At 42.7% G+C, this 72,089-nt stretch overlaps 1 protein-coding gene, 2 long non-coding RNA genes and 2 pseudogenes across 4 annotated transcripts; 1 reads left to right on the top strand and 4 right to left on the bottom strand.

Moving 5' to 3' along the window:
- Window positions 1-25,204: 25,204 nt before the first annotated feature.
- LOC109778609 (uncharacterized) lies at window positions 25,205-34,756 on the bottom strand. 2 transcript variants are annotated; one of them, XR_002236604.4, is made up of 5 exons: window positions 34,426-34,743; window positions 32,461-32,565; window positions 29,392-29,971; window positions 28,064-28,168; window positions 25,205-25,578 (listed from the first exon to the last, which is right to left on the bottom strand). It is a non-coding gene; the product is annotated as an uncharacterized lncRNA (long non-coding RNA). The 2 variants fall into 2 exon arrangements; XR_012189602.1 differs by having other exon boundaries at window positions 28,064-29,971; window positions 34,426-34,756.
- A 1,080-nt stretch (window positions 34,757-35,836) lies between these two features.
- Window positions 35,837-40,843, top strand: LOC109778605 (geraniol 8-hydroxylase-like; annotated as a pseudogene).
- Window positions 40,844-44,874: 4,031 nt separating this feature from the next.
- LOC109778608 (uncharacterized) lies at window positions 44,875-48,513 on the bottom strand. Its single transcript, XR_002236603.4, has 3 exons — window positions 48,212-48,513; window positions 45,514-46,951; window positions 44,875-45,426 (listed from the first exon to the last, which is right to left on the bottom strand). It is a non-coding gene; the product is annotated as an uncharacterized lncRNA (long non-coding RNA).
- A 6,196-nt stretch (window positions 48,514-54,709) lies between these two features.
- On the bottom strand, window positions 54,710-56,656 carry LOC109778606 (geraniol 8-hydroxylase-like). The gene has a single exon (XM_073502895.1). It carries the CDS (start codon window positions 56,559-56,561, stop codon window positions 55,743-55,745), a length of 819 nt encoding a protein of 272 aa, XP_073358996.1. The 5' UTR covers window positions 56,562-56,656; the 3' UTR covers window positions 54,710-55,742.
- A 10,426-nt stretch (window positions 56,657-67,082) lies between these two features.
- On the bottom strand, window positions 67,083-68,435 carry LOC123494725 (geraniol 8-hydroxylase-like; annotated as a pseudogene).
- Window positions 68,436-72,089: the final 3,654 nt, after the last annotated feature.

The following is a 72,089-nucleotide window of genomic DNA, read 5'->3' as shown; positions in this document are numbered from 1 at the left end:
AACCCAAATAACTCCAAATTGAAAATAATTTCAAAGGGGCTTTAAATTTGAATTCTTTGAAACTTTCAACTCATATTTCATATGTTTTGAAAAAGTCATTTTATCTTCTCTCATGAAAATCATTGAGTTGCTTAAAGTTTCTGAATTGAAAAAATATTTCCAAATAAAATTCAAATCTTTTCAAAACCCTTTTTCATTTAATTAAATGGAAGAAGTCATATCATCTTCTCTCTAGAGTTTTGTATTTGAAAAGAATTTGAATTCATGGAGATCATAAAAGCAAAATGAAAGTTTTGGGAAAGTCATTTTATTCCCTCTCATTTAACTTTCAAAAAAAAGTTTCATGTTACACTTAATTTCACACAAGCAACCACACCACAATCAAACAAACAATCAAGACTATCTATTTAATATAACATTACAAAATTTAGAATTTTGGGATGTTACAAACCTACCACCCTTAAAATGAATCTCGTCCTCGAGATTCGGAGAGGCTAGCAAGAATTAGGTTGGGTTCGAGGGTCTCCTCAAAAACCATTGATCGTCACAGAGGGCCTGGGGTGCTACCACCCTTAGAAACATGGTTACGGTTCTATCAAAACTCATATACTCCATCCTTATTGTTGACAGTGTCGATCTTCTCAGATCTTTAGGATAATTCCTTCTCTGGGCTCTTTCGATAGTGGCATAACCTTTTTCCTCAATTCTTCTATCCTTTTATCTTGGTAAGGTTCTTCCGTGACCGGGTCTTCTTAGCTGACAGGCCTGGCGCCAATACTAAACAACTATCGATATCTCATGGCGGTCAACAATTTATGGTTTCTCTGTAGGAGATGGGTCTGGGCTTCATTTCTCACCATATGACCTACGATTGGCAACAGCTGCCTTGTACAAGGGAAAACTTGTCATATCATTCTAAGGTTCAACAAGGTTTTCACCGTCGTCTCTCTACTATGGGCAGGTCACTCAGATTTACCATCCCATACAACAGAGGCGAATAATAAGAGTAAGTCGGTATGGTGATCAGTCCATCCCGCACCCAAATCATTACCTTGTATATGGTTTAGCGAATCTCGCATTCTAACACTCGGTCTTCCTCACAAGCATTGCAGAATTTCTCTTGTCGACAAACCAAGTTCGGATAAATCCATGAATTCTGCAAGCCAAACAAACATCTATCGTTCCTTCACAACTCTCAGGTTTTTCGTTACACCTATAAGATCGTCTGTTGTTAAAGTCGTAACTTCTTCCAGGGTTTTTCCTTCAGCAAGAGTGTGCTTGCTTCTTGGCAGGTCCTGGAGCCTGTGGGTTATGGCCCATCTCATCACTTGTAAACCTTGAACTCATCATTGGGGCAACTGATCATTATTCCAACATCCAGCTTCCTAGCATTCTTAAATCCATCCGATTCTACTGTCTCCCTTCCTTCTGTTGGTACTAAACTAAGACGTGATTACTCAAACTCATCATGGAGTTACAATTGCTCAATATTACCAACATTGTACCTCCTTTATATCCAATAGTACTTCATCCCTCTTGGGGTATCCCACATATCAAGATAGAACTCGTACTTATTTTGTTCGTAGTCCACTTCATGGAATATCATTATCTTATCCAGGGGTCAAGGGTCCTCACAGGGTACTACCACCCTTGAAATGCACAAATTCATCCATAGACCATATTTCTCATATCCTCGAAAATGGTCAAAATCTTTCTCCATGGAGCAACTACTCATAAAATCCAAATCAGTACCAACGACAGTAACTTTATTGATTCTCAAATTATTACAACCTCCTGCATTTCCATTACATACCTCAACTCAACACTACTGCTACTATATTTCCTTATTGCAAACTCAACTATTTAGCACAAGACTCCTTCTTATTGGGACAATCTCTGGCAAAGTGCCCTACTTCATTACAACGAAACATATTACTTATGACAAGTCTCGAGGTTTCCTGGTGATTACATAGCCTTCTTGGGTCCTCGGCTTTCTCTTTGGGCAATAGCTGAAGGAGTGCCCTGACTCCTTGCACCTGAAACAGGTGATATGACTCGGGTCCTTGGAATCCAATCTATTTCTCTTCCTGGACTTTTCTATTCCAATCAGAGCTTCTATTTCCTGTGGGTCATACTCTACTTCCTCTGTCGGGAATTCTACTAGATCCCCATTCAGACAATTTTGGGAGATGTGTCCTTCTTCTCCACATGAATAGCATGACTTGGTGCAGGGTTTAATTGGGTCTTCTTCGGGTGTGTCCTCCACCTCTTCCTTCATCACAGGTTCTTCTAAAATTTCCATGAGGGCTCCTTTCATCGCTTCCTTCTTGTGCTGAATGGTTCTTTGTACCATGGGGTAAATGTGACACTGAGCAAGGTAGTGGGTAGTTCCTTCACACAAGAAACAAGTAATCTGCCTAGTTGGGCATTCTTCAGCTAGGTGACTTTCTTTGCAATGTGGACATTCATCCTTGTGTTCTTTATGGTCTGTCCTATTTCTCCACAGAGCTTGCATGCACAAGGTTTCGTCATATCATTTCCATAATGCTCCAATTTCTGGGACACAAACTGAGACTTTGGCAAAGTCAACTTAAATTCTTTCCAAGTGGTTACTCCTTGCCATCCATTGATGGTTTGGTACATCCTCCACCAAGTAGCAGCACCTCTTCCAAAGCACTGAAGAGCATGCTGGGTCATATCCTTTCCGACTATAGGGTTATTCTCCATATGCTTCCATGTTCCGAATCCATCGGTCCAAGTCCAATTGAGTCATCGGTCCAGATAATATGAGCTTATCTCCATTCATCCTCTATTGGGTCCAGGGGTTTTGGGGGTGAGATAAGAGAGATAGGGAGGGATACACACAATACAAACAATAGTTTTGAAAAGGCATTTTATTTTGTGGCTGTCGGAAAAACATCAAACAAAAGACAGCTCACAATCGTCGCATCTAATGTAAGTATATAACAGGGGTTTGGTCTTCTAACGGTCAATAAATCTTTAAAGTCGCAAACTCTTCAAGTCTTGATCATGTCTCCGATGGCTTCTTCCGATCGTGCTGGTCCTCCTCAAGTTCTTCTGCCAGATCATCTCGGTTGACGCGAAGTCTCTCGTGACGTCCTTTAATATTCTGAAGTTGCGCTCCAAACTTCTGGGTTTCAACATCCTTGGCATGAACCATGGTCCTACTGTCCTTCGTTTCCTGACGAATCTCCGGTATCTATAGGTTTTGCTTCTCCAGCTTGCCTACTTTTAGCTTTTGGGTCCTGAGTTCTTCACGAAATGCTTCCTTGTCAAATACGGATTCCTGAGGGTCCATCTTAAACTTCTTGATGTAATACTCCAGATTCTGGTGATACACCAGCTAAGGTTAAAACTTCGTCTTTCGCTCGTTAGTCAAGGCAATAGGCATTAGCCTTCTACCATCCAATCCTTCCGATGAAATGTATGCTTAACTCAGTATGGCACAAGTGGGCGATAGCATCATGGATAACCGTGTTTCTTTCCTTGTCATTGCCATGAGCTATCATTCCATATTTCATATCTCCAGCCATGGGGCTTTCTTGACAAGAACCTTAAGTTTTAACGTTCCATGTTCCGGTCTTTCTCCGACACACCATCATCTCGGATATTGACAACTTTAATAGTCTGACAAGTTCCATAAGGGTAGCCTTCCTAGGTCATACCAATCTGGAAATTCTACAGAGCCTTCAAATTCTCCTAGTCTTCGGAGTCTTCAACCGTTGTAGTTTCCATTACTATAATGCACGGTAAAATCCTCTTCATTCCGAAGTGGCCTTAGTTGTCCGGTATCTTGTACTTCTTGGAGTGGTCTCATCAGTCGCATCTTCATGTGGTCAAAAGGGGAAAGGGGTATGGTCTAACTAAAACGGAATATTTCATAAATCTCATAAAAGAAGAGAGGTAAAAGATCTTTTTGAAAATAAAGTTTTTAGACAAAATCTTTCCTATGGGCTTGCCAGTCTCTAGGGTCACGTCCTACAGTCAACATGTGCTCTGATACCATCTTGTAGCGACCCCACCTCAGACGGTCAAGTCTCTGTGCTTAAGTGTCATCCCTGGATCGGTATGCTGACACACACAGTACTCGAGGATTTATAACAGAGGTAAATCACATGTATAAAGTAACGTAAATATTATTACCTCAATTCATATAGCGGAAGTAACAACAAGGTTGTGGAGTTCCCAACAACACCAACGGCAAAGTTGAGTGTAGACATCATAACCCTAACGTATCACTTACTCGTCGTAAGATTCCTGCAACATGAGACGTTGCAGCCATGTAGGCCAGTACATTGAATGTACTGGCAAATTCACACCATAGGATAATGATGAATAATAGCTATCACTACATGCATATTTGGCTGGTGGAGGCTCTAAGATAAATTTTTGCATAAAGCCAATTTTTTCCTACAACAAAGGAATAAATTTTATTTAACTACCAAGTTGGTTGAAAATATTGAGAAGGTTCCTCCAACTCAAACCCAAAGTAATAATTATATCTCAACAATTTCATTAAATAGAGTGATGAGATCAAATCAATAATTCAAGTACCAGATACTCAAGATGTCCATAACCGGGGACACGGCTATTCATGAATAGTTCGTACACTCTGCAGAGGTTTGCGCACTTTTCCCCACAAGACTCGATCTCCTCCATTGAATTTCTCACACTTCATGATGTTTGAGAAACAGATGACCGAGACACAGTATTTCAGAAACATTAACTCTTTACTCTGGGTGGACAGTTACACCTACTTTCCCCTACATCTGCTATCCCACCACTGAAACAGGTCATGCAACATACTCAACTATGCTAGAGCCCATAATAGCTTGTGGCTGCACACAGAAATTTTTAGCATGAATAATCTTATGATCCCTTTGAGCCTGGGTGGCATTCCATAGGGTGATCACACGGATACTCCGGGATCCCCTTGGGCAAGCACTGGGTTCTCCAGGTGCCCTGGCAAACCACCGGGTGCTCCAGGGTGCCCCAACCAATCCACCCAGATGTGTGTTAAAGTAGCCACCTTAAGTTAAACCTTAAATTAACAATAAATCTCACATCTTTAATGAATTCTCTCAAAACCAATCCACGTCTATGAGCATAGCATAGCAGTATAAGCATAACGTAGTAACAACCAAGGGTTTGAATATAAGACAATAGGTTCCTACCTCATCAACTACTTCCCAGTACCCACATGTTATCAAACCTACTCATGCAATGTTTGAGGGTTGAAACTAATGCATAAAAACTGGGTAATAAAAGGATATGATCAAAGTGTGAACTTGCCTTGTACTGTTGATCAAGATCCTTTGCACTCATAATTCCTGATAGTTCTACTCGTCACACTTTGTTCAATCTATCGTGAGCAAGCAATTACATACATAAGCACTCAAGCAAAAGATGCAAAGGGAAATCGAGGAAAGATCCAAATAAAACTCAGAAACAAGCAAATAACGAATCTAAACAGAAAACAAATTTTAACATCATTATATTTATGTGGATTTGGTCTTAACATTAGGTACATGTGATTAGCTACGATTTGCAAAAAGAATCAACTCAAACGGAGTTACAAAACTCAAGAAACAAACGAAACAAGATCGAATATTAATCTGAACTAAACTCAAATTTTAAATTGTCAAAAACATGTTCAAGTTGGTTTACTGGACAGAGGGGATCGTTACGAAGATTTAGGCGTTGATTTCAACGAAAACGGAGGTACGGATAAAAAGATATGATCAAAAGAAGTTTGAGTATGAATCTGAACAAATTTTGAAATTTGAAAGTTGTAAAAAGTTTATTTGATAGATTCATTAGATAGGTGGAATCAAGACGAAAATATTGGCGTTGGTTTCGTCTAATTTAGACGAACGAGTAAAAAGTTATGGCTATTTAAAAAATCAGGGCCAAGCTATTTTACGAAAGAAAAAGGACTATGGCTAAAAGAAATTCTAGTCTTAAAATGTAAATACATGGACTAATTTAAAATCTAATTATTCTACCGTATACTAGTCTAAATATAATAAGCTATGGAAGTATATATAAGAAAATACGAAGAAAGGTACCTATTAGATAGAGAAAAGATGACTTCGAAGAGAGAAGACAACTTCTAAAATTTTCGCCGGAGAGGAGAAATAATATTTATTTTTGAGAACTAGTCAAACCAAAATATTGATTTAACCCGAATTAGATGATTTTTAGAGGCTCTATGGGTCTATATTTAAAGGTGGAAGAGAAGCATAGGGGTCAAAGGCTAGTCAATGTGGGACTAAACATATATGAAAAGAGGAGAAAAGAAAGAAAAAGGCACCCAATGGGCCTTTTACTTCGGCCGGCCGCGCGTGCACCTTTTTTTTTAAGAAAAGAAAATATTTTTGAAAATAAAAAAATCCTCAAGCATAACCGAAAAATAAAAATAATATAGTTAAGGGCCAGCCTGCTGACTATGATGCGCACGCGGGCGACGGATAATTATAGGCCGCACATGCAGTTTTTTTAATGGAAACAAAAAGGGAAAAACCGAATAATGAAAATGAAAATAAAATTTATAGGCATATTGGATATCAAAATTTTCATAAAAAGATTTTTTACAAACTGACATTTTCGTAGAGTCAAATAAATTCCACACAAATTCGAATAAAGCAAACAGTGCGTCTGTTGCGATAAAACCTCATAAAAATCATTTTGAAAATACTAAAATGATTTCAAATTTATTTCTCTCCATTTTTATAATGTAGGGAATCATTTTACCCTAATTTCCATATATTTTATTTTTGGAGAAAAATAATTTTAATAAAACCCAAATAGCTCCAAATTGAAAATAATTTCAAAGGGGCTTTAAATTTGAATTCTTTGAAACTTTCAACTCATATTTCATATGTTTTGAAGAATTCATTTTATCTTCTCTCATAAAAATCATTGAGTTGCTTAAAGTTTCTGAATTGAAAAAATATTTTCAAATGAAATTCAAATCTTTTCAAAACCCTTTTTCATTTAATTAAATGGAAGAAGTCATATCATCTTCTCTCCAGAGTTTTGTATTTGAAAAGAATTTGAATTCATGGAGATCATAAAAACAAAATGAAAGATTTGGGAAACTCATTTTATTCCCTCTCATTTAACTTTAAAAAAAAGTTTCATGTTTCACTTAATTTCACACAAGCAACCACATCACAATCAAACAAACAATCAAGATTATCTATTTAATATAACATTCAAAATTTAGAATTTTGGGATGTTACAACCCCCTCCCCGATAACATTTTTTCCATGTATGTATGTCGTCGTTGTTGATATACCTCCTCCTTTACAAAGTTAAAAGAGCATTGTCGTCGAGGCCACCCGAACCCTTTAAGCGTTGTCGAGGCCACCCCAAACCCTAGAGAAGCGTCGAGGCCATTAATTAATACAATTCCTTGTTGTGAATAGCTATAGCTAGGTCTACGTTTGCCACTAATATATACATTTGTCATGTTTGTATAATAATTGCCATGTTGTAATATTTGTAGAAAATATGGTGCACGGCCGAGACGAGGAAGCAGAACGGGTGTTGGGGGACATAATCGCAGCCGGAGCTGATGTCATGTAGTATCTCAACGAAACCGATGGTCTGGAAGGAGAGGGTGAAGAAGCAGGCTACGGTCCTCGAACAACGGAGGAGACCGTGACCGGTGACTGAATGCCGGTGCAAGAAGGAGGCCGTGATGACGGCTCTGATGACCGAACAGAGTCCGACCAGGTATATATATTAATTAAGCCTGTGCTGACTATAGCTAATTGATGCATTCATTGTTTTGGTATCTACACATATTAACTCTCGTCTTTCTTCTTATTTCTAGCCCTCCGGATCGAGCACAACTTCGGTAAAGAGACGAGGCCCGAAGAAAAAGTTGCGATCAGATGAAAGGTTCACAATCACAGCAATCGCGCGCGATGGCCAACCGATTGAACCCCTCCGGACCAAGGAGTCATTTACTGCTCAGTGCGGGGTTCTTGTTAGGGACATGATCCCGATCAGCATAGAGCTATGGAATCAGCCTAAGGATGAAGAGCTTCAAGTTTCTTTTGTCGAAGATAGACAGAAAGCTGATCTTTGGAAAGCGTTGAAGATAAATTTCACCCTACCGGAAGAGGAGGATCCGGAGAATCCAGTTATAGAGCCATTGATCAAGTCCTTTGCTCTCAAGAAGATGGCAGATCTATTCAGGAAGTAGAAGAATGACCTGAAAGCGAAGTTTGTCGACAAAGAAAAGACACCAGAATTCATTGGCCGGTACGAGAAGCTCAGAGATCAATGGGACGCATTTGTGGCCAACAAGACATCGGAGAGGAGTAAGAAGATGTCAGCGATAAACAAGATAAATGCTGCGAAGAAGGAGCATCACCATCGTATGGGGTCAGGTGGCTACCTCAAAGCCCGACCGTTGTGGGCCAAGGCTGAGAACGACCTCCTTGATAAAGGGGTCGAACCAGAGACATTGAATTGGCCAGACCGTTGCCGGACTTGGTTCTTCGGGGTTGGCAGAACCTTTGACCCTGTAACAGGGAAGTGCGTTTGGACGAGGGAGCAACTGCGAATACCCCTCACGAAGCTTCAGCACTATATTAACGCAGCGCAGGAAGGGACGTTCGTTCTAGACAGAGAGAAGGACGAGCTCACAATGGCCCTCGGGAATCCTGAGCACCCTGGACGGACACGAGGCATGCCAGGCTCCGTTCCGTGGAAGGCTGGGTTTCCGGACGCCGGCGGTTACAAATGCCAAGAGAGGAGGAGGAAGGTGGAGCATAGCGAACTGCAGGAGCTGCACGCAAGGGTACTGAAGCTAGAGGAACGAGATGCAGTTCGAAGCAAGCGACCCGCCGAAGCTACCCCCGAAGCTACCCCGCCATCTCAACGGAGAAGCAGCGTGGCTTCCACCGAGCAGCTTCAGCTGGAGCCTGTCTTCACAGCTCCTGCTAGCTACCCCGTGGATGCTATCATGGAGTCTCAACATTGCCACCTTATGACGCAATGGCAGAAGTACCAAGTCAAGGCGGCTGTCGGCTCTGTTCGACCTCCTGAACCCGGCGCAACTTTTCACTGCTGTCCAATTCCAGAAGGATATGCTAGGGTGACGGTGGAAGAAATAACGGAGGGATTTGAGGAGCTCGTGCTTGACCACCCTACCGGTGAAGGGGAGACTCGGCTGGGTTCTGCTTTTAAGACTCCATGCCTATGGAGGAAGGAGCTCATCAACCTTCCGAACTGGACGCCTCCGCCTCCTCCTCCTCCTCCGGTGAGTCAGGGCACTCCGCCTCCTCCTCCTCCTGCTTCTCCGGCGAGTGATCAGGGCACTCCGCCTCCTTCTCCGGCGCGTGGTGGCACTCCTCCTCCGCCTGCTCCTCCGGCGAGTGATCAGGGCACTCCGCCTCCTTCTCCGGCACGTGGCGGCACTCCGCCTCCTTCTCCGCCTGCGCCGGTGCGCCCGACCAGCCAGCCTCCTCCTTCTCCGCCTCGTCAGCAAGGGCGGAAGAGACCCGCCGCCGCTCCGGCTGCTCCGGCACGTCGCAGTCCTTCTCCTCCGCCTCGTAAGCAACTAAAGAAGAAAGCCGCAGCCGCTCGGCCTGCTCCGGCGTCTAGCAGTACAGGCGGGAGGCAATACAGATTCGGTCCATCTCTCAAGACTCCAGAGAAGTTACCATACGAGATGACCGAGAAGGAAAACGAGGAGATCTGTCAAGCCCAAGTGAGGGACTATGCAACGCAAAGAGCTAAGAGACATCCACCTCCGGAGGAGAAGATAGATCCGGTGAAAGCGAAGCGCACTTTGGATGCCCTACAGCGACCACCACCGTCTCCGTCGCAAACCCACTATGAGCGCATTACTGAAAAGACATATAAGGAAGCGAAGCGGTCGGGAAGTACTTGCAGTGACAAAAGGTTACAAGAACGAAGAACTGGGAAAAAAATTCCCCAGCTCGGCGAACAAGCGAACCAATCGTGCCCCCCGCTCAAGGTGTCTAGCGATATCGTCGCTAATCATCCGGGGGTCTTGCCCGGTACCAATCCTGGAGATTACGATGATGCACATTTTGATATAATGGAGGTGGACAAATTCAAATACGAGTACGGGAAGCCTCTCGTCAAAGATGGAACTACTCTAACAACGATGATGCGAAGATTCCATGATTGGTACATGGAAACCTGTAGAAAGGCGCAATCAGCTAGGAATAAAATCGATACTTTGACGCTGAAAATTAAAGAGGATTAACACGACCTCGTTGGAATTGAGGAGTTGTCTGTTCCATTTAAGGAGTTCTTCCAGTTTTTCAATCTAAAGGCCCTCGATAAATTAACGGTCACTTGCTACTGTCTGTAAGTACTACTTCTGTCATTAAGTCTCTATATAGAGCTCAGCTCTTTCATTCCATGTATATATAATTATCCTCACTATATTATGCAGATTGAAGATTGTCGAATGCAGAAAAGCTGAAATGTATGATATTGGGTTCATTAACACAAATCTCATAGATGAATTTACGGTTAAATTTCATGCCGAAGAAACCGAGCAGAACTTGCTACGATCGTTCGTAATAAATCAAAACAAAGATACAATACTCTTTCCTTACAACTTCAAGTGAGTGTTACTGTCTTGTGCATATTTGGTTTCCCTTAATTATTACTCGAGGTTATAGTAATTAATGTAACTGATGAGTTATATGCATGCGTGCGCAGTTTCCACTATATTCACCTAGAGATTAAGCTTGAGCAGGGACTAGTAAGCGTCTTAGACTCGAGACGAAAAGATCGCAAGGAATATGCGGACATGTCTAAAATGCTCAAGAAGTAAGTTGAATCGATCATTATCACACCATATCGGCAACTTTGTTCATTTCATGATATCAAGTAATTGTTTTCTTTGTCTTGCAGTGCTTGGAGAGTATTCACCGCACAAGTTTCGGGACTGCCGCGAGATCTGCGATGGAAATTCCCGAAAGTAAGTACTACTAGCTAGCTAGTTCCGCGCATCTCCCGTTGATTCTAGCTACTTTCATCAATGCCATTTATAATGCTTCATTATCAGTTTGATTGGCCTCTATTTCTCGTAAAGTGCTTGTGGCAGGAACCCGGGAATAATTACTGTGGATACTACGTCTGCGAGTTCATCTACAATGTGACGGCCAAGAATAGGTGGGGCTACTCTAAAAGACAATATGAAGTGCGTAAGCAAAAATATTCACAAGTTTATTTTATTACCATCATTTCTGTTGAGTTTCATTCATATATATGTATTGACCCCCTTATTCAAATTAGATGCGGGAGATGCAGAATGAACTCCTACCACAAGATCGCATGCGAGCAATTCAAGAGGAATTGGCTGGATTCTTTCTTGACCACGTCAGCAATAAAGCCGGAGAATACCACCATGCATGTGGAAGTTGAGTTCATATGTTAGGGTATTGTAAGAGATCTTACACATTGTATATATATATGTAGCCAGTGTCATCGGTAAGATATACGAAAACTTGTTGTTCGACCAATCTCTCGGAGAGAAGGAGAGGTCGATCACTTCTCTCTGTATATGTTCATGACGATCTTCTGTACTTAATAGTTTCCTTCATTTGCTTACTAGCTAGCTAGCGTGTCGAGTCCTCTCTATACGTAGCGTCGACCAAGCACGGAGATAAGAGAGGACACTTCTCTCTATTAGCTAGCTAACACAATATATGAAACCCCTAAATTAACCCTATAAAACCCCCCAACCCCCCCCCCCTTCAGAAAAAAAAAACAAAAAACCCAGCCCCTGAAATGCTGACATGTTGAAGCCTTTTGGTCCCGATTGGTGGCACCAACCGGGACAAAAGGCCCCACCTGCCCGGGCAAGCGGCAGTGGCCACGTGGAACCCCATCTGTCCCGGTTCCTGGGCGAACCGGGACTAAAGGGATAGGGCTTTAATAACGACCCTTTAGTCCCGGTTCGTGAACCGGGACAAATGGCCCTCACGAACCGGGACGAATGGGGGTTTTTCTACTAGTGTTAGTCAATCATTTTTTGCCAAAAACATGAGCAAGCACAAATTTCAAAATTTGACATTCAAATCTAATACGAAAAAACCACGTTGGCAAACTAGATGCATTGACAAGCCAATTTTTGACCTGGACAATATAAACCAAATTTCCACATTTTAGTGTATAGAGAACAAACAAATTATATTAAACAAATTCTAGATCTTTGACCAGGAAATATATGAGCAAACAAATTTGGATCCACATCATAATAAATTAGGTGGTCAACTAGGCTATAGTGCTTTTGGATTGTGACTGTGGCATCAGGATAATATATTAGGTGGTCAACTAGGCTATAGTGCTTTCAAATGGTGTCAGTGATGTCTAAGGATGGAAACAAAGCAAAAACTTTTTGGATTTCCTCCAAAAAGGGGTAACAAAGAGAAAATATGAAAAAAAAATTGGAATTTCTTACGTGGAAACGATAAAGAAATGGCATTTTCTGATGGAACAACCAAGGAAATGCAATATTCGTTTCCATGAATATGAAATGTTTCATTTTTTTACCATGGCTATATTAGGACCCAATCCAACACTCAACAAAACTCATACTGTGGCCAAAAGGACAATACTAATACCTAACATAATCCCCAAGTCCAGGAGCCTCCATGTATTGCGGCTGGTTTACGAGTTATGACATCGTCTTAGGAGTCACCGAAAGATGTTCTAGTAATATTATTTGAAATAGTTTGCTAGTTTTCTTGTGATTTTCTTAATTGTTCAATGGTTTTTTTGTTCCCGCGAACATCTGATTTTCTATCCGCTCTGTGTTGTTTTCTCTTTGTATTTGTTTTTGGTAGTATCTGTTTCCTTATTCACTTTCGTGGATTTCATACTCATTCCCATTTGTGAGAAAAATATGAAAACAAATGTCACAACACTTAGTTTCGTTCATTTCCGCTCTATTTTATTAGGCGGTCCACTAGGCAACAATGCTTTTGGATGGCGCTGGTGACGTCAAGATAATATATTAGGGAGTGAGCTCCACTTGAATGCTTTTCGATTGTGGTGCACAGAGATACGCAATTTTAAAGTTCTTCTTTAAATAACATAATGAACCAAATAACCACAACTGAGGAAAAAGAAGAAGAAGAAGAATAAGCTGAGTATTGGCATGAACTGGCCACATATTGCCAAAGGCCAATACATCGGCCACTTAAGATTCTCCAAGTTTCATCACATGCAAGTCTCGCCATGTCTTTTCGTTCTCCTTGTAACTATGAACGACACAAAGATGACATGATCTAAAAAACATGTTTTAACTTTTAATATTTTGTAAGACCCCACAACAACATGCTGACATTGTGTCACTAGTAGAAAACGGGCCATTAGTCCCGGTTTTAGAGGGCCTTTAGTCCCGGTTCTGGAACTGGGACTAAAGGGTCGAGACTAAAGCCCAAACCTTTAGTCCCGGTTTTCTTACGAACTCGGACTAAAGGAGCTCCACGTGGCCGCTGTCTGGAGCTCCACCTTTTACCAACCGGGACTAAAGGAATTTTTTCGAAATTTTGTTTTCCTGAATTTTTTGAAAAAAAATTGTTGAGTTTTTTTTTCTTATTTTCAAATTTCTGAATTATTTGACAATTTAATCTCTAATCACCCCTCATCACTGCTCACTGCTCAATTATGAATCACTCATTTCAAATCGTCTAATTTCCCAGCAGGTCACCCATCCTCTCACTACTCCAGCCCGAGCACGCTTAACTTTCGAGTTCTACTCCCCCTAGTTTCCAAGTCTACACTTGTTGTTTACCTAACAATACTAAGCTGAATCCTATTAACCCTCAGGAGTTGAACTTGAGCATTAAGCACAATTTGAGTTTGCAACTATTATTCTAAAAAAACAATGATTATTTAGTAACACTAATATTTCTTGAATAAGTAGTTTGACCATAGTTTGACCAGATTTGACCATAGTTTGACCACAGTTTAACCAAAAGCCAAAAAAAGAAAAATAATTATTTATTAACACTAATATTTCTTGAATAAGTAGTTTGACCATAGTTTGACCACAGTTTGACCAGATTTGACCATAGTTTGACCATAGTTTGACCAAAAGTCAAAAAATATTTATTAACACTAATATTTCTTGAATAAGTAGTTTGACCATAGTTTGACCAGATTTAACCATAGTTTGACCACAGTTAGACCAAAGTCAAAAAAATAAAAATAATTATTTATTAACACTAATATTTCTTGAATAAGTAGTTTGAACATATCTTTTTTTCCATAGTTCGACCACAATTTAACCAGATTTAACGAAAAGTCAAAAAAAATGAACTTTGAGCATATCTTTTTTTTCCTTTCAGAAATCGAGGATTCTATAAATTTGCAATCAGGCCTACGGCAGTCAAAATCGAATGCGTATTTTCGTGCTGATTTTTTTGATATATTATGCGTTTTTTTCGACATCGTATGCAAAAGATATGCCCGTTTTACTTTTTCATAACACTTTTTTGCAAAACATGTCCAAATTTAAGTTTTTTAATTTTCCTAACTAGTAGATTGATACGTCTCCAACGTATCTATAATTTTTTATTGTTCCATGCTATTATATTACCTGTTTTGGATGTTTATGGGCTTTACTTTACACTTTTATATCATTTTTGGGACTAACCTACTAACCGGAGGCCCAGCCCGAATTGCTGTTTTTTTGCCGATTTCAGTGTTTCAAAGAAAAGGAATATCAAATGGAGTCCAAGGGGATGAAACCTTCGTGAGCGATATTTTTGGAACAATTGCAAACCAGGAGACTTGGAGTGGACGTCAAGAAGTGAACGAGACGGCCAGGAGGGTGCCCGGCGCGCCCCCCACCCTCGTGGGCCCCTCATGGCTCCACCGACCTACTTCTTCCTCCTATATATATCCACGTACCCCGAGAACATCTGGGAGCACCACGAAAACCTAATTCCACCGCCGCAACCTTCTGTATCCGTGAGATCCCATCTTGGAGCCTTCGCCGGCGCTCCGCGGAGGGGGAATCGACCACGGACGGCCTCTACATCATCTCCAAGGCCTCTCCGATGAGTTGTGAGTAGTTTACCACAGACCTTCGGGTCCATAGTTATTAGCTAGATGGCTTCTTCTCTCTCTTTGAATCTCAATACCAAGTTCTCCTCGATCTTCTTGGAGATCTATTCGATGTAACTCTTTTTGCGGTGTGTTTGTCGAGATCCGATGAATTGTGGGTTTATGATCAAGTTTATCTATGAGAAATAATTGAATCTTCTCTGAATTGTTTTATGTGTGATTGTTATCTTTGCAAGTCTCTTCGAATTATCAGTTTGGTTTGGCCTACTAGATTGATCTTTCTTGCAATAGGAGAAGTGCTTAGCTTTGGGTTCAATCTTGCGGTGTCCTTTCCCAGTGACAGCAGGGGCAGCAAGGCACGTATTGTATTGTTGCCATCGAGGATAAAAAGATGGGGTTTATATCATATTGCTTGAGTTTATCCCTCTACATCATGTCATCTTTCTTAATGCGTTACTCTATTCTTATGAACTTAATACTCTAGATGCAGGTAGGAGTCGGTCGATGTGTGGAGTAATAGTAGCAGATGCAGAATCATTTCGATCTACTTGTTGCGGGCGTGATGCCTATATACATGATCATGCCTAGATAATCTCATAACTATGCACTTTTCTATCAATTGCTCGACAGTAATTTGTTCACCCACCGTAATACTTATGCTATCTTGAGAGAAGCCACTAGTGAAACCTATGGCCCCCAGGTCTATCTTTTATCATATAAGTTTTCCATCTACTTTTATTTGCATCTTTTACTTTCCAATCTATATCATAAAATACCAAAAATATTTATATTATCGTATTATCTCTATCATATCTCACTTTCACAAGTTTCCGTGAAGGGATTGACAACCCCTTTATCGCGTTGGTTGCGAGGTTCTTGTTTGTTTGTGTAGGTGCGTGGGACTTTTGAGGAGCCTCCTACTGGATTGATACCTTGGTTCTCAAAAACTGAGGGAAATACTTACGCTACTTTGCTGCATCACCCTTTCCTCTTCAAGGGAAAACCAACGCAGTGCTCAAGAGGTAGCAAGAAGGATTTCTGGCGCCGTTGCCGGGGAGGTCTTCGCTCAAGTCAAGACATACCAAGTACCCATTACAAACTCATCTCCCTCGCATTACATTATTTTCCATTTGCCTCTCGTTTTCCTCTCCCCCACTTCACCCTTGCCGTTTTATTCGCCCTCTCTTTCCCGTTCTCCTTTCTCTTTCGCTTGCCTTTTGTGTGCTTGTGTGTTGGATTGCTTGTCACGATGGCTCAAGATAATACCAAATTGTTTGACTTTTCCAATACCAATAATAATGATTTCCTTAGCACTCCGATTGCTCCTCTTAATGATGCTGAATCTTGTGAAATCAATGCTGCTTTGTTGAATCTTGTTATGAAAGATCAATTCTCCGGCCTTCCTAGTGAAGATGCCGCTACTCATCTAAACAACTTTGTTGATTTGTGTGATATGCAAAAGAAGAAAGATATGGATAATGATATTGTTAAATTGAAGTTATTTCCATTTTCACTTAGAGATCGTGCTAAAACTTGGTTTTCGTCTTTGCCTAAAAATAGTATTGATTCGTGGAATAAGTGCAAAGATGCTTTTATCTCTAAGTATTTTCCTCCCGCTAAGATCATCTCTCTTAGAAACGATTATCAATTTTAAAAAACTTGATCATGAGCATGTTGCCCAATCTTGGGAAATAATGAAACTAATGATTCGCAATTGCCCTACTCATGGCTTGAACTTATGGATGATCATACAAAAAATTTATGCCGGATTGAATTTTGCTTCTAGAAATCTTTTAGATTCAGCCGCGGGAGGCACTTTTATGTAAATCACTTTAGGAGAAGCTACTAAACTCCTTGATAACATTATGGTTAATTATTTTCAATGGCACACCGAAAGATCTACTAGTAAAAAGGTTCATGCGATAGAAGAGATTAATGTTTTGAGTGGAAAGATGGATGTACTTATGAAATTGTTTGCTACTAAGAGTGCTCCTATTGATCCCAATGATATGCCCTTGTCTACTTTGATTGAGAATAATAATGAATCTACGGATGTGAATTTTGTTGGTAGGAATAATTTTGGTAACAACGCGTATAGAGGAAACTTTCCTAGTAATTCCTCTAATAATTATGGTAATTCCTACAACAACTCTTATGGAAATTTTAATAAGATGCCCTCTGATTTTGAGAATAGTGTTAAAGAATTTATGATCTCTCAAAAGAATTTTAATGCTTTCTTGAAGAAAAATTGCTTAAAGTTGATGAATTGGCTAGGAACGTTGATAGACTTTCGCTTGATGTTGATTCTTTGAAACTTAGATCTATTCCACCTAAGCATGATATCAATGAGTCTCTCAAAGCCATGAGAATTTCCATTGATGAGTGCAAAGAAAGAACCGCTAGGTTGCGTGCTAAGAAAGATTGCTTTGTAAAAGTGTGTTCTTCTAGTTTCCATGAAAATAATGATGAAGATCTAAAAGTTATTGATGTGTCCCCTATTAAATCTTTGTTTTGCAATATGAATCTTGATAATGAGGGGACTGGAGATGAGTCAACTTTAGTTAAAAGGCTTCCCAATAATTCGGAGTTTTTAGATCTTGATGCTAAATTTGGTAAAAGTGGGATTGGAGATGTCAAAACTTTAAATAGCATTGAACCCACTATTATGGATTTCAAGGAATTTAATTATGATAATTGTTCTTTAATAGATTGTATTTCCTTGTTGCAATCCGTGTTGAATTCTCCTCATGCTTATAGTCAAAATAAAGCTTTTACCAAACATATTGTTGATGCTTTGATGCAATCTTATGAGGAAAAACTTGAATTGGAAGTTTCTATACCTAGAAAACTTTATGATGAGTGGGAACCTACTATAAAAATTAAAATTAAAAATCATGAATGCTATGCTTTATGTGATTTGGGTGCTAGTGTTTCCACGATTCCGAAAACTTTATGTGATGTGCTAGGTTTCCATGATTTTGATGATTGCTCTTTAAACTTGCACCTTGAGGATTCCACCATAAAGAAACCTATGGGAAGGAGAAATGATGTTCTTATTATTGCAAATAGGAATTATGTGCCCGTAGATTTTATCGTTCTTGATATAGATTGCAATCTTTCATGTCCTATTATTCTTGCTAGACCTTTACTTAGAACGATTGGTGCAATTATTGATATGAAGGAAGGGAATATTAGATTCCAATTTCCATTAAGGAAAGGCATGGAACACTTTCCAATAAAGAAAGTCAAATTACCTTATGAATCTATCATGCGTGCCACTTATGAATTGAATGCCAAAGATGGCAATACTTAGATCTATTCTCGCTTTTATGCCTAGTTAGGGGCGTTAAACGATAGCGCTTGTTGGGAGGCAACCCAATTTGTTTCTTGCTTTTTACTTCTGTTTAGTAATAAATATTTCATGTAGCTTCTGTTTAGAGGTGGTTTTATGTTTTAATTAGTGTTTGTGCCAAGTAGAACCTATAGGATAACCTACGGTGATAGTTAATTTGATTCTGCTGAAAAACAGAAACTTTTGCACGCACGAGAATAATTTTAAGAAATCACAGAAACGTGCTTTTGTGTTGATTCATTTTGCAGTAGATCAACTGACAAATTTCCCAGGACTTCCTATTTTGGTAGGATTTTTAGAGTTCCAGAAGTATTCGAAAGTTACAGATTGCTACAGACTGTTCTGTTTTTGACAGATTCTGTTTTTCGTGTGTTGTTTGCTTATTTTGATGCATCTATGGCTAGTATCGGGGGTATGAACCATAGATAAGTTGTAATACAGTAGGTTTAACAACAATATAAATAAAGAATGAGTTCATTAACGGAGCTTATGTGGTGGTTTTTCTTTCTTGCACTAACGGAGCTTATGAGATTTCCTGTTGAGTTTTGTGTTGTGAAGTTTTCAAGTTTTGGGTAAAGATTTGATGGACTATGGAATAAGGAGTGGCAAGAGCCTAAGCTTGGGGATGCCCATGGCACCCAAGATATCCAAGGACCACAAAAATCCTAAGCTTGGGATGCCCCGGAAGGCATCCCCTCTTTCGTCTTCATTTATCGGTAACTTTACATGGAGCTATATTTTTATTCGCCACATGATATGTGTTTTGCTTGGAGCGTCTTGTATGATATTAGTCTTTGCTTTTTAGATTACCACAATCATCCTTGCTGTACACACCTTTTGGGAGAGACACACTTGATTTGGAATTTATTAGAATACTCTATGTGCTTCACTTATATCTTTTGAGCTAGATAATTTTTGCTCTAGTGCTTCACTTATATCTTTTAGAGCACGGCGGTGGCTTTATTTTGTAGAAATTGTTGATTTATCATGCTTCACTTATATCATTTTGAGAGTCCTATAAAACAGCATGGTATTTGCTATGCTTATAAAATTGGTCCTAGAATGATGGGCATCCAAGTTGGGTATAATAAAAACTATCATATAAAGTGAATTGGATGCTATGATCAATTTGATGCTTGATAATTGTTTTGAGATATGAGATGGTGATATTAGAGTCATGCTAGTGGAGTAATTATGAATTTGAAGAATACTTGTGTTTAAATTTGTGATTCCCGTAGCATGCACGTATGGTGAACCGCTTTGTGATGAAGTTGGAGCATAATTTATTTATTGATTGTCTTCCTTATGAGTGGCGGTCGGGGACGAGCGATGGTCTTTTCCTACCAATCTATCCCCCTAAGAGCATGCGCGTAGTACTTTGTTTTCAATGACTTGTAGATTTTTGCAATAAGTATATGAGTTCTTATGACTAATGTTGAGCCCATGGATTATACGCACTCTCACCCTTCCACCATTGCTAGCCTCTCTTGTGCCGCGCAACTTTCGCCGGTACCATACACCCACCATATACCTTCCTCAAAACAGCCACCATACCTACCTATTATGGCATTTCCATAGCCATTCCGAGATATATTGCCATGCAACTTACACCGTTCCGTTCATTATGACACGCATCATCATTGTCATATTGCTCTTTGCATGATCATGTAGTTGACATCGTATTTGTGGCAAGGCCACCTTCATAATTCTTCCATACATGTCATTCTTAATTCATTGCATATCCCGGTACACCGCCGGAGGAATTCATATAGAGTCATATTTTGTTCTAAGTATCGAGTTGTAATCTTGAGTTGTAAGTAAATAAAAGTGTGATGATCTTCATTATTAGAGAATTGTCCCAAGTGAGGAAAGGATGATGGAGACTATGATTCCCCCACAAGTCGGGATGAGACTTCGGACTTTATAAAAAAAGAAAAAAAAAAGAGAAAGGCCAAATAAAAAAAGAGGCCAAAGAAAAAAAGAAAGAAAGAAAAAATAAAAAAATAAAAAATGAGAGAAAAAGAGAGAAGGGACAATGCTACTGTCCTTTTACCACACATGTGCTTCAAAGTAGCACCATAATCTTCATGATAGAGAGTCTCATATGTTGTCATTTTCATATACTAGTGGGAATTTTTCATTATAGAACTTGGCTTGTATATTCCAATGATGGGCTTCCTCAAAGCGCCCTAGGTCTTCCTGAGCAAGCAAGTTGGATGCACACCCACTTAGTTTCTTTTGTTGAGCTTTCATACATTTATAGCTCTAGTGCATCCGTTGCATGGCAATCCCTACTCACTCACATGATATCTATTAATGGGCATCTCCATAGCATGTTGATACGCCTAGTTGATGTGAGACTATCTTCTCCTTTTTTGTCTTCTCCACAACCACCATTCTATTCCACATATAGTGCTATGTCCATGGCTCACGCTCATGTATTGCGTGAAAGTTGAAAAAGTTTGAGAATACTAAAGTATGAAACAATTGCTTGGCTTGTCATCGGGGTTGTGCATGATTAAATACTTTGTGTGATGAAGATAGAGCATAGCCAAACTATATGATTTTGTAGGGATAACTTTCTTTAGCCATGCTATTTTGAGAGGACGTGATTGCTTTGTTAGTATGCTTGAAGTATTATTATTTTGATGTCAATATGAACTTTTATTTTGAATCATTTGGATCTGAACATTCATGCCACAATAAAGAAAATTACATTGAGAATTATGCTAGGTAGCATTCCACATCAAAAATTCTGTTTTTATCATTTACCTACTCGAGGACGAGCAGGAATTAAGCTTGGGGATGCTTGATACGTCTCCAACGTATCTATACTTTTTGATTGTTCCATGCTATTATATTACCTGTTTTGGATGTTTATGGGCTTTACTTTACACTTTTATATCATTTCTGGGACTAACCTACTAACCGGAGGCCCAGCCCGAATTACTGTTTTTTTGTGTGCCTATTTCAGTGTTTTGAAGAAAAGCAATATCAAACGGGTCCAAACGGGATGAAACCTTCGGGAGCGATCTATTTGGAACAATTGCAAACCAGGAGACTTGGAATGGACGTCAAGAAGCGAACGAGGCGGCCACGAGGGTGCCCGGCGCGCCCCCCACCCTCGTGGGCCCCTCGTGGCTCCACCGACCTACTTCTTCCTCCTATATATATCCATGTACCTCGAGAACATCTGGGAGCACCACGAAAACCTAATTCCACTGCCGCAACCTTCTGTATCCGCGAGATCCCATCTTGGAGCCTTCGCCGGCGCTCCGCCAGAGGGGGAATCGACCATGGAGGGCCTCTACATCATCTCCAAGGCCTCTCCGATGAGTTGTGAGTAGTTTACCATAGACCTTCGGGTCCATAGTTATTAGCTAGATGGCTTCTTCTCTCTCTTTGAATCTCAATACCAAGTTCTCCCCGATCTTCTTGGAGATCTATTCTATGTAACTCTTTTTGCGGTGTGTTTGTCGAGATCCGATGAATTGTGGATTTATGATCAAGTTTATCTATGAGAAATAATTGAATCTTCTCTGAATTCTTTTATGTGTGATTGGTTATCTTTGCAAGTCTCTTCGAATTATCAGTTTGGTTTGGCCTACTAGATTGATCTTTCTTGCAATAGGAGAAGTGCTTAGCTTTGGGCTCAATCTTGCGGTGTCCTTTCCCAGTGACAGCAGGGGCAGCAAGGCATGTAGTGTATTGTTGCCATCGAGGATAAAAAGATGGGGTTTATATCATATTGCTTGAGTTTATCCCTCTACATCATGTCATCTTTCTTAATGCGTTACTCTGTTTTTATGAACTTAATACCCTAGATGCAGGCAGGAGTCGGTCGATGTGTGGAGTAATAGTAGTAGATGCAGAGTCGTTTCGATCTACTTGTTGCGACGTGATGCCTATATACATGATCATGCCTAGATAATCTCATAACTATGCACTTTTCTATCAATTTCTCGACAGTAATTTGTTCACCCACCGTAATACTTATGCTATCTTGAGAGAAGCCACTAGTGAAACCTATGGCCCCCGGGTCTATCTTTTATCATATAAGTTTTCCATCTACTTTTATTTGCATCTTTTACTTTCCAATCTATATCATAAAAATACCAAAAATATTTATATTATCTTATTATCTCTATCAGATCTCACATTCGCAAGTTTCCGTTAAGGGATTGACAACCCCTTTATCGCGTTGGTTGTGAGGTTCTTGTTTGTTTGTGTAGGTGCGTGGGACTTTTGAGGAGCCTCCTACTGGATTGATACCTTGGTTCTCAAAAACTGAGGGAAATACTTACGCTACTTTGCTGCATCACCCTTTCCTCTTCAAGGGAAAACCAACGCAGTGCTCAAGAGGTAGCATAGATGTAGTAACATAACTACATCTCGAAGGATTTTTTTGAAGTTTTTATCATTTTCTTTTGTTTCTTACAAAATTGAAAATGCGACACACGGTGAGGGGGGTAGAGTTTGAACCTTTAGTCCCGGTTTGAGACACGAACCGGGACTAAAGGGCATCGCACCCTTTAGTCCCGGTTCGTGTCTCAAACCGGGACTAAAGGTCTAACCTTTAGTCTCAATTTGAGACACGAACCGGGACTAAAGGGCATCACACCCTTTAGTCCCGGTTCATGTCTCAAACCGGGACTAAAGTCCCATTTGAACCGGGACTAATGCCTTCCCGACGCCTTAGCCGCTCGAACCGGAACTAATGCTCACATTAGTCCCGGTTCGTGATGCAACCGGGACTAATGTGTACATTGAGCTGTGACCAAAGCCCTATTTTCTACTAGTGTGTTAGGACCCAAATAAAAACTACAATTGTGGTTTCACACTCAATCTTGACCATCAATACGCTTATGTTTTATAGAAGTTGAGTTGATTGTTGAAACCATGTTAATTGCGACGAAAATTATTTCGTGATTGATGAGTGATATTTTTGCACTCATTTTCATCATTATTTAAACTGTATAATCCCAAAATATCCGAGAGAATCACTTCAATATTATCAATAATGACCAACGAATGCTAGAAATTTCAAAATACATTTCTTAATATATCTCCAAAGGAAATGGACCCAATCATCACATGGACCGGACACACCAAGTGTGGGAACCAAGTCAAGCCAAGCAAAATGGGGTCGCCAGGAAGGCAACAAAGCAAAGCACGACCCTTGTAAGAGCACGCCCGCTCGAACCAGGAGTCATACTCACTGCCAAGAGCTCCGTGATGCCCAACCAAGCACACTTTATAAAAGGGCACATGTCTAATATGCAATAGAGGCTTCAGGAAACATCACAAAACACCACTAGTAGCCATTCACAAACCCGAGTCATCTCCATTTTTCCACTCATCTCCATAGCCATCACCATCCTTCACTATCGTAGCCATTCTCTTGAGTTAGTCATAATTGTAATGGGTGCATCGAAATTGGCATATATTGTAAGACTATTCATCAATCAATTATTCATCTTTATGTCGTCTTCAATGATTTCTTCTTGCGATCCAATCGTCATGTATGAGTAATTCACTAAGGGAGGATGCGTGGAATGCTATTTTGAAAATCAGTGGTAGAATTAATTACATCAACCCATGGATCGACGGCGCGACGAAAGTTCCCCGCGTCGGTGCATGCCACATCCCCGAGATGCCATTGCTGCTGATGGAGCCAAATTACATCGGCGTGCGGCAGCGGCACTAGGGGATGGGTGGCCAAGATATATGGCCGCAACACTGGGAAGTGCTACTGGTTTTGCTCCTTCCATTCCATGCAGCGAGCCGTGCACAGACGACATCAAGTCGGTGCATCTCTACGGCGCCGCCCGCAACCGAAACTTCCCCACTGGCCTGCTACCACTGGGGCCGGTCGACCCCCGGGTTGCCACCCCACGTGAGAGGCCAGAAGACAAGGAGGCCTGTGAGCGCGTCACGACGGAGCAATCCGACGAGGCCTACAAGGAGGAGCTCCGCAGCCGCTGCCAAGAGCACGTCGAGGGGAGCGCCGGCTGTAAGAGGAGTATGCGGAAGGGAGGACAGTGGTTATCGACCTCCCTAGCAACAACGACGATGATGACTACTCTGGCCCCGATCCTATGGTTGTAGGACTAAGTAGAGCGGATTGGAGGAGGCTCGAGAATAAGTTGGACAGCGAGTAGTTTTAGTAAGTTCTAGTATAAATTCGGTTAACTTATCTAAAATATTTATGTAAAATATCTACACTGAATTTTGTTTTCGTAAGTTTTATGTATTAGTTTGAACCAAATTTGTGTTTATGTGCACCAACTTTGTATTTTTACACTCATTTTTTTACCCCGCTGAGTATTGGGGATGGCTTAGAAACAACCATTTCTTAGAGGAGCAAATGTAGTCCTCTAAAAGATAATTGGTCGTATCCTCCTCTAATTTTAAGGGGTCGGTTAGAGATCCCCTAACCACACATAGAATGCAGGGTCCATGGAAGCCCTTGCAATCCGAGATGGCATCCGTCTAGGGCTCAGTTTGCGGCTCCGCAAGATTGTTGTTGAGAATGATTCTCTAGTGGTTGTTCGGATGATCACATCGGTGACTTTGGACGGGTTGACATCTCATCCATATTTTATGAAATTCAGGACATGGGAGCTGCTCTTGAATCCTTCTCTCTTATACATATACTCCGTCCTTTCTTCTCGGATGTATTCAGATTCATTGTCAGCCTCCTGGGTACTCCCTTTATAAAGAAATATAAAATCGTAATTGATAATGCCTGGGTTCATCCAAAGAAAAAACACCATTATTGAGAAGGTGCAGGTTTCTTCTTCTAGTCGGGCGCGCCGGCTTGCACTCAGCGACGGAGTAGTACGTGTGAATCGCGCCACCGAATGTCAACCTGTGCGATAGCACCTCACCAAGCATGCTCTACAACTTGAAAAGCTTGGTTGATAGCGTCTCATGCCTATTCTTTAATGGACACGGCTAGCCAGCAACCGTTGGCTGGCTAGTCCCCTGGAGCACACACCCCAAAAAATTAAATACATGTCCACACATTGTCCTAAACAAGAAAGGTTGCTCCTACACACTATCGCCCTCAACAGAAAAAAAAATTCTACCGCCCCACCAGTGGTTCCATCTCCTGTAACTCCTTCCTGCAATAGCACGCGGCAAACAAGTTAGAAATGCATCACGTGCATTTAATTTCATTCCAAGCAAATTCAAAAAGCTGCAACTTTTAAACCGAGCGCCAAAACTAATTTCTGTTTTCACCATTAGGTTTCTCTCAGCAAGATCTTCAAAACAAGATCTCATATGGGTATGTTTCGATGAACTTTTTTTCAAGCAACTTTGCTGGCATCTGGGGCAACTTTGGTGCTACAGAAAGCAACTTTGCAGTAGATTGCCTATCGTGATTACATATTTATCCCATGCCTTCTAAGTTGGCTACCAATTGTATAGGAAGCAATTCAGGTGGTATATGGGGCAACTTTTAATGGTGATTTAGGCAAGTAATGTTTATATGCAGACAACATATCCTATTGTAAATAGAAACTTTGGTTCCATTTATAAATGAATTTGTTTCTAAAATGTATCTTTGGGCCGCTCATGCCAGCCTCTCTAGCAACTAACTAGCATGGCTTGGGCAAGTTTTGGGCGAAATAAACCCAGTACTCTCGGGAGAGGATCTTTGGGCAACCCGCGCCGGTATCTCTAGCAACTAACCATCATGCGTTGGGCAAGTTTTGGACACTTTCTTCTCAAATTGTCGACGCTTCTAGCCCCCACATCCCCATGCCACAAACCACCCACGCATTCAAAAATCATCGATTCGCCCTAGAAACCTAAGACCCCACACACCCCTCTTCAACCTCCCTATCCCGCCTCTATCGCATATAGCGGGTTTAGTGAGAAACTATAGCGGGTTTTTAAGCAGATCTAGTATTGACAAAAAGCTAGTCCTGATAGTACATGAAAATTGTTTCCTTTTCCTTTCTCCAACTACTGGTTGTTGTACATCCGGAGAAACCCCCTGATACTTTTCTTAGGTTACTTTTTGACTAGGAGTGTGTTGAGAAAACAAAAAAGAGGAGACAAGTTCTAGGGTGTTTTTAAGCAAAATCAGTGTTGGCAGTAAGCAACTCTTGTGTGTTCGTGCGTGCTAGAACTTGATGTGTAGGAGAAACAAGTGTGAATAACTATAGTAGTTTTTTAAGCAAATCAAAATTGACAATAGGCAAGTCATGTCAGTACATGAAAACGGTTTCAGCTTTCTTTGTCCAACTACTGGCTGTTGTACATCCAGCAAAACCCCTCGATGTTTTTCTTAGGTTGCTTTTTTTTACTACAAGTATGTTGAAAAACAAAAAAAGAGCAACAATTTTCAAAGTTTGTTTAAGTAAAATCAGTGTTTGCCAGTAAGCAATTCCTGTGTGCTCGTGCGTGCTAGAACTTGATGTGTATCGTCTTCGACCAATTTTTTTTTATTAACTAGTCAATTATCTTCTTAATGAAAAGGCAGAGCTCCTAAAAAAGAGACTTAATGTGTGAAAAGAAAAGGATGTGAGCACCTTGTAGCAACCTGTAGACTTTGTTTAAGCAAAAACAGTGTTACCAGTGAGCAACTCCTGTGTTCTCCAGGGTGCTCGAGACTTAATGTGCAAAAAAGGTGTAAACAACTACTTGAGCACTTGTAAGCAAAAAAAGTGGGTTGAATTGAGCAAATCATGTATCCCCTGAAAGACTGTAGGAAGGTCATGAGGTTGTTTAGGCAACTTACTACCACTTTATAAGCAAGTTGTGTCCTTTTTGTGATGTGGGAGAAATAAAAACTAAGGAACCTTGCATATGGATCTAAAACAACTTGTTTGTAATCTTTTAGGCAAGTTACTGCCACTATGTAAGCAAGTCGTGTCATTTTGTGACATGGGGAAAATTAAACTAAGGAACCTTGTATATGGATCTGAAACAATTTGATGGGTATCTTTTAGGCAACTTACTGCCACTGTGTAAGCAAGTTGTGTCCTTTTTGTGATGTGAGAGAAATAAAAACTAAGGAACCTTCCATATGGATCTAAAAAAACTTGTTTGAATCTTTTAGGCAAGTTATTACCACTGTGTAAGCAAGTTGTGTCATTTTGTGACGTGGGAAAAAACTAAACTAAGGAGCCTTGTATATGGATCTAAAACAACTTGATGCTTCTTTTAGGCAACTTACTACCACTGTGTAAGCAAGTTGTGTCCTTTTTGCGACGTGGAAGAAATAAAAACTAACAAATATTGCATATGGATCTAAAACAACTTGTTGGGTATCTTTTAGGCAACTTACTGCCACTGTATAAGCAAGTGAAATCCTAGCAATAAATTCCCAAATTAACTGCTCTCCTTGTAACTGAAATCCATTTCTACTAGAGCTAGATTGTGTTGAACTCTGAACCTTACACCACTTTACCGAGAATCTAAAGAAGCATCACCTTCTTTGAGTCTAGCGGCAATTTTTTCATTATATACTCAATGCCAACTTCAACAACGGGAGATAGGAGAAAACCATTCTCTTCATTGAGTTTACGAGCTCCCTTGCAGTAACATAGCAGCCGCAATAGTCAATTACATGACAAAAGGATCAAAAGAATGGCTGACCTTTTTGTCATATGAGTCTGGGAGTCTTGCCGTCACCAATTTCATGGCATGGTCCATGCTGCTGAACAAACTATCATCCACACACCCGGAAAACTCCTTCTTGAGCTGTTATTTGTTGGACAACAACGAAAAAATCATTTATTACTAAGAAAATGAATAAATATGAAAAGGTAGTTTCGGTTTGATTCCGCTCTGAGTACCAAAGATCAGGATTTGCTTGACACCCTGTATAGGACTTGCTTCAGTTTTATGTGTGAGTTGCCTAATATTTTGTGGACAACAAAGTTTTAAAAAATATACTGTTTCCACATTCTGAACATCCCAAAAACCTTTTGTACCACCTTAAAAAAGGTGCGCATAGGAGAAAAGCAGGACTTGCTTGACAACTATATCGGCCTTGCAAAGTATTTTACGTGTGACTTGCGACAACTCCAAAAATCAGGATTTGCCTGACAACTGCAAGAGACTTGCTATAGTTTAATGTGTGACTTGCCTATTATTGTGGACAAACAGATTTTTGGAAAGTCTATTTCCATAATCCTGATCATCCTAAAATACTCACTACCACCTACTAATGTGTGCCTAAGATGTCATTTGCCTGACTTTTACTTCTCTAAAAATGGTAGATATTCGACGCAACCGGAAAAAAATAGCAGGACTTGCTTGAAAACTATATTATTTTCGGTTGATGTGCAGGACTTGCTTGAAAACTATATTCGACACAACCAAAAAAATAGCCGAACAGAATGTCAATGTGGTAGGCACATGAAGAATTACATCGAGAACTATTCTTTCCCAGATAGTCTCATCAGTTGGCAATCACAAAAAATACACCAATTATGCTTTACTTCTTCCTCGACAGAATAATAGATGCTCTAGTGGGAACTAATAAACCAGAAAAAATTCACGTGTTATTCCTTGCTTGTTGGTAGAAAACATGTAAACTATTTTTCTCTCGCCTAAACGCCCCCCCCCCCCCCCCCCCCCCCCCCCCCAAACACTTGTGCTCAGGTTGATCAAAAGTGAATCCCAGTTCTAAAACTCTGAAAGTGCCTCTAAGCTCGGTAAAAAGATACAACATGTCCTCTTCTTGCAAAACATATATGCTTGACTATCTCTCCACAGGTTACAATTAGCTAGTACATAGTCCAAACAATTCACCAAACAGAGTAAGTTATAGGTTAGTTTGTTTGAAAAAACTTAGAAATAATTTGCCTAAACAAACATCAAGTGTGGAGGGAGAGGGGGTTGTGTGTTAGGTAAACTACACGTTCAGAAACATGCAAAGTCACAGAGTTTGCCTAAAAAATAACAAGCAAATCACATACTTAACAGTTTTTGACCGCTCCGTGCCACCATCCGTGAAACAGCCGGCGGTGGCAGCAAACCGGTGCGCGGCGTGCCACAAGAAGGTGGAGCTGTTGGGGTTCCGCCGCCGTTGCGAGGGCAGTGACAAAAGAAAACGCACACTGTGTCTATGGTTTAATATTGTATCACCTAAAAAAACCATGGATCCGTTTTGCACGAAAAATGAGAAGAGTTTTGTCCCTATTGACATGTGCTTGTCTAAGTGCTGCTTGCAACTTGCCCCGCTTGCACTCAAAAATGCAGATTCCTTCTCCCCTCCCTCTTCCTATCCAAACAATAGTGGCGATTCATTGTTACTCTGCCTGGGAATGCAAAACACAGAAATTATTACGGTCTCTAGATTGTCGTTGCTTCTACACCTTTCAACGACGGCTAGCCAGCAACCGTTGGCTGGCTAGTCCCCTGGAGCACACACCCCAAAAAAGTAAATACATGTCCACACATTATCCTAAAAAGGAAAGGTTGCTCCTACACACTATCGCCCTCAACAGAAAAAAATTCTACCGCCCCACCAGTGGTTCCATCTCCTGTAACTCCTTCCTGCAATAGCACGCGGCAAACAAGTTAGAAATGCATCACATGCATTTAATTTCATTCCAAGCAAATACAAAAAGCTGCAACTTTTAAACCGAGCGTCAAAACTAATTTCTGTTTTCACCATTAGGTTTCTCGCAGCAAGATCTTCAAAACAAGATCTCATATGGATATGTTTCGATGAACTTTTTTTTCAAGCAACTTTGCTGGCATCTGGGGCAACTTTGGTGCTACAGAAAGCAACTTTGCAGTAGATTGCCTATCGCGATTACATATTTATCCCATGCCTTCTAAGTTGGCTACCAATTGTATAGGAAGCAATTCAGGTGGTATATGGGGCAACTTTTAATGGTGATTTAGGCAAGTAATGTTTATATGCAGACAACATATCCTATTGTAAATGGAAACTTTGGTTCCAATTATAAATGAATTTGTTTCTAAAATGTATCTTTGGGCCGCTCATGCCAGCCTCTCTAGCAACTAACTAGCATGGCTCGGGCAAGTTTTGGGCAAAATAAACCCATTACTCTCGGGAGAGGATCTTTCGGCAACCCGCGCCGGTATCTCTAGCAACTAACCATCATGCATTGGGCAAGTTTTGGACACTTTCTTCTCAAATTGTCGACGCTTCTAGCCCCCGCATCCCCATGCCACAAACCACCCACGCATTCAAAAATCATCGATTCGCCCTAGAAACCTAAGACCCCACACACCCCTCTTCAACCTCCCTATCCCGCCTCTATCGCATATAGCGGGTTTAGTGAGCAACTATAGCGGGTTTTTAAGCAAATCAAGTATTGACAAAAAGCTAGTCCTGATAGTACATGAAAATTGTTTCCTTTTCCTTTCTCCAACTACTGGTTGTTGTACATCCGGAGAAACCCCCTGATACTTTTCTTAGGTTACTTTTTGACTAGGAGTGTGTTGAGAAAACAAAAAAGAGGAGACAAGTTCTAGGGTGTTTTTAAGCAAAATCAGTGTTGGCAGTAAGCAACTCTTGTGTGTTCGTGCGTGCTAGAACTTGATGTGTAGGAGAAACAAGTGTGAATAACTGTAGTAGTTTTTTAAGCAAATCAAAATTGACAATAGGCAAGTCATGTCAGTACATGAAAACTGTTTCAGTTTTCTTTGTCCAACTACTGGCTGTTGTACATCCAGCGAAACCCCTCGATGTTTTTCTTAGGTTGCTTTTTGTACTACAAGTATGTTGAAAAACAAAAAAAAGAGCAACAATTTTCAAAGTTTGTTTAAGTAAAATCAGTGTTTGCCAGTAAGCAATTCCTGTGTGCTCGTGCGTGCTAGAACTTGATGTGTATCGTCTTCGACCAATTTTTTTATTAACTAGTCAATTATCTTCTTAATGAAAAGGCAGAGCTCCTAAAAAAGAGACTTAATGTGCGAAAAGAAAAGGATGTGAGCAACTTGTAGCAACCTGTAGGCTTTGTTTAAGCGAAAACAGTGTTACCAGTGAGCAACTCCTGTGTTCTCCAGGGTGCTCGAGACTTAATGTGCAAAAAAAAGGTGTAAACAACTACTTGAGCACTTGTAAGCAAAAAAAAAGTGGGTTGAATTGAGCAAATCATGTATCCCCTGAAAAACTGTAGGAAGGTCATGAGGTTGTTTAGGCAACTTACTGCCACTTTATAAGCAAGTTGTGTCCTTTTTGTGATGTGGGAGAAATAAAAACTAAGGAACCTTGCATATGGATCTAAAACAACTTGTTTGTAATCTTTTAGGCAAGTTACTGCCACTATGTAAGCAAGTCGTGTCATTTTGTGACATGGGGAAAAATTAAACTAAGGAACCTTGTATATGGATCTGAAACAATTTGATGGGTATCTTTTAGGCAACTTATTGCCACTGTGTAAGCAAGTTGTGTCCTTTTTGTGATGTGAGAGAAATAAAAACTAAGGAACCTTCCATATGGATCTAAAAAAACTTGTTTGAATCTTTTAGGCAAGTTATTACCACTGTGTAAGCAAGTCGTGTCATTTTGTGACGTGGGAAAAAACTAAACTAAGGAGCCTTGTATATGGATCTAAAACAACTTGATGCTTTTTTTAGGCAACTTACTACCACTGTGTAAGCAAGTTGTGTCCTTTTTGCGACGTGAAAGAAATAAAAACTAACCAATATTGCATATGGATCTAAAACAACTTGTTGGGCATCTTTTAGGCAACTTACTGCCACTGTATAAGCAAGTGAAACCCTAGCAATAAATTCCCAAATTAACTGCTCTCCTTGTAACTGAAATCCATTTCTACTAGAGCTAGATTGTGTTGAACTCTGAACCTTACACCACTTTACCGAGAATCTAAAGAAGCATCACCTTCTTTGAGTCTAGCGGCAATTTTTTCATTATATACTCAATGCCAACTTCGACAACAGGGGATAGGAGAAAACCATTCTCTTCATTGAGTTTACGAGCTCCCTTGCAGTAACATAGCAGCCGCAATAGTCAATTACATGACAAAAAGATCAAAAGAATGGCTGACCTTTTTGTCATATGAGTCTGGGAGTCTTGCCGTCACCAATTTCATGGCATGGTCCATGCTGCTGAACAAACTATCATCCACACACCCGGAAAACTCCTTCTTGAGCTGTTATTTGTTGGACAACAACGAAAAAACCATTTATTACTAAGAAAATGAATACAAATGAAAAGGTAGTTTCGGTTTGATTCCGCTCTGAGTACCAAAGATCAGGATTTGCTTGACACCATGTATACGACTTGCTTCAGTTTTATGCGTGACTTGCCTATTATTTTGTGGACAACAAAGTTTTGAAAAAAATACTGTTTCCACATTCTGAACATCCCAAAAACCTTTTATACCACCTTAAAAAAGGTGCGCATAGGAGAAAAGCAGGACTTGCTTGACAACTATATCGGCCTTGCAAAGTATTTTACGTGTGACTTGCGACAACTCCAAAAATCAAGATTTGCCTGACAACTGCAAGAGACTTGCTATAGTTTAATGTGTGACTTGCCTATTATTGTGGACAAACAGATTTTTGGAAAGTCTATTTCCATAATCCTGATCATCCTAAAATACTCACTACCACCTACTAATGTGTGCCTAAGATGTCATTTTGCCTGACTTTTACTTCTCTAAAAATGGTAGATATTCGACACAACCGGAAAAAATAGCAGGACTTGCTTGAAAACTATATTATTTGCGGTTGATGTGCAGGACTTGCTTGAAAACTATATTCGACACAACCGAAAAAATAGCCGAACAGAATGTCAATGTGGTAGGCACATGAAGAATTACATCGAGAACTATTCTTTCCCAGACAGTCTCATCAGTTGGCAATCACAAAAAATACACCAATTAGTCTTTACTTCTTCCTCGACAGAATAATAGATGCTCTAGTGGGAACTAATAAACCAGAAAAAATTCACGTGTTATTCCTTGCTTGTTGGTAGAAAACATGTAAACTATTTTTCTCTCGCCTAAAAGCCCCCTCCCCCCCAAACACTTGTGCTCAGGTTGATCAAAAGTGAATCCCAGTTCTGAAACTCTGAAAGTGCCTCTAAGCTCGGTAAAAAGATACAACATGTCCTCTTTTTGCAAAACATATATGCTTAACTATCTCTCCACAGGTTACAATTAGCTAGTACATAGTCCAAACAATTCACCAAACAGAGTAAGTTATAGGTTAGTTTGTTTGAAAAAACTTAGAAATAATTTGCCTAAACAAACATCAAGTGTGGAGGGAGAGGGGGTTGTGTGTTAGGTAAACTACACGTTCATAAACATGCAAAGTCACAGAGTTTGCCTAAAAAATAACAAGCAAATCACATACTTAACAGTTTTTGACCGCTCCGTGCCACCATCCGTGAAACAGCCGGCGATGGCAGCAAACCGGTGCGCAGCGTGCCACAAGAAGGTGGAGCTGTTGGGGTTCCGCCGCCGTTGCGAGGGCAGTGACAAAAGAAAACGTACACTGTGTCTATGGTTTAATATTGTATCACCTAAAAAACCATGGATCCGTTTTGCACGAAAAATGAGAAGAGTTTTGTCCCTATTGACATGTGCTTGTCTAAGTGCTGCTTGCAACTTGCCCCGCTTGCACTCAAAAATGCAGATTCCTTCTCCCCTCCCTCTTCCTATCCAAACAATAGTGGCAATTCATTGTTACTCTGCCTGCGAATGCAAAACACAGAAATTATTACCGTCTCTAGATTGTCGTTGCTTCTACACCTTTCAACGACCTATCCAACAGAAAGGATCACATTTTCTAGTACAACAAGATACAACAACGCATCATGCCAGCAATCCTTCCATTGACTGGCCAACTATGAACCGGAGATGACAAAAATGTTCTCGCTGAACCACGGTGACCAATCAGAGCACCCATGCCCGGCTGGCGACAAACACTCACCGAGCAAAAATCACACCAACTGGTGGATCTGCATCTACTACCTCGAGAAACAATGGAGAGGGTGGGGGACTCACCTTGCGTGAGGGGCAGGCTCGATCTTTTAGATCCTATGCCTCCTTCTCTGGATGGCGTCATTCTTCCCCTTCCACTTTCTGCCCCACCACACGCGCGACGCCGAGGACCTCGACTGCTCCGCCTCCGCCACCCTCTACCACCTCCACCATGCCATCCAGCGAGCGCCGCCGTCACAACCAGTAGGGAAGCGGCGAGGTGGTGATGGCGAATCACACGGAGACGAGGAGAGGCGAAGCAGTAGAGGCGAAGCGGATCAGATGAGAAAAGGACCAGAGAAGGGGATCGAGGTGAGGGAACGGCAGACGGGATAAGGAAATTTGTCGGTAGCGTGTTAGACTACCACAGTGGGGAGTAACTTCGGTAGTAACATCGAGTCTAATTCAGCAAATTTGCTTACGTGACAATGAATTAATAAAAAGATGTAGTACTAGTAACTTAGCTAGTTACTGTAACAGCACATGTCCCAATGCAATATGAATGTATAACCTAATAAATGAAGCTTTGCATGTTACCACACTTATGTTACTATCCACTATTGAGATAGTAATATAGTCTAGGGATATGTGTATGTTACTAGTGTATGTTACTCTTCATCGTGGCTAGTCTTATCCCCATCCGACCACGGGACAACTGGACGATCGCGATCTGATCTGACGGCGAGCAGGCCTGTGCGCTCGGGAAAGCAATCGGGCACAGGTGCACTTTTTAGAATTTAGGTTCTTTAATAGTGGACTGTGTAATCTGATGGAGACTCTCCATAATAAAAGGAGGCAAGTGCGGCGCCTGACCAGTGGCCAGAAAAATGATAAATTGGGTTCCTATCATGCTACCGGAAAAGATCCCACCTTGCTTCAGAAGGTAGCCTGTTGATGCAATTAATTTTCATTAAGCTTACAGAGTACTAATTTATAACAATTTGATGTTGCGGTGTTGCGTATGTTGGTCGTAATTTTTATCATATATAGGATAAATCTAAAATATCAGTTTATTGTAAGGTAAAGTTTTACATCCTCCATTCCAGAATATGAGGTGTTCTAAATTTTTCAGAAGTCAGACTTCATAAAGTTAAAAAAAAAAACTATCAATATCTACAATATTAATAAAATGAAATATTAAATATATGTCATGATGGATCTAATGATACTAATTCAACATTGTAGGTGTTGATATTTTCTTCAAAAACCTAGATCAAACTACATATAAATAAGCTTGACTTATAAAAAATGAATACACATATTTATATTTTAGAACAGAGCGAGTAACATTGTAAAACGAACGGAGTACTTAAATCAGAATTTTTTTTTTGGGTACTTCTTTCGTCCCAACTAATATGCTCACATATCAGTTATAATGACATTTTATATTATGAGACCGGGGAGTACTATTTTCAAACAAAAGAAGTACATATATGGCCTAGTGTCGAAAACACAACTATGATTATGACTTTATTTTTTGTTTCTCTTCTATTAAGTGTCTGCTGTGCCACACGCGAACTGCACAAAGGAAGCAATGGTGGCCATGGCTGTGCTTGCGACATGGCTAGCATGGCTCGTCGTCTCTCTCTTCTCCTTCTACCTTCTCAACCTCCTCGCGCACGCGCGGTCCGGCCTCCCGCCGGGCCCCCGCCCACTGCCGCTCATCGGCAGCCTCCACCTCCTCGGCGACAAGCCGCATCGCTCCCTCGCCCGCCTAGCCAAGATCCACGGTTCACTCATGTCCATCCGCCTCGGCGCGGTCACCACGGTGCTCGTCTCCTCCCCCGCCATGGCCCGGGAGTTCCTGCAGAGGCATGATTCCGTCCTCGCCACCCGGTCCGTGCCTGACGCCACCGGCAAGCACGCGGCGGACGTAGCCTGGCTGTCCCCCGGGCCGAGGTGGCGCGCGCTCCGCAAGATGATGGCCACGGAGCTCTTCGCGCCGCACCGGCTCGACGCGCTCCACCACCTCCGGAGCGACAAGGTGAGGGAGCTCACGGACCACGTCGCGCGGCTGGCGCGCGAGGGCACGGCGGTGAACGTCGGCCGCGTGGCCTTCACGACCAGCCTGAACCTTATCTCCCGCACCATCTTCTCCGTCGACCTCACCAGCCTCGACGACCACGGCGGCTCCGAGGACTTCCAAGAGGTGATCACGGCCATGAAGGAAGGCTTGGGGACCCCGAACGTGTCCGACTTCTTCCCAGTGCTCGCGGCGGCCGACCTGCAGGGCATGCGCCGGCGCCTGGCGCGGATCTTCGCGCGGCTGCACGCCGTGTTCGACGCCGAGGTGGACCAGAGGCTGCGCGGCCGCGACGCCGGCCAGCCCAGGAAGAACGACTACCTCGACGTGCTGCTCGACGTGGCGCCGCGTGACGAGGGCAAGGACCTGCTCGACCGTGATACGCTACGTTCACAGTTCACGGTAACACACAACAACTTTCTTCTTTGCGATACCAGCTGGCGTTTCAGTTTTCAACCCATGAACCGCACATGAGCCTGCCGGGGATCAAAGCACATGGCCAGCCTTGCTGATCGAGCCTTTCCCGGGGATCAAACAAATGGTGGCACATGGCCACAGCCAGCCAAAATAAATAAATTGTGATCGAGATAGCTATTTCAATATCCAATATTGACTTTTTAGATAAAAATAATAATAAAACCTGATGCAGATTATATAGTAACCAATTTGTTTTTATTGATGGTCATTTTTTTCGGTTCCTTATTTCTCTATATATGCGTAGACAAAATTTACATGTGGATTTTTGTGCCATGTTAATCATCTGCTACTATGGAGACGAACCTTGGAATCGAAAGGGTTTAGGCTTAGTAGAACTAAAACCGAGTACATGATGTGCGGTTTCAGTACTACTAGGTGTGAGGAGGAGGAGGTTAGCCTTAATGGCCAGGTGGTACCTCGGAAGGACACCTTTCGGTATTTGGGGTCAATGTTGCAGTAGGATGGGGGTATTGATGAAGATGTGAACCATCGAATCAAAGCCGGATGGATGAAGTGGCGCCAAGCTTCTGGCATTCTCTGTGACAAGAGAGTGCCACAAAAGCTAAAAGGCAAGTTCTACAGGACGGCGGTTCGACCCGCAATGTTGTATGGCGCGGAGTGTTGGCCGACTAAAAGGCGACATGTTCAACAGTTAGGTGTGACGGAGATGCGTATGTTGAGATGGATGTGTGGCCACACGAGGAAGGATCGAGTCCGGAATGATGATATACGAGATAGAGTTGGGGTAGCACCAATTGAGGAGAAGCTTGTCCAACATCGTCTGAGATGGTTTGGGCATATTCAGCGCAGGCCTCCAGAAGCTCCAGTGCATAGCGGACGGCTAAAGCGTGCGGAGAATGTCAAGAGAGGGCGGGGTCGACCGAATTTGACATGGGAGGAGTCCGTTAAGAGAGACCTGAAGGATTGGAGTATCACCAAAGAGCTAGCTATGGACAGGGGTGCGTGGAAGCTTGCTATCCATGTGCCAGAACCATGAGTTGGTTGCGAGATCTTATGGGTTTCACCTCTAGCCTACCCCAACTTGTTTGAGACTAAAGGCTTTGTTGTTGTTGTTGTTGTTGTTGTTGTTGTTGTTGTTGTTGCTGTTGTTGTTGTTGCTGTTGTTGTTGTTGATCATCTGCTACTATCAATAACACCAAATGTTTTAGAGTTTGTGTTAGAAAATTTTGTACCCCGTAGCTCAGGGCGTGGTACCACCAGAAGCCAAATAAGTATGATGTCACCACTCTAATACCCTTTGAACTAGATGTGGACCAAACCACACAAACAATGATAAAAAAAACGAAGATGCAGGATGTACCATTCTAAAATAGGCATCTTTCGAGAGAGCACTTCAAATATTGTTTTACTCATTATACCATTTCAATATATATGGATCCACACTTATGGTGTCCATTTTATCCTTTGAGCCCCTGTATTATATATATGTATCTAGAACTTTACTGAAAAAGGGTTTCTCCCCGCTTTGTATTCCAAAGCAACTAACACCGATACAAGGAACGCTGGGGCGAACAGCACATCAAGCCAAAAAAGAAGGAAAAAAACTAATGCCAACAATGGCAGCTCGACAAAGCGCGGATGACCCGCCACCGCTACGCCCTCCAAAAACAAACCACCACAGCCCGAGGCTCTGAACCGCCGTGCACCAAGCAGCACCTCTAAGAAGGAACGCGACGCCGACGACGTTGCTGCCCGGACTTGTCCTAGGGTTTCCCCGGCACGCGGAGGGAGGTGGGGGATGGATATCACCGACACCCTCCGGGAAGGAATGGTGGCACCCGCAGGTGTCACCGCATCGGAGCCGAAGAACCGGCAAGGATTTCACCCGCAGGTGTCACCGCATCGGAGCCAGACCGCCGCCCACCACCATGCGCCAACGCGGTTGCGCTGTCACCCACGCCGCCTCATTGCGAACACCAACACGAGGCCAAGAGGACCGGAGAGAAGCGCCCCGCGGAGGAAGAAGCAGCACTGAAGCCGAACGAGAGGGAACCACCTCCACCGCCGTCGTGCGGGAGGCCAGAACCTCCGGCACCGTCGCGGTAGCCGTCCGGACGTGGCAGCAGGGCATGCCAGGCCACCCCTGGCCGGGCCAGGCCCGAAACGGGCCCGCTAAGCCCCGCCACCATGCTGCAGCAAGCCGGCGATGGCGCCGCCAGCACCCTGCCGCTCATCGCCTCTCCCCCGCCTCCCGGAAGCCACGAAGCAGACCCACCCTGCCGCCCAGGCCCAGATCTGGGTCGAGGGGGCGCCGCCAGACCGCGCCGCCGCGTCCCCCCGCCGCCAACGGCGACGCCGCTGTCCAGAAGTCCGCCCCCGCTCGCGCCAGGGACCCTCGCCGCCGCGCTGAACCGCCGCCGCCTAGAGACACCGCCCGGGGTGGCCCCGTCCCGCACCGGCGGAACCCGAGAGGGGAAAGGCCAGGGGGCCGCCGCCACAAGCGTCGCCCGGCGGCATGGAGGAAGATGAAGGGGGGGGGGCGCGGGGGAGGACGATGGGCGCGACCGGCCGCCCACGGGGGCGCCGCGGTCGCGGGAGAGAGGAGCGCTCTTGTTGTTTCTGAAAGAGCTCATATCTAGAAGTTTAGAAACACAACAACATGGATCACAATAACTATAATGGCATCCACTCTAGTATCCTACCGGAAACATGAACACTAATAACTTCAGAATTACCATTTGAATACACATAAATATGTCTCTAAAATTCCTATATAATAGTATCGGCATGGGAATTTTATTGGAATCATGACATGCTATTCATATGTTACAAAGAACGAAATCATCTAAAACTAAGTATGGATTTCCTTTGTAAGAACTGAATCATCTAAAACTTAAGTTCTTATGTTTTTTCGTTGTTTCAAACCAGTCGCATTGCATTTTTGTTGAATTTCCAAAATTTTCATCATAGCTCTCGTAAGATTGCACTTCATCATCAGTGAGTGAAAAGGGAAATATTGGGTCAAGAACAATAGCTTCTTCTACAATAATGCAACGAGATGAATATCAAATATCATGTTACATATGAGCGAATTATTATTGCACATATGATTCATCCATATAGTAACGCAATGTGCAGTTTTAAAGCAATGTTGATTCTTCTATACCACATTCAGCAAATAATACATTGTACTTTGTATGATACTTGTTTAGTAAATAGCTACATTTACTAGACTATATTCATCTAACATTATATTTGTATGTTAGTACTTGTTTGCTGCTGGTAGTGACACAAGCTCTAGCACAGTGGAATGGGCAATGGCTGAGCTTCTTCGAAACCCATCATCAATGGCTAAGGTTTGTGACAAGCTTGCACAAGTTATCGTCTCCAGAAGAAACATTGAAGAAGCTGACATTGTACGATTGCCTATCTCCAAGCTGTCATAAAAGAGACTTTTCGACTCCACCCTCCAGCTCCACTCTTGTTGCCACGACAACCTGAGATGACAGTCAAAATAGCTGGTTACACAATACCTAAAGGTTCACGTGTGTTCATAAATGTATGGGCGAGAGGTCGAGATAAAGATGTATGGACAGAACCTGAGAAGTTTATGCCTGGGAGGTTCTTGGGTTCGGCAATTGACTTTAAGGGTGTAGATTTTGAGCTCCTTCCATTTGGTGCGGGGCGTCGAATCTGCCCTGGAATGGCTTTGGCAATTAGGATGGTGCATGTGATGCTCGCTTCCATGTTAAACCAGTTTAAGTGGAGTCTTCCCGTTGAGCTGGAATGGGATGGGATTGATATGGAAGATCAGTTTGGCCTGACACTAGTGAAGGCCGTGCCCCTTTGTGCTATGGCAACACTGATTAGAGGAAAAGAAAAGGAACCATTTTAAAGAGTGGTTTAGATGTCGTTAATGTGTAATAATTCAAATGTATGAGCCATCTAATTTATATCCTTACTTATGTGACGAATTTGGTATTCTCTTAGAGTTCAAACCTTTTGCACCTTGATTATCCACTAATTTTCACCCAAAATTCAAAATTTTGATATTCAAATCAATTTTAAAAAATGCGCTGGCAAATTAAATATGATCATGGTCAAGTCAATTTCAGGTCTTTTGACAATATGAGCCAAACTGACACATTTTCAGATGCAATAAACAAACAAAGCATATTGCATAAATTTCAGATCTTTGACCATGGAAGTATACAAAAAACAAAGTTTACATCCACATCATAATAGATTAGGCGATCAACCAGGCTACTTTGGGACGGTGATGGTGACGTCCAGATACAACATTAGGATGCCAACTAGACTATGATGCTTTTGGATGGTGATGGATAGAAATACACAAGGTCAAAGTGCTTCTTCAAATAACAGAATAAACGAAATAATTGCACATGAAAAGAAAGAGAATAAAGTGGATACCGCCATGAACTAACTACATACTACAAAAGGACAATACCATGTTCACTTAAGATTCTCCAACTTCTACATCTTGCAAATCTCTCCACATCTTTTCGTTCTCCTTTTAATAGTGAACCACACAACAATCAAAAACACCAACATGCCACCAACATCTTTCAATAATCTCAAAAGTTCATTGCTTACGGGCACCCAGATTTGTGCTAGTGACCAAATAAAAATCAGGATTATTGTTGAGAGGCAATCTGTGGCACATACATCCTCGGGCACCCAGATTTGTGTGATCACCCGATTGCCTAGTGATCCAAAAATTAATTTGCACTTTGCACCTGCTTTAGCCCTGAATTACCTTACATGGAGTCCATGTGTGGAGCTTTTCACAGCTCCACCCATCCCATCTCCCTTGCTTTTTCTTTAGACTTTCTAATTTAAATCTATTATATTTTTTGAACCAAAGTCCAATATATATCTCGTTTGTATATTCATGTTCCTTATGATCAGGGCTTTAAAACAAGACCACTTATGAATATGTTTTCACAGGTTTTAAAAACTTCATCAAGTTATAACTACTAAAACTTGAGTTGAAAGAATGACTAAATTCACCAAGTTTCAGAAACTAAAATGACTCAAACCATAAACCCTATGCTCTAAACCTAAACCCTAAACGCAAATGAAACTTGGTAAAACTTAATATTACAACTACCATGTTTTATTATTTGAAACTTGGCAAAAAAACTAAAGTTGTCAAAATGTATTTAAGAGTGGTCTTGTTTGAAAGTTCTCGTCACAAGGAACACGACTATGCAAATGAAATATAAATTGGACTTTCGGTCAAAACTTATCATAGATTTAAATTTGAAGATAAAAATAAAAGGCATAGGAGGTGGGTTGGATGGCATATGCAACTACGGGAAAAACTGACAAACACTTGTATGGATGGACCCTATCCTACAGTAATCAAAGGTCTATGACCAAATAAGTTTACGAATCTTAAAGTAATCTGATGGTTGCATGCATGTGTACCCCCTTGACGTGCGTGCCCCTGGGAGTTTCACAGTTAATGTTTCACAATTACTTTTGACCATCGGTACGCTTGTATTTTAGAGAAGTTGATTGTTGAAAACATGTTAATTGTGAAGGGCAATTACTCCATGATCAACCTTCTTAGCTCCCGACTACCCCTTAATTCATTTTTACATTTGCTTTTCATATGCCATAGTTGATATTGTTATTAGACTATATGTAATATAGTTGACAGTTGTTTTACAAGGAGGAGGTTGTACTCTAGGCATGCACGAGGAACTTTGGTCAGGTGTTATGTTTATAAAATGATACAAATGCCATCTAAATTGTTCCACCTAGAAACCAAAAAATTGGTATCACCACACACAATGGAAAACAAGAAGTACATTAGTAGCTATATAAATAACCTATAAAATTTGGAAACTCTTCACTTGTCAAAATATGCTACCCATGGCCACAATTTCACGAGTGCCAAAATGAAATACTCAGCTTCATAAATTTTGGCCATGCATTTTTACTTGAAGGAGCTCCTTGGCTTGTGGCCGCCCCAGATAGTGGCATCTGCCGAGGAGGGAGGGCACCCATGTGACTTTCTTCTTTTGGGCATCGCTAGGCATCAAACTACATATACTTTGCGTCCATCAGACTAGTCAGACGTCATCCGGTGAGGTGCACGGAGGTATTATGACCTTCTAATTAGGACCACACGAGATTTACCGACTTTGTTTGTTAATTGACCGCTTCTTTTCATAACTGCATCCTCTTAGCTTGCCCGACTATCCCTGCTAACCACTCTATTACGTTTTATTCCTCCCCCGAGTAGACTATCTTGAATATGTAGCTCGCACATGAATCCATGTATTGTATGATCAAGTTTGCTGTCAATTCCCTAGAAAAGTTTGCTTTTAATCAATTGCATCACATATTCGAAACCCCATCATTATGAAGAATGAAAATGTATTATATCAATATACTCATTGTAGTTTGAAGCATACAGATTAAACATGGAAATTAATTAAGAGTGATGTCAACATGGGGATGCATGTTTGTGTCACCTACATACCAAATTTACCGGAAAAAAAGGTTGAACTATGGAAGCAAACTTTCTAGACCAAAGAAGCATGTGTAGTAGTATTATTTTTGGAAATAATAGGAAGCATGAAAAGGGTGATATCTCACTATATGGTATCCAAATAGGAAGCATATTTATGTCATATTCATGCCAAATTCACGGATATTTGTTAATGATTAGGTGATCCACTATACAAAGGACACAACAAAGTTGGAACCCACGAAAATAGAATAAACCAAGGATAGCACACAGAGAGATGAAAATAATAATCAAAACATAAAATATGTTAGATATCAATAAAAAAAATGTATGCACGTGATAGAGTACTCAATACCTAGATCATACTAGTAGAACGCCCGTGCGTTGCCACGGGCCTTTCAAATTTTCCTACTTACATATATAAATATAATGCATGTAATTTTGTGCATGTATAGGAAAACATAGCCCGCAACCATTGAAAAGCAATTGAAATCCACTTCACCTGCAATATATTTTGATTAAAAAATGTATTTAAATTTTGTATACGTATAGATAATGATTCAACTAAGAATATGTTACAAACTAAGATCTATTTGATGTGCTTAAGATATTCCCGTCATTCTCGTACGCCGAAATACGCACACAACCTGGCCACCTCCTAAACGTAGCCGCCACCGGAGCTCGGGTTTCTTATGCCTCCCATAGGAGCCGCCACCGGTCTGCGGCGTCCTCTGTGGCCTTAGGGCCATGGAGGCGCGGTGGATCCCCGCTCGTGCCAATGGGAGGGCTTCGTTTTTTCATGTTTTTTTAGTTTTATTAGGGTTTGTATCCTACTCGGAGAGGCAAGGACGAGGCAGCTCTCTGAAAATGGAATAAGGTTCTCTCCGCCTACTGATGTGACTGTTGTTGAGGGTCCAATGCTAAACAAAGAAATATCTCCTCGGAATGGCAGAATATCTTCTTTAAAAAATAGGTTAGTCCCATCTGCTATAGCTTGAAGCAGGCCCGGGGGCCAGCAAGACTAATACGTTGTTGTATTGACGCAGATATTTCTTTTTCTAAGCATACAATTACGAGTACCTCTAGGTTTTATTAGCGGAGAAGAAGCAGTAAATTGGGGCTTATTGGGACCGATGTTACGAGCTTCTGGAATACAATGGAATCTTCATAAAGTAGATCCTTATGATTCTTACAACCAGTGTGATTGGAAATTCCGATGGCAAAAAGAGGGGATTCGTTAGCTCGCTATTTAGTATGTTGGTGAAATGAGAAAATCCATCAAATTAATTCAATAAGCTGTAGAAAAAATATATTCCCGGAGCCCCTATTCTGGCGGTGCTTCTAACATCGTCGGATGGCATGTGGAGGTTTGTCTTCAATGGATCTCATGGGATTCAATTGTCGTTTGTCTTTGATGGGTCCACGTTGAAAAGGTATTCATTCATGAGTGGTCGTGTGTCCACAGGTTAGATCCTTCCAATCTACGTTTCTCTTTGTCGCCGGTGATTCCTGTTCTTTTGCATATACTTTAGGAAGGCATAAGCCACAAAACCATGAGATACATAGAAAGGTGTGACAACTCATACTTGTTGCCTGGGCTACAATGCATATACTTTAGGAAGTATCTCTGGTCCAAACTCATAATCCAATTATGCCCCTTAATCACATATTATGTGTCTTAGGACCTATTATAGGTTTGCTCATGTGGGTGCTCGCTGGTGACCGACATCTTATCATGAGATCATAGCATTCTTCTCTTTACTTTAAAATTTTGGTTTCCATTTCTTTCTTTTTCCTGTACAAGTGTCATGCTCTCACCCTTCCTCTATCAATGAAAACACACCTCTCATGTGTACTTACACTCAGCCGAATTCCATCTAGCAATGCTCTTGTCCCATTCTCATGAATGAACGATTCCTCTCAGTCAATGGTATACAATCCATCAGAAACTTCAAGAAAACAACCATGCTCCATACAGCTCAAGATGTTGGCCTTTTTACTTCTCTGGCGACCAGCCAACATTACTTTCTGCCTTCCAATGTGCATGCATACAATGGAACAACTGAAAATATGAAAGAAATAGATTGTAAGACACAGATATATTCAACCTATAATCTGTTGTGTATTTCGGATTTGGACGACCATTTACCCATAATAACAGACGAATGATTGATTGCAAAAGAGCTATGGAGGAAACTTCACAAGCACCGTCCTCATTAATTCCACTCACAAGCCTTTTCTCGTAGAATTTCACAACTTTATAAGACATCTTTAAAAACCAACCATCAATAAATAGATCTCTCAATCCAGAAATGGTATGCACATATTAAACATTTCACTCCATTCGGGTCCATATTATGTTGAAACAAGTCCAAAGGCTTGTCATTTTCATTGAATAAGACGAAGATTTTAAGAATCACTCTCGCGGCATTATATTACACAAATATTTCGTCCGGCAAGGCACCCCGATGATGCCTCCGCTTTGATGTGTCACAAGCACAACGACCGGAGTCGCATGGTTGGACGAGCTAAGGCGATTTCTGCAAAAAATAGAGGGGTGTGGTGTTGTAGGCGATTATGGTCGATGGGCGACATAGCACCGGGGGTGGGCGAATTGGCTGGACGGGCTTAGGCAATTTCTGCAAAAAATAGAGGGGTGTGGTGTGGTAAGCGATTATGGTCGATGGGCTAGGCGACATAGCACCGAGAGGGGTGGGCGAGTTGGTTGGACGGGATTAGGCGATTTTGCAAAAAGGTGTTGTGGTGTTTGTAGGCGATTATGGTCGATGGGCTAGGCGACATAGCGTCGGGGGTGGGCGAGTTGGTTGGACGGGCTTAGGCGGTTTTGCAAAATGGTTGTGTGGTGTTGTAGGCAATTAGGGTCGATGGGCTAGGCGACCTAGCACGAAGGGGTGGGCAAGTTGGTTGGACGGGGTTAGAAGGTTTTGCAAAAAAAGTGTGTCGTGTATGTAGGCGATTAGGGTCGATGGGCTATGCGACATAGTGTCAGGGGGTGGACGAGTTGGTTGGACAGGCTTAGGCAGTTTTGCGTAAAAGGTGTGTGGTGTTGTAGACGATAAGGTTTGATGGCTAGGCGCCATAGCACCTGAAGGGTGCGCTAGTTGGATGGTCGGCTTAGCCGATTTTGTAGGGTGTGTGTTGTTGTAGGCGAGAAAAATTGGTGGGTTAGGTGACCTAGCATCGGTTGTGGTGCGAGTTGGTTGGATGGGTTAGGCGGTTTCAAAAGTGTATATAGTTTAAGGCGACTTTGGATTGAATGGGTGGGATTGCCTGATTCTGCACAGGATAGGTTCCAGGATCGTTTAACATTAAAAAATGTGTGAGATTGCATAATTCTGAATAGGACGGGTTCTGAATAAATTCCGTGCTGATCTAGTTTGCAGGTTTTTTTGCCTGATTCTCTACCTAAGGCATGTAATAATGTTGTGAAAAAAATAAAGAAAACCAAAAAATGTGTAGTCAGTAGCTTGCCATCGTATTGATCTGGGGAGTCCTCCATCTTAAAAACTGCCATGCCAGGGATGGTGGGAAAGTTGTCCTTGGCTAGTTTTCACTATTTCTGTTGCCTGCAGAGAAGCAAAAAAGAATGGATTATTTCATGACTTCTACACTGAACCAGTTTCTCATTTATTTCCACAGGGAAAAATCTAACAAAAGCACATGCAATATACATAAGTAATCGACATGTATAAAAGATGCACTCTGCTATCTGCTCAAAAATGGAGCAGTAATTTGGCTCCAGAGACTATGCAGTGCTTGCTATCTGCTCAAGCATTGTGCCAAAAAATGCTAACATTTCAGGGAGCAGTAAACGAGACTCTGAAGAAATATAGTACGTTCAGAGCAAAATTCTTAACTCAAAAAGCCTGCATGTACATACATAAAAAAAAAAAAAGCAAACCTGCATCCGCAAAAGAAAATTCAGTTCCGGAAAAAGAATCCACTAAAACATGTATGTATATTTGTGGCAACGTTATATCCACTCTCCATACCACCTCCCTTCTCTCGTTTGTGCCGTGCGGGAAGAGCCACGTTAATATCTCCGTTCCCGGCTTGCCATAACCTACTTAACATCAACCGCGATAAAGAAACTTGCCCACTGTAAATAGTCTCTGGTGCATCAGCTCGAAAAAGGGATCCACTGCGACAAAGAAACATGCCCACTGTAAACTTGCCCCACAACATGCTGAACATGAACCGCAAAACAGAGCCACATTGCCCGGCTTGGCACTAAATTGACGACTGTAAGTAGTAGCATTGCCTAATTCTGGAGGAAACAATATGCTACAAAAGTGCCCACTGTAGGTGCTAACATTGCCTACAAAAAAGTGCTTGGGGTCATCAGGGATGGGGTAGGAAAAACCTGGAAACACTACGCTGTAAAAAGTGAAGTGAGAAACATTGCCTGTAAAACTAAACTTGCCTGTGAATTGCTACAGATTTGCACGCAAAATCTGCAAACAATTGCCCACTGTAACCTGACATTTGCCTACCTATTGGTGGAAAACAAACCTACAGCGTACAAAGCACCTGGGATCGATTCCTTGCTTGCGATGCCCTACACAAAAAATCACGCGAGAAAATTCCTCTCTGCTTGCTACTGTTTGATATCAAAATCGAAAATCGGTTTTGGTTGGTATTCTGCGCACGGGCTTGCCGGGGCATCGATTCCCCGTCTCCTTACTCCTCTGCCGGCATCCCCGCCGTCCCCGTCCTCCCCCTCCCCCCGCTCATCCATGTAGCCGTGTCTGCGAAACACCTCCCCCTGCCTCCCCCCTAGTTCGCAAAAATTGGGGGGAAATGGAGGACTAGGGCGAGTGACTTACGTACTCTCTTCCCACGGGGATGAAGCAGCTCGCCGCGCCCTCGTCGTCTTCGCGTCGCCGATTTGTCCGCCTGTACCTTCTCCGTCCCCTTCACTGGCCGCGCGGTCGCCCTCTCAATCGAAACTGGTGGTGCTTCGCCTCCGCGCGGAGCGATGTGGTGTACCTCCTCGCCTGTGCGGGCTGCCCCCGTGATTTGTCGCCCCCGTTTGTTCTCTCGCCGGCTGCGGTCGCCGACGACCTAGGGATTTCTCTCCCCTGCTGCTGAGGAGGTGGGTGTGAGGAGCGAATGCGTGCGAGACGACAGGCGGGTTGGAAACGTAAAACACGACAAAACGCCACCGCTCTCTCCCCCTCCCGTGTCGGATCTGTCCACCACGTGGCAGGATCGTGTCGCGTGACGGACGGCTGGCGTTCGGCCGCTCGAGAGTGCTAGATCGCGCGTACTCGTTAGACAGCGTTTGGGTTTTTCCCGGCTGCAAGTTTCCTATACTACGTGGTGGATGGCGAGACTCCAGCCGCAGTTGTCATCGTGCTTGTCTCGACCGTGCGATCTGAATCGAATGCACCTCAAAGTTGTCAGCGTGCGTCTCAGCCGCAGGATCAGATCACAGAGGTCGAACCGACTTGCACCAATGAGTTCTACCTCCCCGTGTTGGTCTCTCTCACACGTCAATCAGATGGAACCCGATCACAACTCCACGTCGCAACGGGCAAAGCGCAAACCTCTTTTTACCGGTGGAGGGAGGTACCGGTCAAGCATCCATCGTTGATGTAGTTTAAGATTTGTGTTGTTTGGTGGGCCACATCATTTAACTTTTCATGTCTGTATCCACCATTAGGTCAAATCATGTGTAGGTCCCACCCATGCATGCATGCAAGAGACACCCACTCCAATGCATGAAAGCGACCCATCTGTCTAATCTCACATCCAGTAAATTTCGTGGCTTTTATTTTCTCTTTGACATTTCCAATCGTTTATATCTTTTAAATAGTGATTTCGTTTTTGAAATATTTTATCTATTTGAACTCGTGACACTAAGATCTATAGAACAAGATCAATATTGGACAGATTTCAAACACATTTAAATTTTACGTCTAATTTCACGCATATACCGGGCGAAATTTGTTATTCGAAATGAGTAAAAATATGTGAAACGTGTTCTTTCAAACATGTGAATTTGATTGTTTCAATGCGTGAAATTGAATATTTCAAATATATGAAATGGTGTTTTTTCAATTATGAAACATATTTCAAACTTATTTGAATTTCAGGGAAATCATTTTTTGGAACATAGTGAAATTGGATATTTTTTGTGTTATTATAACGTAACTTTTCATTGAAATTAGTGAAATATGTTTTTGAAATGAGTGAAATCATTTGAAATAAGTAAATTTGGTTGTTTCGAATGAGTGAAATATGGTTAAAATTTGAGTGAAATATGTTCTTTCAAATGAGCGAAATCCGTTTTCTAAAATGAGTGGAAATGAGTGTGAAAATATGTTATTGCGGTGTGTGAAAAGATGTCAAATTGTTGTTTACAAAATGTGAAACTTACATTTGTCGACATGTGAAAGTTATTTCATTGAACTTATTAAATTTTTAGGGAAATCATTTTTTGGAACTGAGTGAAATTGGATTTTGAATGTAACGGAAATGTGAAATCAGTTTTTTTGAAAATGAGCAAAATATATTATTTCAATTGAGTGAGTGTAATGTGTTTTGAAAAATGTGTGAAACCTATCTTTTGTAAATAATATAAGTGAAATCGTTTATTGAAATGAGTGAAATATATATTTTCAAAATGAGTGAAATCAGTTCTCTTGTTCAAGATAGGTGAAATAGTTTTTTTTAGTTGAGTAAAATATGTTATTTCGAATCTGTGAAATAAAATTAGTCGAAATGTATCCAATTTTGATCTTATTTTAAAGGTCTTGCCTCGAGCAATTCAAATATATAAAAATATCAGCAATTAAATTTATTATTTAAAATATAGCAATCTCCAAAATTTTGGCTATCAAATTTAATACTAGTCTTTCCTTGGGAGAGAGACTTGTGAATGTTTAATCGCGGTACTACTATCCACATGTAGATTCCTGACAAAAGCTGCATGGCATGCATAGGGGTCCAGAGCAGGTTTGTATTCTCACGTATTGAAGTGTGAAAGAGATTGGCTTACTTATACGTGAACAGTGGCCGCGAATTTCAAAGCAATTATGTGTGGTGGATTCTTCGCCGGTAGCTCCCCGCTCCGGTAAAAAAACTTAGTCGACGGGCGAAACGACGGAAGACGGCGGTCTCAGATCTTGTTGATTCGATCTTTTCGATCTAGGCGTTTTAGGTTACAGCTTTTTGTTTTCATAACGTACTCATTTTTTTCCGAGAGTAGCAGTCATTTTTTTTCCGAGTCATTGTAAATACTCGTATATTATTAGGAGTCATCTTTTTCCAATGGTCACTGTAAATACTGCATAGTTTTAGGACAAGTCATTCTAAAAAAAATAGAGAAGTCATTGTATTTATATATAGTTTTTCTTTTCTTTAATAAGGAGTGGTATATAATCATGGTCATAATTCCTAATATGATCCACGGTAAGAGATAGAATTGAGGGAGGTGAAACTACAAACCAGGAACTACCTTCATGAACTTTGCTAGCTATGTAGCTGGGCCAGTTCATGAGCAATAGAGTTCGCCACATGAAACTCATGTTCAAAAACCACTTTGGCAAAATCTGAAGTCATGAAATAACAATCGTTAAGCACTGCAGCTGGACCTCCTCAATCTATTTTAACCAATTGAATCAGCAAGAAGCAGTCCATCGTTCAGAGCCATAGCTACTACTGAAACGACATCATATATCGCTGATAATTTGGAGTTTCTAGTGCCAACAGTACGGCCGGCCCACTAATCCGCCAGTTTCCAGGAGCTAGTTGATCCCATCTTTTCAATCTGGGCTTATTACTTCAACTTTCTAGGATATTTCTTTTCTAACTTGGCGAGTAATCTCAGAGCATTCCTTCCGGTCCCTTTTAATCTGTATATATGTTTTGCATGAAGGTAAAGTATCACGATTTGACCAAACTTGTACTCCCTTCATTCTAAAATAAGTGTCTGAATTTTGGTACAACTTTGTACTAAAGTTAGTACAAAGTAGAGACACTTATTTTGAGATGGAGGAAGTAGAAAAAATTACCAACATTCACAATACCAATCAGTATTATTAGTATTGTAGATGTTGATATTCTTTAACATAATTTTGGTCAAACTTGAGATAAAGCATATTGTTGAGCGCGAAGTTATGGTCCCCTTTGAAAAGAAAACATATTTAGAACTTCCAAAAAAAATCTGTGGAAACTTGTATATGTTCACTACGGATCCTTGAAATTTTGTTGCAGCGGGCACCATGGTGCAGGTGCACAGAACAGAAAAACAGCTACCCCATAGTTTAGCTCGGTATTGATGCTCCACAAAAGCCTCCAGAAACAGAATAGCGCGCAAGGGCCACCGTCGCTAGACCCAAGCACTAAGTCTAAACATGGGTTTTTACCTTGACTTCTCTGACTAGACTTCATGCAATTCCTTTAACAAGAGAACATTGTGTAAATGACGATACTACCAAGTTCAACTGATGAAGCTTGGACATCAGAGTTTTTACCCCTGAAACTTGAGGTCGTCAAAGAGCACCACATAGCCGAAGACCACCAGCATCATCGCACAACCACGCAGACGCACAGTCCCGACGTAGACCCCACCACGCAGCAAGAAACACACATGTCGCCGAGCAATGCTCAGGGACATCCGCCATCGCCACCGATTCCATGCCACTTAGAGACCAGGGCGCCCATACAAAGCTAATTTAGGCCAATTACACGGGGCATCTTCGAAAACATATGCATCAAGCAAAAGTTGAATCGTCAAATCTATTGTTGCATACTACACCATGGGCCATGTCGAGCACTCTAAATGCTTTGCACCAAGTGGGGACATTGAATCATCGGACCACGCCGTCAGGAAACCTCCAGTGCGGATGCTAAAACACATCGAATTTGTGCCCCGCGGAGACGTTAGCAACGCACGGTCGCAATATTGAGAGAAAAACTGATGCACATGTTACCACGCCAATCTACAAATCGCCTCCTTACAGGGACAAGGAAGATGCATCGCCGCATTGTCAGGAAACAGGAACTATGAAATTTTTACCATTGCCACGAACAAGGGAACATGATATGTCTGATCAACAAATTTTATTCGGAAAAGAAGATTAGTAGTATCTTTTTCTTTTCCTTTTTTGCATGAAAAAATAAGTAGTAATCCCTCCATCCGGAAATACTTGTCAGAGATAATACCTAACCATTGCAGTACGAATCAACAAGCCTTCAGGTTTAGTGGTAGCCTGGTAGGCCAAAACCAATGGAATAATGGATGGCGGGGAAATACCCGCATTGTAGCCTCTGCATCTGTACCAGCCATGCATATCTAGGTCGATGACAGCTGGTGCATCTGTACAAGACAAGGATCCCCTAACGTATTGCAGAGTCCACATGCAGTGGGCCAATGGCACCCTACAGTATGTCAGGAAGCTTCGTCCATCTATTCATGACGCTTTGTTGCACCGTTGGTGTTGTTGGGTTTCTTAAAAGAATTACTCATTATGTTTCAAAATATAAGGTGTATTACTTTTTTTATTGTAAAATTTTTAAGTTTGATAAAATTTGTAGAGAAATATATCAAAATCCATAATATCAATCGGCATCATTAGATTTCATCAAATGAATTTCTATATTGTTTTTTAATATTATGGATGTCAATATTTTTGCTTCGAACTTGATGAAAGGTAAAGAAATTTAATTAAAAAAAACTAATACCCCATTGTATTTGGGACTGATGGAATACTTAGTTTGGCGGGTGGGGGAGATGATGGAGTATTTTTTTTATATGGCATTGATTTGGTGTGCCTTTCATGGTATGACACTGTATATACCGTTAGTCAACCCAGATTTAAGTAGGAAAATTTCTGCGTTGATGATTGCTTGTATCATATGGTGACACTTTTTTCTACGTGGTGGGACGGTGCGCGGAATTAATATGTTTTTATAGGCCGATTGTTGATTGATTTGAGAAATTGTTGGACTGATCAAAATTGTAAATCATGTCCATAATTAAATATCTTGCTTCAAAATTAGGGAACATACTGAACTAAAAGAATTAAATGGGAGAGCTCCTTGAGAAATTATTGACCCGGTTAAAATTGGGTGACCCAAATTCTAGTTTGAAGACCTCAATTATATGTGAGGCCTTACAAATTAAGAAGCATAGTGTATAGTATAAAAAAAATAGAGTGAGAGAGCTTTGAGAAATTGTTGACCCGGTCAAAAATAAGTGACCCAATTTTAATTGGAGACCTCAATTGATTATGGGGCCTTAAAAACTAGGGAGCTTAGTATTATAGAGAATTTGAGTACATATACAGAGGTGAAAACATATCTAGTTATGTACTCCAAACATATCTAGCATTGTGTACTCATCCTGTCACCATCCAAAACAGTATTATAAGGCTAGTTGATGGCTTAATTTATTATTATCTTGACATCACCATTCCATCCAAACACACTGTAGTCTAGTAGACCGCCTAGTTTATCATTATCTTGACGCCAGTATCACTATCCAAATATACTATAGTCTAGTTGCCGCTTAGTTCATTATGATGTGGAACTGAAATTTGATTGTTTGTTTATTTTCTTAGTCAAATATCTGTAATTTGTTCCAACCATGTTAGATCTCCAATGTGCTTTGCTTGTTCTGTGCACACGAAAATGCGGAAATTTTGTTCATATGGTCATTACCCAAAAATTGGCTTGCCAATGATTTTAGTTTACCACCGTGGGATTTTAAGTACTCCCTCCATCCGAAAAAGCTTGTCCCAAGCTTATCCGAAAAAGCTAATGATTTTAGTGCTAGATACATCTATTTGAGGGATAAGTTTGGGACAAACTTTTTCGGACGGAGGGAGTATGTGATATGATCATCAAAATTTTGAAATTTGTGCTTATTGATTTTCCTGGTGACAAATAACGAATAATAAAGGTACGCAAGGATTGAAATGTTGAAATATTTGGGTTATGCTAGATTATGAACTCTGGGATGTGCAAGAGATTTGAATGCGAAATATCCAGATAACAAAAGTTTTCTGACCGGTGGAAAGTATCATTCTCATGGTGAAAAATTATGAAGTGTGAAATTTTAGAATCTTTGAGCGATATAAACATCCCAAATGTGAAAATATACAATTATGTTGCCTTCCTCCGATAGCTGTTATTATTCTTCCAAAAAGGTGCTTAAGGTGTAAAACCAATATTGCCAATTTAAGTTAACCATTTTTATTATCTAATACAAACCATCCACTATCCACCGTGGTTGGCAGATATGTTGTATTTGTTATATGTGGATTTTGTGCAACCAAGGTTTTGCACAAACCTCAAGTTAATTTGGGTGGCTAGAATGATATGTATGAATATATTTGTATTTTCCATACAGTGATTTTCTGCAACCGTGGTTTTGCACAAACCTCAGAAATAATTTGGGTGGAAAGAATGGCATGTATGAATATCTTTGTAGGAACAACATTTCAATAAAACAACATAGTTCAGCTTGTGAATGGCTAGGAAGTCGAGTTTTCTAGAACATTCAATATCATTGTCACATAAATAATGGTATAAATTCGACACATGACACATTTGAGTTATTACATATTAACAACACCTAAAGCACTCATACAAATTCGGTCAATTCAAACTGGTGTTGCTACTATACGAAGGGGAACGACTTTAGTAAGTGTGAGGCCAAACTTATCTTCCATGTCAATCCCATCTCTTTCCAGCTCAATAGGGAGACTCCACTTAAACTGATGTAACAATGAAGCGAGCATCAAATGCACCATCCTAGTTGCCAATGTCATCCCTGGGCAGATCCGACGTCCGACACCAAATGGAAGGAGCTCAAAATCCGCACCTCTAAAGTCAACTGTGGAACCCAGGTACCTTTCCGGCATAAATTTATCAGGTTCATCCCATACATCTTTATCTCGACCTATCGCCCATACGTTTATGAAAATGCGTGAACCTTTCGGTATTGTGTAGCCTGCTATTTTTAGTGTTGCCTCAGGTTAGCGTGGCAACAAGAGTGGACCAACCCAAGGGCTAACCCTCGTTGGCATTTTTTTATAGGAGAAACTCCGCAAGCATCACGAGCCGGGACTCGAACTCGGGTGGGCCGGCAGCAACCCCAGCTGCCCAACCAACGGGTCAACGCCTCGTCCTGTGTCTCCTGTGTCTCATGAATAGATGCCATATTTCCTACAAAATTCCTAAGCAGAGATTACTCTATAGGAATTTTAGTGGCAGAAATAAATGCCATATTTCCTACAAAATTCCTAAGCAGAGACTACTCTATAGGAATTTTAGTGGCAGAAATATGAGCTTTTGAATTTACCAGCGTTCATATTTTTCTGTAGCAAACTTGAAAAGCTATTACTATCAATAGAAGCAAATGGCGGCGTCGCGAGTGCGCAGCCTATGCTCCACCTCAGCGTCGAACACCACGTGCAGCCGAGCGAATAGCCTTGCCAGCCGCCGGCGCGTGCCCTGCAGGTCGGCTGGGGCGAGCATCGGGAAGAAGTCAGACACGTTCGGGGTCCCCACGGCCTCGTCCATGATTCCCGTCACCACCTCCTGGAACTCTCCGGAGCGGTTGTCGTCGTCGAGGTTCGTCAGGTCGTGGGAGAAGATGGTGCGGGAGAGCAGGTTGAGGCTGGTCGTGAAGGCCACGCGCCCCACGTTCACCGGCTTGCCGTCGCGCGCCAGCCGCGCGACGTGGTCCATGAGCTCGCCCACCTTCTCGCTCCGGAGGCGGTGCGGCGTGAAGAGCTCCGTGGCCATCATCTTGCGCAGCGCGCGCCACCGCGACGCGGGGGGGGGGGGGGGGGGGGGGGGGGGGGGCAGCCAGGGGACGGAGCCGGCAGCATGCATGCCGGTGGCGTCGGGCACGGACCGGGTGGCGAACGCGGCGTCGTGCCTCTGCAGGAATTCACGGGCCATGGCGGGGGATGAGGCGACCTCCGTGGTGACCGAGCCGAGCCGGAGGGACATGAGCGGGGCGCCGTGGGTCCTGGCCAGGCGTGCGAGGGAGCGGTGCGGCCTGTCGCCGAGGAGGTGGAGGCTGCCTATGAGTGGCAGCGGGCGCGGGCCCGGCGGGAGGCCGGAGCGCGCATGGGTGAGGAGGTTGAGGAGGTAGACAGAGAGCAAGGAGACGACGAGCCATGCTAGCCACGGCGCAAGCACCGCCACGGCCACCATTATTGCTTCCTTTCCCTTGTGCACCTCGGCCGGCGGCACTGGACAGGCGTCTCTGGTAAAACTGCTAGCTAGTCAGTCACGCAAACGCGACGCTATTTATGCTGCTCCATCTTGGTATAGTCCGAGGGAGGAATGAAGGCCAAATCTAGGTGGGATTTAGCATGGAGGAAAACCTGCAGCCGACGTGTTGGTTGGTGGTGAAGGCCAAATCTAGATGGGATTTAGCATGGAGGAAAACCTGCAGCCGACGTGTTGGTTGGTGGTGCCCAAAAGTCAAAGTAGGATGGAACGAGCACAACATCTTCCGGCGAGCCAATTTAAGAACAATTAACACATTACTCCTTCGTTCCTAAATATAATTTTTTTTAACATTTCAAATGGACAACATACGAATGCATGTAGACATATTTTTGAGTGTAGGTTCACTCATTTTGCTCCGTATACAGTCACTTGTTGAAACCTTTAAAAAGACTTATATTTGGGAATGGAGGGAGTAGTAACTATTTTGTCTGAATTAAAATCACATAGAAATATTTTGAAACGGAGGGAGTACTCGGTGGCCATAGATATCATGCATGACATACTTCCTCCGTCTAGAAATACTTGTCATCAAACGTCTAGATACATCTTTTTTTATTCATTTTGATGACAAGTATTTTCAGACGAAGAGAGTACCACTTATCCAGTGTAGCACGACAAACAGCGGATACGATTTGCTCTATCTTGACGCCTCCTTGTTTTCGTTTGGAAAGCCGCCATCAGATGAGATCACATTGTTGGCGGCTGGAAGATTTTGCTGGAGCGTGGCAAAGTCCACATTTGAAGCTTTGAACAGGTACGAACGTACACGTACTCCTCCCGATGCACGGATCTGAATCTATGACCATAACGTACGGGAGAGAGAAAAATACATCATCCTTGGACCTCTGGATATTACGTGCCACCACCTCCTTGCTTGGCCTTTGGATCTTGCGAGCTTGGCATGCATAAAAGTGGATTGTTAATTCTGTGGTGCCGCCGACTGCCTGCCGTGGCCAAATGATGTTGCGTTAGCTGGGAGTAAGATAGGATGGGATGGGAGCCAGCTGCATCTGGATGGGACTCCTGTGCTGCGCAGCCTGTAGAGCAGTCACCCACTTTGACCATTCCGGCGGTTCACACCTCGCACCGGCTCTAGCTGCGGCTGGTGGTGCAACTGCAGGTGCAAGCCGGCGCTCTTGCGTTGAATTTGTGATGCCCGCACGCACGCAAAAGTCTTTTCCGCCTTCTTCCTTGAGAAGTGCAATGGATGAATCATCTTACCATAGGCATATGAACGCACTTTAGAAAACTTAATTGTTAAATGCAATCATTTTTTGAGAAAAGTCCCACGCATACATCTTCGCATTCTATGTACATGCAGAAAATTTCATCGAAAAATAACTTTTTCTATGGCCTATGTTGAAAACACAAAATAAATATGTCGTGAAACGCTATTTAGAAGCACTAAAATCTGTCCCGTTTAGGGAGGCAAAACCAATAGAGACTTTTTGTCATAAAATTCGTGCCGCACACACATATTGCGAAGATGTATGCGTGAATTTCTTTTTGAATTTTTTTGACATTTTAAAAATGTTTAAAATGCATTTTTTTTAAAAGTGGGTTCATATGTCCATGGGTTCAGCACGTCCACACTCCTTCTTCCTTGCCTCCCCCGATAGGATAAGAGCATCTACAACCGGATGCCCCAAACGACCGGACGGGTTGTCCGGTCATTGTCTGGACGAAAAATGCCACCAAACCAACATCTCCATACCTGGCCCAAACGCCTGGAGTTACCGGCACTCTCCATATCCATCCCAAATTCGGCGCGGATATGGGACGACCAAGGCCGCCACATTGGATTAGGCCCACGCTGGCCCACTGATCCCACATAAAATGGACCCTATCCGCACCTCTGGCCAAAACCCCGGCCGCATTCCACTCCACTCCCCCCCCCCCCCCCCCCCCCGATTTAGGCAATTGCGGTCTTATATGCTTTATGAGCACGTCCAACAAGTACTCTTTCTCATATCCAACGGGTATGTGTAAATACACTTTTTTAAATCGCGTAAACAACCCAACCACCCTGCCATCTAGGAGAAGATGGCTCTTCTCATTAACCTTTCACTAAAAGTAGCAAGGGGCAACTGCTAAGATTTCACGTCACCTCCATACCAGCCGGCGAGCCGAGAACCCGATAGCGACCCACATCACCACTGCCAACAACCTGGTGCCTGGCGCGCCTTGCCCAACCGTAACCGTCTGGTCTGCCTCGCCGTGCCGCCCTGGCCGCCCCCCGACCGGACATTGCTTCCTCTGGCCCACAAGGTATTCGATGAATTTCCTCATCCATTTTTTCCAATGCACGAAGAATTGTTGTTGAAATTATGTGTTCTTGCATTGCGGATAAGTTCTTTTGGTGGCTTGTTTTTCGACGACTCATCGTCGGATGACGATGACGAACTTGATATGGGGCTTGCTTTTATGTGTAGACACAATGCCAAACAATAAGACAAGGCGGGGGGTGGGAGAGTCAGTGCCTAGGAATATCATACTCTGACGACACAAGCAAGCCGGTCATGACAAGTTTATGAAGGACTATTTTGGAGAGAATTCGGTGTTCGGGCATAAAACTTCCATCGGAATGTCAAGTAATTGTTCTTGCGCATTGCTCATGCCGTGGACGATCATTTCTCGCACATTGTGCATACAAGAAATGCAAGTTTAGCCGACAAGGTCTCTGCACTTTAAAGAAGGTTGCAGCGGCGGTGGCATGCATGCATATGGTTGTCCAGCTAATTCTTTTAATAATTGGATTGGAATGACAAAGAGCAGTTGCATACAGAGTTGGAAGAAATTTGCGAAGTCTGAGCTTCAGATATTTGGAGAAGAATATCTCAGAGCTCCAAATGCGAGGACACTACAGGACTTCTTGAGATGGGTGCATCAAATGGTTTTCCCGGTATGCTTGATAGTATCAATTACATGCGTATTTTCTTGAGTAGACATGGTAGCAATTCAAGCAAAGATAGCACACAAGGTATTTGGTATTTTAATTTTTTTAGAGAATTAGAAGGAGATGAAAAAGAGAAGCCAAATAAAAGAAATAGCAAAGGAAAGTAAAACAAGTACATGATAAATGTGTATGAAGGAACCTGTATTTGTTTGGTGAAGCCACCACGGCAACGACGTCAGAAATTATTCTGCTTCTTGTGATAGGTGTTGGGATGTTCTTGAAGAGAAAGGTTGATGTAGTATAGTAGCAGATAGTATTTTCCTCGGTTAAGAACCAAGGTTTTGATGGGGAACGTTGCATGAAAATCAAAAAAATTCCTACGAAACACCCAAGATCCAATCTAGGAGATACATAGCTACGAGAGGGGAGTGTGTCTACATACCATTGTAGATCAAAAGCGTTAGCGTTGTAACGCGATTGATGTAGTCGTACTCTTCACGATCCTATCGCGATCCAATCCGATCTAGTGCCGAACGGACGTCACCTCCAAGTTTAGCACACGTATGGCTCGGCAGCATCGTCTCCTTCTTGATCCAGCAAGCTAGGGAGAGGAGGTAGATGCGATCGGGACCAACATGACAGCGTGGTGGTGGTGGTGGCAGCGGAATTCCGTCAGGGCTTTACCAAGCGCGTACCGGTGAAGCATGGGAGGAGTTGGGAGAGGTAGCGGGCAAGGGTCGAAGGGGGGCTGCCCCCAACACCTCCCCACATTTATATAGGTGTGGAGGGGCTGGTGGCTTACCCTCCAAGGCCCTAGGGTCATTGGTCAAATGGGGAGGAAGGAAATCTCTCCTTTCCTTCCCCACCGATCGCTATCCCACCTTTGTAGGCATTATGATCTTATCCCTTCGGGATATGATATTATTCCTTTTCAGGGAGGATCTTGGTGTGCCTATACTAGGGTTGTGGGGACTTTACTCACTACCCACGTTCATGTGGCTCCCCCATGCAGGTGATCCCCAATCCAACCTTCTAGAACCTTCCCGATACAATACCGAAAAACTCGAACTTTTTTCGGAACCTAGATAACAACTTTCCATATATGAATCTTTACGTCCGGACTATTCCAGAGCTCCTCGTGATGTCCTGGGTCCCATCCGAGACTCCAAACAACCTTCGGACTTTCCACTGTTAATATCTAAATACTTCCCTAGTGCTACCGAACGTTAAGCGTGCGACCCTACGGGTTCGGGAACATGCAGACATGACCAGGACTCCTCTCCGATCAATAATCAATAGCAGGACCTGGATGCCCGTATTAATCCCTATATATTCAACGAAGATCTTTATCTTTTGAACCATGATGTCACGGATTCAGTCAATCCCCTATGCAATTCCCTTTGTCCGGCGAAATGTTACTTGCCCGAGATTCGATCGTCAGTATCTCCGTACATAGTTCAATCTCGTTACCGGCAAGTATCTTTACTCGTTCCGTAATACAAGATCTCATGACCAAACTCATTAGTCACATGAAGCTTCTTATGATGTTGTATTACCGAGAGGGCCCAAAGATATCTCTCTGTCACACGGAGTGACAAATCCCAGTCTTGATCCATGCAACCCAACAGACACCTTCGAAGATACCTGTAGAGCACCTTTATGATCACCTAGTTACGAAGTGACGTTTGATAGCACACAAGGCATTCCTCCGGTATCCGGGAGTGGCATGATTTCATGGTCGAAGGAACAAATACTTGACATGAAGAAAGCTATAGCAAATAACTAAACGATCTGATGCTAAGCTTACAGTTGGGTCTGTCCATCACATCATTCTCCTAATGATGTGATCCCATTATCAAATGACAACTCATGTCCATGGTTAGGAAACCTTAACCATCTTTGGTCAACGAGCTAGTCTAGCAGAGGCTTACTAGGGACACGGTGTAGTTTATGTATTCACATGTGTAGTTTAGTTCCGGTCAATACAATTCTAGCATGAATAATAAACATTTATCATGAATGGGAAATATGATAATAATCAATTTATTATTGCCTTTAGGGCATATTTCCAACAGTCTCCCACTTGCACTAGAGTCCATAATCTAGTTCACATCGCCATGTGATTAACACCCAATGGGTCCTAGGGTTTGATCATGTTTTGATTGTGAGAGAGGTTTTAGTCAACGGGTCGGCAACATTCAGATCCATGTGTACTTTGCAAATCTCTATGTCATACTGTAGATGCTGCTACCATGCTTCACTTGGAGCTATTCCAAATGACTGCTCCACTATACATATCCGGTTTGCAACTCAGAGTCATCCGGCTCGGTGTCAAAACTTGCATCGACATAACCCTTTTACGACGAACTCTTTATCACCTTCATAACCGAGAAACATTTCCTTAGTCCTCTTTAGGCACCTCAGGATAATTTTGACCGCTGTCTAGTGATCGACTACTAGATCACTCTTATACCCGCCAGACTCATGGTAAGGCACACACCAGGTATGGTACACAGCATGACATACATTATAGAGTCTATGGCACGGCACGGCGGCGTGGCACGCCGTGGTGTAGCGTGCACACGACGCTACAACATCAGGCGTTTGAGCGCGATGGCGTATGTCACCGGCGGTGAAGCGACTTGGCGTGTGTCGCCGAAGAAATTGCGTATGTCGCTGGAGAGGAAGAAGCAATCACGGTGGTGACCGGCGTTAGTGCGCCAGGTCGAAGTCTGTGTTGGTGGCAACCGGCGTTAGCGCACTAGGTCAGAGTCTGCGGTAATGGCGAAAAAGAATGGGAGCAGCAGTGTCAGCTCCGGTGACAGCGAGCAGGCAGCACGTCACAGCGACGGGAGGAGGTGTTCAAGACGATGTCGACGATGAGCCGGGCCTGCTGCAGGTCATGGCTCAGGGGGAGAGCGTTGAAAATAAGCCATGCCTGTGACTGTGGCGATCGGCGTGTGCACGCCCAGGAGAGTCTGTGACGGGCGTGTGAGCACTGTACGTACGTGCGTCCGTGTGTGTTGCATGTATGTGTGCTCCGAGTCCTGCGGGTAAGGCAGCGACAGTTGTCGAGAGTTGCATGCGCTGGCAGTGCATGGATAAGTTAGCCAGGTGCATGCATCAAATGGATATGTGTGTAGTTAGCTAGTTAGTTGGCTGTTTCATAGGTAGTGGCCGAGTGTTTGCCGGCCAAGTAAGTAGTCGTGGAGTGTTGGCTGCATGTTCGGAAGCTGCTGCTATGGGTGTGCCTATTTAGGCGTGGTTAGTGTCGTGGAGTAGAAGAGAGCCAGGGCGCATTTGATTACCCGTATTTGGGCCAACCAGGCTCGCGCGGGACTGGAACGGGCTATTTGGCTGGCCTGTATATATTGTTCGGCCTACATGGCACGAACTTTAAAGCGCTCACAGCCAGGCCCACGAGCTACGTCCAGATCAACATTTTGTCCAGAGCCAGGCTCGTGCGAGGCAAGGGAGAGGAACGTGGCATGCAGCACGCGCGAGCAGGGAGATGGCGCGAGCTCGCGCGCGTCTTCGAAAAATCGGCGGGAGGATTTCGGCTCACCTCTCGTGGATTCGGCCGCCCTATTTAGCCCCCATCCTCTCACCGCCCAAAGCTCCACCACCATTCTCCTCCCTTTCGATCTTTCCCGCCGGCGCGCACCGGCACCGACGACCGGGTAAGCGGAGCTCCTTCACTGGCTGACGGTCGACGGCGGTGACGACTCCTGTCCTCAACATCTTCGACCATTCCCCCGTCCCCCCTGAGCTGCAGCCATGGCCTCTGTGAGTTCGATGCCCTCTTTCTCTGTGTTCGTTCTAGCTAGATCTGGGAGGACGTGGTCGTAGGGGTTAGATGTGCAAGCATGTGGTAGGGTTGATTCGTGCATTGATGTTTGAGCAGATGCTAGATTTAGGTGTAGTGGTATCTATTTGTGTTGGATTTGTGCAGAATGAGTAGTATGATAATGATGAACACTATGGATTCATAGCTAGTTGTGTAGGATTTGTAGCAATGCTAGAGTAGCTATTTGTGATAAACACAATGGATTCATAGCTAGTTCTGATGTTGTGGTAGCTATTGGTGATGGATTCCTATATAGTTGGCATGTATGCTCCTACTTTCATAGATCGTCTTGTTGCTATGTTGTGGTACTTTGTGTGTTATGCTTACTATGTATGCGTGATATGATTGTAGGACATGACACGCAAACGCAAGATCTTAGTCAGGACCTTGTCGTGTTGGACAACCAGTTTGCCGCCTCTTATGTCGAGGACTCGCAGCCCCTCGTCGATCATAACATGCCTTCTGATTTAGAGTTGTTTCGAGGTTTCACCTTCTTGCTTTGTGCATGTTGTGCTCGTTGATCCAACTGCCAATTCTACTGCCTCTGCACTGAAGGCCAAGAAGGATGGTAGGGGGAACAACATGAAGTGGCAGACGTTCATGTCCACGTTCGTGCCGGGCAAGATGTGCGCGCTCATCTCTAGTGAGGTTAGGACTAACAAGGACTTTAAGGAGGTGCACTTGAACACCATTGCGAAGCAGGTGTTCGAGTTCTGTGGCTAGGATGTGACCGCCACCCAGGTGTACAATCACCTGAGGAAGTCGAGAGCTCGATGGATCCAAATGTCCAATCTCAGAGACCTTAGCGGCGCCTCCTAGGATCAGAGCACTTGCTCTATCGTTCTGGAGACAGAGCACTACACCGGCCATGTCGCGGTTAGCTCATTGTCCTCTTGTTTTGTACACTGTCATTGCCTTGTAGCAACTAACAACCCTTCTGCTTATAAACACACCCATCCAAAACTACAACCAGATGTAGCACATCTTCTCCTTCGGCCTGGCAACCGACAAGCATGCCATGGGCTCCGGTGAGCCTCTCGGTTCTCCCATGCCGGAGTTCCTAGACCCCGGACGTAGAGGAAGTCCTTGATGGTCCTTACAAGCCATTTGAGCATGTCCCTGTGCTCGATAGGAAGAGGAAGAGGGGCGGCATGATGGAGGAGGAGATCAGTGTCTTCAACAGCATGACTGAGGCAGTGAAGGAGGTGGCAACCGCCATTAGGGAGAGCAAGGCCATTGACGTCCACCTTGGCCTGTACAACGCCGTCGTGGAGCAAGGTGGCTTCAGCGCTCTCATGGCAGCTCTCAGCCACCTGCTGGACAACAAGGCCCAAGGTGTTGGGTTTGTTGCCATGGCAGACGCCCACAGGGTGCTGTGGCTCGGGAGTTGGCTGAGCAAGCACTACTACTAGAGCTTGCTGCTGGTTACCGCGTGCATGATCCTCGACGGTGATGGAGACAAGGGCGACGACGATGATGACGTATATTTTGTGTAGCTAGCGCTTGAAAACAATCTGACGGTCTGTATATTTCTGTGAGGTGGTATATACTAACCCCTCACGGTGATCCTCAGGGTGATCACGAACTTGCGGTGGTAGGATAACACCCTCTTTTGGATGTGGTGGTGGTAGGATGACACCAAAGTAGTGCTAGGTTAGAACTTGCTATGCCATATGATCATGCATGCTTACTATTTCTGCTTCATTGCTTGCTTCTTGATTGTTCTTTTTTCTTGCTGCTTCAACTGCTGCTCTTGTGCACTGCTAGGACAAATGGTATGTGGTGTTTGTCGAGAGGGCACCAGGGGTTTACAGTTCATGGGAAGCTTGCAGTGAACAAGTGGCATCTTACAGCAACAGCAACCATAGAGGGTTTAAGACAAGGCAGGCAGCGGAAGAAGCTTACGCCAACTACGTGCGAAAGCACATAGTTGGTGTGGTTTAAGTTGGCAACGTTGAAGTTGCCAAGCCGGCGCCATGCCTTGCAGTGAAGAACTTAATCATCATTGTGCAGTTCGTCGTCATTGCAGTGCTGTGGCGTTGGTGTGCTAGATGTGATCATGTGTGAGGTTACCTCACCACATAGGGTACACGGTTAGCACACCTCGCACCGTGTGTGCAATCAAACACCGTGCTTATGTGTGAGTTTAGACAATGCGGGCAACCAAACACCGTGCGTTAAGCTATCCCCGAATGCAACAAAACTAGATGCGGGCAACCAAACAATGTACATATGCTGCATTATAGCCTGCATTTCCTCAACCAGCCTCATATGAGCTAGGCTGAGCTAAGCCAGGGCCGCAAGCTACGGCTACCAAACACACCACCAGAGATAAGGAAGATGTAGTCTCCATCTTGACCGTGGAGTGCACCCGGCCGGCAGAAGAGCTCCCCTGGGTAGTGCTGCGTGTGTGCGTGTGTACCTACATGTAAGTGTTCGAGTCATTGTGAGAAATAAAGCCAAGATACAGGCGTTCGTGCGCCGCGGCGTTTGTCCCTAGGAAAATTGTGGTGTCCCCTTCGTCTACCTCTATCCGCCATGGCCACAACAAAGAGGCCAAATGTTACATCGGTCCATAAATGGCCCTAGTGAAGTGTCGCTCATTAACAGGCCGAAAGACAAACCGGGCTAGAATTGGCCCAACTCTAAAATGGGCCAGTAACAGGCCAAAATGCCCGCATCGAAGAAGACGGTCCAATTCCTCCATGGGCCGCTAACAGGTAGAAAGCGCACTGAGTCGCAGTCTAGCCCATATACATAGCAGACTGTTAATGGGCCGGAACTGCCGACGGGCAATGTGCAAGCAGGCCGTTAGTGGGCCGGGCCGCTAACTTTTTCCTAAATCTTGTGGGCGGACTGGGCCTTTCTTTTTATGTAAACGAGCCACTGTTTGGTCGTGCCACACGTCTCTTTTCATTAACAGGTATCGTCAGTTCAATGTGCAACACCTATCGCAATGTAGAGCGGACACATGGTTTTGTTGGCAAATGACAAATTGACACATGGATAATCGTAATTGGCCGAGGCTGTTAACTGGTATCGAATCCAAAACCGGCACTCGGTAGCTTAATAATGACCCGTTACGGTGGCTGCCATGTGTCGGTTAGCCTTGACGAAATCACTTCTATGACGCGCCACTTATCATCAGGGAAGTGGACACTTCCATGATGATACAACGCATTGTCATGGAACACTTCCTCGATAGCACATGTATGACTATCTTAATTCTGTCATGAAATCGTCACGAATATACATGTGTGACTAAATACGTGACCTACTGTGAGAAACGCGTACTATCATGGAAGTGTTTTTTGTAGTGTATTTCTTGTAGTTTATCATGCGGTTGGATTCGTTCAACACCATTGTTCCGATAACAATGTGACCTCATTGTTGCCAAAATCATTAGTACTTCAACAATGCCTTATGATTAGGAAAACATGATCATCTTGCAACACATGAGCTAGTCCTACAGACGAGGCCAGGAACGTATTATTATGTTTATGTTTCCACACATGCTTATGAGTTTTGCTCTGAATCTCACATTCAAGAACCATAGCAATTATAGTATAGAAACTATACATTAATTATAAACATGGAAATAAATAATTAAATTTATGATTGCCTCTTGGGCATATTTTCAACAAATCAGTGGATAATGAAGGCAAAAAAGGTTGGAACTATGAGAGAATATGGAAGTTGTCACATAAATAATGGTACAAATTACATGGCTCATTCAGTTGAATTATTACACATTAGAACATCTAATTAATCCACTCTTAAAAATGTTGCAAATTTCTTACCGGATCAAATTGGTGTTGCTATAATACAAAGATGCACGACCTTCGCTGTGTAATGCCAAACTGATCTTCCATATCAATCCCATCATGTTCCATCTCAACAGGGAGACTCCACCTAAACTGGTTTAACAACGAAGCGAGCATCACATGCACCATCCGAATTGTCAATGTTATTCCAGGGCAGATTTGACGCCCCGCACCAAATGGAAGGAGCTCAAAATCCATACCCCTAAAGTCAATAGTTGAACCCAAGAACCTCTCTGGCATAAACTTCTCAGGTTCAGTCCACACATCTTTATCTCGGCCTATTGCCCATATGTTTATGAACAAGCGTGAACCCATGGGTATTGTGTAACCTTCTATTTTGACCATCACTTTTGCTTGGCGTGGCAACAACGGTGGAGCGGGAGGGTGGAGTCGAAGAGTCTCTTTTATGACAGCTTGAAGATAGGGCAACCGAGCAATGTCAGCTTCTTCAATTTTTTTTCTTGCGTCGATAACTTGTGCAAGCTCGTCACAAATCTTAGTCATTGATGATTGGTTTTGAAGAAGCTCGGTCATTGCCCATTCCACTGTGCTAGAGTTGGTATCACTACCAGCAGCAAACAAATCCTAACATTCAAATATAATATTACATGAATATAGTCTAGTAAATGTATCTATTTAGATAAACTAAAAAAGCATCACAAAGAGTACAATGTATTATTTGCTAAATGTGCTAAGGAAGAATCAAAATTTCCTTGAACTGCGCATTGCGATACTGTATGGATGCATCATATACGCAAGAATATGTTTGTATGTAGCATGATATTTCATATTCATTTCATTAAATTATATTAGAAGACGTCATTGTTCTTGACCCAATATTTCCTTGGTCACCACCTTCACATGATGAGTTACGGGTTTTCGGGTGCCTTTGCTATCCCAGTGTCGCCTCTACTTCACCGCTTAAGCTGCCCACACCCCATCTCTAGCCTGCATATACCTTGGTGATCCGGCTAACACCAAGTGATATCGCTGCTATGAACTCGTCTCTGATCGAGTCCTCACTTCACGGTGTAAAATAGGGTCTAGCATATTGTACATGTACACATATTTGTATACATATGTAATTGTATTCTGATCATCTATATATTGAGACGTGAGGCTGGATGTTTGCCACCCACGTAAAACCCTAAACCCACCTCTTCAACTTGGTATCAAGTAGCCACCAGGCCGTCGCGCGAACCCTTCGCCGCCGCCGCCCGATCCATCCGCCGCCGCCGACGCCCGATCCATCCGCCGCCGCCGCGAGGTCCCTTCTCCGCCGCTGCGCGCCGCCCTACTCCGCGCTGCCGCGATGTCGTCCGCCACTCTTTCGCTCTCCAACATCGTCGACACCATCACCTCGCTCGCGGCTGCCACCGTCCCCGCCGCACTAGTCGTTCCGGCGATCTCCGTCTGCCTTGACCACCACAACTTCATGCTATGGGGGGGCATCGCCGGCACCGTCTTAGCCGGCTCCAACCTCCATGGCTACCTAGACAGCACCACGGCGGCACCCGACAAGACCATCGCTGTGGGGACTGCTACGTCTTGAGCTTGCATTGGTTTTCCTTGAAGAGGAAAGGGTGATATAGCAATAGTAGCGTAAGTATTTCCCTCAGTTTTTGAGAACCAAGGTATCAATCCAGTAGGACGCTCCTCAAAAGTCCCACGCACCTACACAAACAAACAAGAACTCGCAACCAATGCGATAAAGGGGTTGTCAATCCCTTCACGGCCACTTGCGAAAGTGAGATCTGATAGAGATAATATGATAAGATAAATATTTTTTTGGTATTTTATAATATAGATTGGAAAAGTAAAGATGCAAATAAAAGTAGATGGCAAACTTATATGATAAAAGATAGACCCGGGGGCCATAGGTTTGACTAGTGGCTTCTCTCAAGATAGCATAAGTATTACGGTGGGTGAACAAATTACTGTCAAGCAATTGATAGAAAAGCGAATAATTATGAGATTATCTAGGCATGATCATGTATATAGGCATCACGTCCGTGACAAGTAGACTGACTCCTGCCTGCATCTACTACTATTACTCCACACATCGACCGCTATCCAGCATGCATCTAGAGTATTAAGTTCATAAATAACAGAGTAACGCATTAAGAAAGATGACATGATGTAGAGGGATAAACTCATGCAATATGATATAAACCCCATCTTTTTATCCTCGATGGCAACAATACAATACGTGCCTTGCTGCCCCTGCTGTCACTGGGAAAGGACACCGCAAAATTGAACCCAAAGTTAAGCACTTCTCCCATTGCAAGAAAGATCAATCTAGTAGGCCAAACCAAACTGATAATTCGAAGAGACTTGCAAAGATAACTTAATCATACATAAAATAATTCAGAGGAGATTCAAATATTTCTCATAGATAAACTTGATCATAAACTCACAATTCATCGGATCTCGACAAACACACCGCAAAAAGAGTTACATCGAATAGATCTCCAAGAAGGTCGAGGATAACTTTGTATTGAGATTCAAAGAGAGAGAAGAAGCCATCAAGCTAATAACTATGGACCCGAAGGTCTGTGGTAAACTACTCACAACTCATCGGAAGGGCTATGGTGTTGATGTAGAAGCCCTCCGTGATTGATTCCCCCTCCGGCGGAGCACCGGCGAAGGCTCCAAGATGGGATCTCGCGGATACAGAAGGTTACGGTGGTGGAAATAGTTTTTCGTGGGCGCTTCTGATGTTTTCAGGGTACATGGGTGTATATAGGAGGAAGAAGTAGGTCGGTGGACGCCCGAGGGGCCCACGAGAGAGGGGGGCGCGCCCTCCACCCTCGTGGCCGCTTCGATTGTTTCTTGACTTCCACTCCAAGTCCTCTGGATCACGTTTGTTCCAAAAAGATCGCTCCCGAAGGTTTCATTCCGTTTGGACTCCGTTTGATATTCCTTTTCTTCGAAATACTAAAATAGGCAAAAAACAGCAATACGGGCTGGGCCTCCGGTTAGTAGGTTAGTCCCAAAAATGATATAAAAGTGTAAAGTAAAGCCCATAAACATCCAAAACAAGTAATATAATAGCATGGGACAATCAAAAATTATAGATACGTTGGAGACGTATCAAGCATCCCCAAGCTTAATTCCTGCTCGTCCTCGAGTAGGTGAATGATAAAAACAGAATTTTTGATGTGGAATGCTACCTAGCATAATTCTCAATGTAATTTTCTTTATTGTGGCATGATTGTTCAGATCCAAATGATTCAAGATAAAATATTATAAAACATAAAAACAATAATACTTCGAAGCATACTAGCAAATAATCATGTCTTATCAAAATAGCATAGCCAAAGAAAGCTTATCCCTACAAAATCATATAGTTAGGCCATGCTTCATTTTCATTACACAAAATACTCCCATCATGCACAACCCCGATGACGAGCCGAGCAATTGGTTCATACTTTTTAACGCGCTTCAGCTTTTTTCAACTCTTACGCAATACATGAGCTCAAGCCATGGACATAGCACTATGGTGGTATATGGTGGTGGTTGTGAAGATAAAAAGGGAGAAGATAGTCTCACATCAACTAGGCGTATCAACGGGCTATGGAGATGCCCATCAATAGATATCAATGTGAGTGAGTAGGGATTGCCATGCAACGGATGCACTAGAGCTATAAATGTATGAAAGCTCAACAAGAGAAACTAAGTGGGCGTGCATCCAACTCGCTTGCTCACGAAGACCTAGGGCAATTTGAGGAAGCCCATCATTGGAATATACAAGCCAAGTTCTATAATGAAAAATTCCCACTAGTATATGAAAGTGACAACATAGGAGACTCTCTATCATGAAGATCATGGTGCTATTCCGAAGCACAAGTGTGGAAAAAGAGATAGTAGCATTATCCCTTCTCTCTTTTTCTCTCATTTTTTCTTTATATTTCTTTTTTTTTATTTTTTTTATTTTGGTGGGCTTCTTTGGCCTCTTTTATTTTATAAAGTCCGAAGTCTCATCCCGACTTGTGGGGGAATCATAGTCTTCATCATCCTTTCCTCACTTGGGACAATGCTCTAATAATGAAGATCATCACACTTTTATTGATTTACAACTCAAGAATTACAACTCAACACTTAGAACAAAATACGACTCTATATGAATTCCTCCGGCGGTGTACCGGGATATGCAATGAATCAAGAGTGACATGTATGAAAAATTATGAAGGTGGCCTTGCCACGAATACGATGTCAACTACATGATCATGCAAAGAGCAATATGACAATGATGGAGTGTGTCATAATAAACGGAACGGTGGAAAGTTGCATGGCAATATATCTCGGAATGGCTATGGAAATGCCATAATAGGTAGGTATGGTGGCTGTTTTGAGGAAGGTAAATAATGGGTGCAAAATACCGGCGAAAGTTGCGCGCCATAATAGAGGCTAGCAAAGTGGAAGGGTAAGTGTGCGTATATCCATGGACTCACATTAGTCATAAAGAAATCATATACTGATTGCAAAAGTTTACTTAGCCCTCGAAGCAAAGTACTAATACGCATGCCCCTAGAGGGATAGCTTGGTAGGAAAAGACCATCGCTCGTCCCCGACCGCCACTCATAAGGAAGACAATCAATAAATAAATTATGCTCCAACTTCATCACAAAGCGGTTCACCATACGTGCATGCTACGGGACTTGCCAACTTCAACACAAGTATTTCTCAATTTAATAATTACCCAACTAGCATGACTCTAGCATTACAACCTTTGTATCTCAAAACAATTATCAAGCATCAAATTGATCCTAGTGTTAAATGCACTTTTTATGATAGTTTTTATTATACTCAACTTGGATGCTCATCATTCTAGGACCAAATTTATAACCATAGCAAATACCATGCTGTTCTAAAAGACT

This window comes from Aegilops tauschii, chromosome 7 (genome assembly GCF_002575655.3).
Source record: "Aegilops tauschii subsp. strangulata cultivar AL8/78 chromosome 7, Aet v6.0, whole genome shotgun sequence".
NCBI classification, from domain to species: domain Eukaryota; kingdom Viridiplantae; phylum Streptophyta; class Magnoliopsida; order Poales; family Poaceae; genus Aegilops; species Aegilops tauschii.
The sequence above is the reverse complement of the archived record's forward strand: the minus strand, read 5'-3'. Positions and strand labels throughout refer to the sequence as shown.

Bases quoted from the DNA above. Each gene is read 5' to 3' on its own strand.
- LOC109778606 (XM_073502895.1), bottom strand. From the start codon at position 56,561: ATGGTGGCCGTGGCGGTGCTTGCGCCGTGGCTAGCATGGCTCGTCGTC.